The 72089-nt window shown below is 26.2% G+C and overlaps 1 protein-coding gene and 1 long non-coding RNA gene across 2 annotated transcripts; both read left to right on the top strand.

Annotated features, from left to right (window-relative positions):
• The first annotated feature begins 26556 nt into the window (after window positions 1-26556).
• LOC145847994 (uncharacterized) lies at window positions 26557-31314 on the top strand. Its single transcript, XR_014371651.1, has 4 exons — window positions 26557-26671; window positions 28994-29066; window positions 30294-30378; window positions 30779-31314. It is a non-coding gene; the product is annotated as an uncharacterized LOC145847994 (long non-coding RNA).
• A 13821-nt stretch (window positions 31315-45135) lies between these two features.
• LOC145842195 (kelch-like protein 7) lies at window positions 45136-46119 on the top strand. Its single transcript, XM_082949601.1, has one exon. The coding sequence runs from the start codon at window positions 45136-45138 to the stop codon at window positions 46117-46119; it is 984 nt and encodes a 327-aa protein (XP_082805727.1).
• The last annotated feature ends 25970 nt before the right edge of the window (window positions 46120-72089 follow it).

Genomic DNA, 72089 nt, shown 5'->3' with positions numbered 1-72089 from the left:
AGGTCACCTCGGAACTCACTGTGTTTCAGACCTAATAATTTTTACTTTTTTTTTTCGTATCGAAAACGCCAAAACGTTTCTATTGTAAGCAACTTTTACTTTTTTTCAAGCGACGAAAACGTCAAAAATTCGACTTTTCAAAGTCGGAAAACAAAAATTTTCCTACCCAAATTTGGAACCAAAAATGACCTGTACCGGACCAAAACCGGTGTTTTCGCGCTCCCACTGGACCCCGAAAACGGGTTTTCGCGCGCCCCTCCCCCCTAAAATTTTCCCGGCACCGTTTGTGGGTACGTCGAATCGCGCTGCACCCCATTATCTTTTTGCACTTTTTTACTTAAAGGACGATATTTGCGCTAAAAACAAGTAAATTTGCTACTTTCGCCCTACTTTCTATGAAACATTTTTACTTTTTTTAAAGCCTGAAACGGTTAATCGAGGTAAAGGGCGGAGGCCGAGTCGGTTTTACTTTTTTTTAAAGCCTGTCACACTGAATTCCGGTAAGTGTCCTACGACCGTTTCATTTTTACTTTTTTTTAGTCGCCAGTCAAACCTCATTCAGGCGTGTACACGACTTTAATTTTTACTTTTTTTGTGTCGCAGGTCACCTCGGAACTCACTGTGTTTCAGACCTAATAATTTTTACTTTTTTTTTCGTATCGAAAACGCCAAAACGTTTCTATTGTAAGCAACTTTTACTTTTTTTCAAGCGACGAAAACGTCAAAAATTCGACCAAAATTTGGAACCAAAAATGACCTGTACCGGACCAAAACCGGTGTTTTCGCGCTCCCACGGGACCCCGAAAACGGGTTTTCGCGCGCCCCTCCCCCCTAAAATTTTCCCGGCACCGTTTGTGGGGACGTCGAATCGCGCTGCACCCCATTATCTTTTTGCACTTTTTTAGTTAAAGGACGATTTTTGCGCTAAAAACAACTAAAATTGCTACTTTTTACCTAATTTCTATGAAACATTCGCAGGTCACCTCGGAACTCACTGTGTTTCAGACCTAATAATTTTTACTTTTTTTTTTCGTATCGAAAACGCCAAAACGTTTCTATTGTAAGCAACTTTTACTTTTTTTCAAGCGACGAAAACGTCAAAAATTCGACTTTTCAAAGTCGGAAAACAAAAATTTTCCTACCCAAATTTGGAACCAAAAATGACCTGTACCGGACCAAAACCGGTGTTTTCGCGCTCCCACGGGACCCCCAAAACGGGTTTTCGCGCGCCCCTCCCCCCTAAAATTTTCCCGGCACCGTTTGTGGGTACGTCGAATCGCGCTGCACCCCATTATCTTTTTGCACTTTTTTAGTTAAAGGACGATTTTTGCGCTAAAAACAACTAAAATTGCTACTTTTTACCTAATTTCTATGAAACATTTTTACTTTTTTTAAAGCCTGAAACGGTTAATCGAGGTAAAGGGCGGAGGCCGAGTCGGTTTTACTTTTTTTTAAAGCCTGTCACACTGAATTCCGGTAAGTGTCCTACGACCGTTTCATTTTTACTTTTTTTTTAGTCGCCAGTCACACCTCATTCAGGCGTGTACACGACTTTAATTTTTACTTTTTTTGTGTCGCAGGTCACCTCGGAACTCACTGTGTTTCAGACCTAATAATTTTTACTTTTTTTTTTCGTATCGAAAACGCCAAAACGTTTCTATTGTAAGCAACTTTTACTTTTTTTCAAGCGACGAAAACGTCAAAAATTCGACTTTTCAAAGTCGGAAAACAAAAATTTTCCTACCCAAATTTGGAACCAAAAATGACCTGTACCGGACCAAAACCGGTGTTTTCGCGCTCCCACTGGACCCCGAAAACGGGTTTTCGCGCGCCCCTCCCCCCTAAAATTTTCCCGGCACCGTTTGTGGGTACGTCGAATCGCGCTGCACCCCATTATCTTTTTGCACTTTTTTACTTAAAGGACGATATTTGCGCTAAAAACAAGTAAATTTGCTACTTTCGCCCTACTTTCTATGAAACATTTTTACTTTTTTTAAAGCCTGAAACGGTTAATCGAGGTAAAGGGCGGAGGCCGAGTCGGTTTTACTTTTTTTTAAAGCCTGTCACACTGAATTCCGGTAAGTGTCCTACGACCGTTTCATTTTTACTTTTTTTTAGTCGCCAGTCAAACCTCATTCAGGCGTGTACACGACTTTAATTTTTACTTTTTTTGTGTCGCAGGTCACCTCGGAACTCACTGTGTTTCAGACCTAATAATTTTTACTTTTTTTTTCGTATCGAAAACGCCAAAACGTTTCTATTGTAAGCAACTTTTACTTTTTTTCAAGCGACGAAAACGTCAAAAATTCGACCAAAATTTGGAACCAAAAATGACCTGTACCGGACCAAAACCGGTGTTTTCGCGCTCCCACGGGACCCCGAAAACGGGTTTTCGCGCGCCCCTCCCCCCTAAAATTTTCCCGGCACCGTTTGTGGGGACGTCGAATCGCGCTGCACCCCATTATCTTTTTGCACTTTTTTAGTTAAAGGACGATTTTTGCGCTAAAAACAACTAAAATTGCTACTTTTTACCTAATTTCTATGAAACATTCGCAGGTCACCTCGGAACTCACTGTGTTTCAGACCTAATAATTTTTACTTTTTTTTTTCGTATCGAAAACGCCAAAACGTTTCTATTGTAAGCAACTTTTACTTTTTTTCAAGCGACGAAAACGTCAAAAATTCGACTTTTCAAAGTCGGAAAACAAAAATTTTCCTACCCAAATTTGGAACCAAAAATGACCTGTACCGGACCAAAACCGGTGTTTTCGCGCTCCCACGGGACCCCCAAAACGGGTTTTCGCGCGCCCCTCCCCCCTAAAATTTTCCCGGCACCGTTTGTGGGTACGTCGAATCGCGCTGCACCCCATTATCTTTTTGCACTTTTTTAGTTAAAGGACGATTTTTGCGCTAAAAACAACTAAAATTGCTACTTTTTACCTAATTTCTATGAAACATTTTTACTTTTTTTAAAGCCTGAAACGGTTAATCGAGGTAAAGGGCGGAGGCCGAGTCGGTTTTACTTTTTTTTAAAGCCTGTCACACTGAATTCCGGTAAGTGTCCTACGACCGTTTCATTTTTACTTTTTTTTTAGTCGCCAGTCACACCTCATTCAGGCGTGTACACGACTTTAATTTTTACTTTTTTTGTGTCGCAGGTCACCTCGGAACTCACTGTGTTTCAGACCTAATAATTTTTACTTTTTTTTTTCGTATCGAAAACGCCAAAACGTTTCTATTGTAAGCAACTTTTACTTTTTTTCAAGCGACGAAAACGTCAAAAATTCGACTTTTCAAAGTCGGAAAACAAAAATTTTCCTACCCAAATTTGGAACCAAAAATGACCTGTACCGGACCAAAACCGGTGTTTTCGCGCTCCCACTGGACCCCGAAAACGGGTTTTCGCGCGCCCCTCCCCCCTAAAATTTTCCCGGCACCGTTTGTGGGTACGTCGAATCGCGCTGCACCCCATTATCTTTTTGCACTTTTTTACTTAAAGGACGATATTTGCGCTAAAAACAAGTAAATTTGCTACTTTCGCCCTACTTTCTATGAAACATTTTTACTTTTTTTAAAGCCTGAAACGGTTAATCGAGGTAAAGGGCGGAGGCCGAGTCGGTTTTACTTTTTTTTAAAGCCTGTCACACTGAATTCCGGTAAGTGTCCTACGACCGTTTCATTTTTACTTTTTTTTAGTCGCCAGTCAAACCTCATTCAGGCGTGTACACGACTTTAATTTTTACTTTTTTTGTGTCGCAGGTCACCTCGGAACTCACTGTGTTTCAGACCTAATAATTTTTACTTTTTTTTTCGTATCGAAAACGCCAAAACGTTTCTATTGTAAGCAACTTTTACTTTTTTTCAAGCGACGAAAACGTCAAAAATTCGACCAAAATTTGGAACCAAAAATGACCTGTACCGGACCAAAACCGGTGTTTTCGCGCTCCCACGGGACCCCGAAAACGGGTTTTCGCGCGCCCCTCCCCCCTAAAATTTTCCCGGCACCGTTTGTGGGGACGTCGAATCGCGCTGCACCCCATTATCTTTTTGCACTTTTTTAGTTAAAGGACGATTTTTGCGCTAAAAACAACTAAAATTGCTACTTTTTACCTAATTTCTATGAAACATTCGCAGGTCACCTCGGAACTCACTGTGTTTCAGACCTAATAATTTTTACTTTTTTTTTTCGTATCGAAAACGCCAAAACGTTTCTATTGTAAGCAACTTTTACTTTTTTTCAAGCGACGAAAACGTCAAAAATTCGACTTTTCAAAGTCGGAAAACAAAAATTTTCCTACCCAAATTTGGAACCAAAAATGACCTGTACCGGACCAAAACCGGTGTTTTCGCGCTCCCACGGGACCCCCAAAACGGGTTTTCGCGCGCCCCTCCCCCCTAAAATTTTCCCGGCACCGTTTGTGGGTACGTCGAATCGCGCTGCACCCCATTATCTTTTTGCACTTTTTTAGTTAAAGGACGATTTTTGCGCTAAAAACAACTAAAATTGCTACTTTTTACCTAATTTCTATGAAACATTTTTACTTTTTTTAAAGCCTGAAACGGTTAATCGAGGTAAAGGGCGGAGGCCGAGTCGGTTTTACTTTTTTTTAAAGCCTGTCACACTGAATTCCGGTAAGTGTCCTACGACCGTTTCATTTTTACTTTTTTTTTAGTCGCCAGTCACACCTCATTCAGGCGTGTACACGACTTTAATTTTTACTTTTTTTGTGTCGCAGGTCACCTCGGAACTCACTGTGTTTCAGACCTAATAATTTTTACTTTTTTTTTTCGTATCGAAAACGCCAAAACGTTTCTATTGTAAGCAACTTTTACTTTTTTTCAAGCGACGAAAACGTCAAAAATTCGACTTTTCAAAGTCGGAAAACAAAAATTTTCCTACCCAAATTTGGAACCAAAAATGACCTGTACCGGACCAAAACCGGTGTTTTCGCGCTCCCACTGGACCCCGAAAACGGGTTTTCGCGCGCCCCTCCCCCCTAAAATTTTCCCGGCACCGTTTGTGGGTACGTCGAATCGCGCTGCACCCCATTATCTTTTTGCACTTTTTTACTTAAAGGACGATATTTGCGCTAAAAACAAGTAAATTTGCTACTTTCGCCCTACTTTCTATGAAACATTTTTACTTTTTTTAAAGCCTGAAACGGTTAATCGAGGTAAAGGGCGGAGGCCGAGTCGGTTTTACTTTTTTTTAAAGCCTGTCACACTGAATTCCGGTAAGTGTCCTACGACCGTTTCATTTTTACTTTTTTTTAGTCGCCAGTCAAACCTCATTCAGGCGTGTACACGACTTTAATTTTTACTTTTTTTGTGTCGCAGGTCACCTCGGAACTCACTGTGTTTCAGACCTAATAATTTTTACTTTTTTTTTCGTATCGAAAACGCCAAAACGTTTCTATTGTAAGCAACTTTTACTTTTTTTCAAGCGACGAAAACGTCAAAAATTCGACCAAAATTTGGAACCAAAAATGACCTGTACCGGACCAAAACCGGTGTTTTCGCGCTCCCACGGGACCCCGAAAACGGGTTTTCGCGCGCCCCTCCCCCCTAAAATTTTCCCGGCACCGTTTGTGGGGACGTCGAATCGCGCTGCACCCCATTATCTTTTTGCACTTTTTTAGTTAAAGGACGATTTTTGCGCTAAAAACAACTAAAATTGCTACTTTTTACCTAATTTCTATGAAACATTCGCAGGTCACCTCGGAACTCACTGTGTTTCAGACCTAATAATTTTTACTTTTTTTTTTCGTATCGAAAACGCCAAAACGTTTCTATTGTAAGCAACTTTTACTTTTTTTCAAGCGACGAAAACGTCAAAAATTCGACTTTTCAAAGTCGGAAAACAAAAATTTTCCTACCCAAATTTGGAACCAAAAATGACCTGTACCGGACCAAAACCGGTGTTTTCGCGCTCCCACGGGACCCCCAAAACGGGTTTTCGCGCGCCCCTCCCCCCTAAAATTTTCCCGGCACCGTTTGTGGGTACGTCGAATCGCGCTGCACCCCATTATCTTTTTGCACTTTTTTAGTTAAAGGACGATTTTTGCGCTAAAAACAACTAAAATTGCTACTTTTTACCTAATTTCTATGAAACATTTTTACTTTTTTTAAAGCCTGAAACGGTTAATCGAGGTAAAGGGCGGAGGCCGAGTCGGTTTTACTTTTTTTTAAAGCCTGTCACACTGAATTCCGGTAAGTGTCCTACGACCGTTTCATTTTTACTTTTTTTTTAGTCGCCAGTCACACCTCATTCAGGCGTGTACACGACTTTAATTTTTACTTTTTTTGTGTCGCAGGTCACCTCGGAACTCACTGTGTTTCAGACCTAATAATTTTTACTTTTTTTTTTCGTATCGAAAACGCCAAAACGTTTCTATTGTAAGCAACTTTTACTTTTTTTCAAGCGACGAAAACGTCAAAAATTCGACTTTTCAAAGTCGGAAAACAAAAATTTTCCTACCCAAATTTGGAACCAAAAATGACCTGTACCGGACCAAAACCGGTGTTTTCGCGCTCCCACTGGACCCCGAAAACGGGTTTTCGCGCGCCCCTCCCCCCTAAAATTTTCCCGGCACCGTTTGTGGGTACGTCGAATCGCGCTGCACCCCATTATCTTTTTGCACTTTTTTACTTAAAGGACGATATTTGCGCTAAAAACAAGTAAATTTGCTACTTTCGCCCTACTTTCTATGAAACATTTTTACTTTTTTTAAAGCCTGAAACGGTTAATCGAGGTAAAGGGCGGAGGCCGAGTCGGTTTTACTTTTTTTTAAAGCCTGTCACACTGAATTCCGGTAAGTGTCCTACGACCGTTTCATTTTTACTTTTTTTTAGTCGCCAGTCAAACCTCATTCAGGCGTGTACACGACTTTAATTTTTACTTTTTTTGTGTCGCAGGTCACCTCGGAACTCACTGTGTTTCAGACCTAATAATTTTTACTTTTTTTTTCGTATCGAAAACGCCAAAACGTTTCTATTGTAAGCAACTTTTACTTTTTTTCAAGCGACGAAAACGTCAAAAATTCGACCAAAATTTGGAACCAAAAATGACCTGTACCGGACCAAAACCGGTGTTTTCGCGCTCCCACGGGACCCCGAAAACGGGTTTTCGCGCGCCCCTCCCCCCTAAAATTTTCCCGGCACCGTTTGTGGGGACGTCGAATCGCGCTGCACCCCATTATCTTTTTGCACTTTTTTAGTTAAAGGACGATTTTTGCGCTAAAAACAACTAAAATTGCTACTTTTTACCTAATTTCTATGAAACATTCGCAGGTCACCTCGGAACTCACTGTGTTTCAGACCTAATAATTTTTACTTTTTTTTTTCGTATCGAAAACGCCAAAACGTTTCTATTGTAAGCAACTTTTACTTTTTTTCAAGCGACGAAAACGTCAAAAATTCGACTTTTCAAAGTCGGAAAACAAAAATTTTCCTACCCAAATTTGGAACCAAAAATGACCTGTACCGGACCAAAACCGGTGTTTTCGCGCTCCCACGGGACCCCCAAAACGGGTTTTCGCGCGCCCCTCCCCCCTAAAATTTTCCCGGCACCGTTTGTGGGTACGTCGAATCGCGCTGCACCCCATTATCTTTTTGCACTTTTTTAGTTAAAGGACGATTTTTGCGCTAAAAACAACTAAAATTGCTACTTTTTACCTAATTTCTATGAAACATTTTTACTTTTTTTAAAGCCTGAAACGGTTAATCGAGGTAAAGGGCGGAGGCCGAGTCGGTTTTACTTTTTTTTAAAGCCTGTCACACTGAATTCCGGTAAGTGTCCTACGACCGTTTCATTTTTACTTTTTTTTTAGTCGCCAGTCACACCTCATTCAGGCGTGTACACGACTTTAATTTTTACTTTTTTTGTGTCGCAGGTCACCTCGGAACTCACTGTGTTTCAGACCTAATAATTTTTACTTTTTTTTTTCGTATCGAAAACGCCAAAACGTTTCTATTGTAAGCAACTTTTACTTTTTTTCAAGCGACGAAAACGTCAAAAATTCGACTTTTCAAAGTCGGAAAACAAAAATTTTCCTACCCAAATTTGGAACCAAAAATGACCTGTACCGGACCAAAACCGGTGTTTTCGCGCTCCCACTGGACCCCGAAAACGGGTTTTCGCGCGCCCCTCCCCCCTAAAATTTTCCCGGCACCGTTTGTGGGTACGTCGAATCGCGCTGCACCCCATTATCTTTTTGCACTTTTTTACTTAAAGGACGATATTTGCGCTAAAAACAAGTAAATTTGCTACTTTCGCCCTACTTTCTATGAAACATTTTTACTTTTTTTAAAGCCTGAAACGGTTAATCGAGGTAAAGGGCGGAGGCCGAGTCGGTTTTACTTTTTTTTAAAGCCTGTCACACTGAATTCCGGTAAGTGTCCTACGACCGTTTCATTTTTACTTTTTTTTAGTCGCCAGTCAAACCTCATTCAGGCGTGTACACGACTTTAATTTTTACTTTTTTTGTGTCGCAGGTCACCTCGGAACTCACTGTGTTTCAGACCTAATAATTTTTACTTTTTTTTTCGTATCGAAAACGCCAAAACGTTTCTATTGTAAGCAACTTTTACTTTTTTTCAAGCGACGAAAACGTCAAAAATTCGACCAAAATTTGGAACCAAAAATGACCTGTACCGGACCAAAACCGGTGTTTTCGCGCTCCCACGGGACCCCGAAAACGGGTTTTCGCGCGCCCCTCCCCCCTAAAATTTTCCCGGCACCGTTTGTGGGGACGTCGAATCGCGCTGCACCCCATTATCTTTTTGCACTTTTTTAGTTAAAGGACGATTTTTGCGCTAAAAACAACTAAAATTGCTACTTTTTACCTAATTTCTATGAAACATTCGCAGGTCACCTCGGAACTCACTGTGTTTCAGACCTAATAATTTTTACTTTTTTTTTTCGTATCGAAAACGCCAAAACGTTTCTATTGTAAGCAACTTTTACTTTTTTTCAAGCGACGAAAACGTCAAAAATTCGACTTTTCAAAGTCGGAAAACAAAAATTTTCCTACCCAAATTTGGAACCAAAAATGACCTGTACCGGACCAAAACCGGTGTTTTCGCGCTCCCACGGGACCCCCAAAACGGGTTTTCGCGCGCCCCTCCCCCCTAAAATTTTCCCGGCACCGTTTGTGGGTACGTCGAATCGCGCTGCACCCCATTATCTTTTTGCACTTTTTTAGTTAAAGGACGATTTTTGCGCTAAAAACAACTAAAATTGCTACTTTTTACCTAATTTCTATGAAACATTTTTACTTTTTTTAAAGCCTGAAACGGTTAATCGAGGTAAAGGGCGGAGGCCGAGTCGGTTTTACTTTTTTTTAAAGCCTGTCACACTGAATTCCGGTAAGTGTCCTACGACCGTTTCATTTTTACTTTTTTTTTAGTCGCCAGTCACACCTCATTCAGGCGTGTACACGACTTTAATTTTTACTTTTTTTGTGTCGCAGGTCACCTCGGAACTCACTGTGTTTCAGACCTAATAATTTTTACTTTTTTTTTTCGTATCGAAAACGCCAAAACGTTTCTATTGTAAGCAACTTTTACTTTTTTTCAAGCGACGAAAACGTCAAAAATTCGACTTTTCAAAGTCGGAAAACAAAAATTTTCCTACCCAAATTTGGAACCAAAAATGACCTGTACCGGACCAAAACCGGTGTTTTCGCGCTCCCACTGGACCCCGAAAACGGGTTTTCGCGCGCCCCTCCCCCCTAAAATTTTCCCGGCACCGTTTGTGGGTACGTCGAATCGCGCTGCACCCCATTATCTTTTTGCACTTTTTTACTTAAAGGACGATATTTGCGCTAAAAACAAGTAAATTTGCTACTTTCGCCCTACTTTCTATGAAACATTTTTACTTTTTTTAAAGCCTGAAACGGTTAATCGAGGTAAAGGGCGGAGGCCGAGTCGGTTTTACTTTTTTTTAAAGCCTGTCACACTGAATTCCGGTAAGTGTCCTACGACCGTTTCATTTTTACTTTTTTTTAGTCGCCAGTCAAACCTCATTCAGGCGTGTACACGACTTTAATTTTTACTTTTTTTGTGTCGCAGGTCACCTCGGAACTCACTGTGTTTCAGACCTAATAATTTTTACTTTTTTTTTTCGTATCGAAAACGCCAAAACGTTTCTATTGTAAGCAACTTTTACTTTTTTTCAAGCGACGAAAACGTCAAAATTCCGACTTTTCAAAGTCGGAAAACAAAAATTTTCCTACCCAAATTTTGTACCGAAAAAGACCTCTACCGGACTAAAACCGGTGTTTTCGCGCTCCCACGGGACCCCGAAAACGGGTTTTCGCGCGCCCCTCCCCCCTAAAATTTTCCCGGCACCGTTTGTGGGTACGTCGAATCGCGCTGCACCCCATTATCTTTTTGCACTTTTTTAATTAATTAATTTTAAATTTCACTTTTTTTGTGTCGCAGGTTACCTTGGAATCAACTGCGTTTTAGACCTTATAATTTTTACTTTTATAAATTGATTGATTCATTTGTAAAACTTTTCGAGTTTAAATTTAAATTTTCTATAATAACATCAAGATCTCGATTAACAGTAACTAAGTTTACTTGTAAAACACAAATCAGTATTTAATTTTTACTATATTTTTCTTTTTACAGCAGTATATAAAATGGTAATAAAAACAAAAACCTTCTTTTAATGTTAATACGAACATAAGCAATTTTTTTATTCTTTGCTGAGTTCAAAATTACGTAAATAAATACTAACAATATTATACAATACAAATTAATCTTGTATTTCAGTTAGGATGAAAAAAACTGTAACTTATTTACAACTAATGAATCTGATAAAAACTATAATAGGCTCTATAACAGTAAAGAAGCTTGTTTATAAAATACATAACAGTATTTATTTAGTTAATCTATATTTTTTTGTAAATAAATGCTATTAGTATACACAATAAAATTATACAAACTTTTTTTTTTGAAGTCAGCTCTTATTAATGCATTCAGTTTTGTTATAGTATAAAAGAAAACATTTTGTAATGGTAAAGAGTACTTTGGAGATGACTTCTGTATAAATTACTTGACCCACAAAAATCTCATACATAAATCTCATACACATATCAATTTATGTAACTTTTACATTTCACATAAAGTATTTTTAAATGGATTTTTATATTGATAAGTATATTTTTAAAACAATTTTAACAATTTTTGATGTTTTATGACACCATAACCACATAAATGAGCAATTTTTATGTAATATTGTACTTTACGCAAACTTAAAAGTCAATTCAATATAATTAAGTTTATAGTAAATTTCATTAAACTTGTTTTTTTTCAATTTATGCAGCTTAACATTTATGCCACATCTATAAAAACTTATTTAAAACTGCAATGTTTAAACTTTCCACTTAAATTTAATTATTAGCTTCTCGTTGTTTGCAACATTCTACATAAGCAGGGTGTTTTATATTTCAGTTTGTTCAAATAGTTTAATTCTCTAAAAGCTAAAATTTTCAAAATACTTTAAATTTAATTCTTAGCGGTTTAACTTAATATTTTACAATTGGAGTGTCAGTTCGTATATTCTTGTAGATCAACACTTCAAAATTATTTTCGTTTTAATAGTATCATATTGTTTTTATAAAGCTGTCTATTTCAAATTATATTTCATTAAATTTTTCAACAACATATATAAACTTCAAATTAATTAAGGCATGCATTTTATGTATTTAAAAAACATTTGTTGTACAACTTTTTGGTTACACTAAATAAAAGTTTTAAAACAAACCTTTACAGTATGCAAAACCCCTTGAGCAGCCAGTAATAGATATTGATGGTGTAAGTCTCCACGAACTGTTTCAGTTTAGCACTTACACTCGAAAAGCTCCAAGATTCCCACGGGTATGTCAATATCCAAAGGTGCTACTACTGGTCAACCTGATACAAGAAAAATAGAAGAATTGTACGTTTTGGACGAAATTATGTTCAAAAAAACCAGTACGTCACAAAACCTTATATGTGAAGTATACTGTAAAATAAACAGTCGATGAGCATTATAATTAAACAGAAACTGTTTCTAGATAATTCAGATGTTCCATGTGTGTATTTTAAAAACTTTAAAACAACTGCTTTAATTTTTTTAGTATGTAAAAACTTTAATTTATCTAATTATATTAATATCTAATTATTTGTAATGAGATTAAACATTTTCTCAACCCCTTTAAATAAAGGATTTTTGAAACTTTTATTAGCTAGGGAGAGTGTAGAGTTATTAAACTGTTTGAAAGCATTTTATCGTTAGTTATTAACTAAACAGATCGCTCATCATTAAACGGTAAAGTTATAGAAAAACAAAATAAATAAGTAGTTATTTCATTTAGAAATAAAAACATTCTTTTATTTTCATGTGTATAATAATAAAAATTTTACTTTTTGTGATTAAATCTTGTTGAGTCAAACAGTTTTATGTTAGTAAAAAACAAGCAAAAAGTAGCAGTATAAACTTTTTAGTTAAATGATTGTATTTAAATTTTATTAGCTTTACTACTTGATATACTATACAACATAATACAGTTATTTATACACAAAATACTTAAATATAACAAATAAAAAGTTCTATGAATCATAAAAAATAACTGTTTTTAAAAGTGCCTGGCTTGGTTTAGGTAAGTATTATAATTTAATGCTAAAAAGATAAATATTGTATTTTGAATAAAACCTACCATCTATAGACAAGGAAATTTTATGTATAAAATAGTTTACTGTCAGTTTTTTTGTCTATCTTCATTAAAACTTTAAAACAAACCATTTTATAAAGTCTCCTTGAGCACTAGTAATGACATGTTGGAAATGTATCTATTAAAGAGCTTATTCAGTGAGCTTTACCTGCTTGTACTAAATGGTTGTTTATTCATATCCTAATTAAAAGAGTTTTTATATTAGAAAGTTATTGGTGTTTATATCATAAAAATGTGTACTAATTATAAATTTTCAAAATAGTTTAAGCTTTTTCTACAAAATACATTTTATCTATAAACTGTCTATTGATCAGCTCAAAATTATTACTCTTAGATAATAACAATGCATAAACTTATTAAATTTATTGCAATCGTATAAAGAATGAAATATCTCAATTAAAGAAATAAGAGTTGATTTAGTTATCAATTATATGTTTGTACAACTAGTAATTAACAGTTGTAAAAGTTCATATCAATTAATCAACTGACAAGAATTTTAACACAAATGACATTTTAACTCTGTTAAAGTGCTAAAAAATAACTGGTTGCTTTTTATTAATGTAAAAAAAGTTAGATTTATTGTGTGGTTAATAAGTTAATTTTCTTAAAATAAAAACAGTTTGTTTCTACTAAACTGACAAGTATTATGTCAACATTTTGACTCCAAATATTGAGGTTAAAGATTTCAGTCTACAATAACTAAAAGATGATTGAAAAAAGTTATTTTGTTAGAAATATTTTTAAAAATAGAAGTTATTTAAAAAAGTTAGGATAATATAAGAACAGAATAACAATTTAAAACAAAGTCAGCAACTTCAATTCTTTGAGCTTTTTATACAATGACAATTTTGATACTTTCATAACTTTATGTTCTGCTATATGTTTATTAGTAAGCATTGTTTAACTAAACTTTCTTCTATGAAAAATAAAATAAAAATATTAATAATTTAAAGAAGAGCTTTGTTTGTTATACCAAGTTTTTCTTTGAAAACTTATAAACTTTTCAGTAAACTTTAAATGGTAGTTATTAAACAATATTAAAGAAAGGGTGTATCTAACATTTGTAAACACTATGGCTCTATAAACAAAAAAATAAATACACTTATTACCATTTTTATTAACTATTATAAAGGGTAAATAATTATGAAACAAACATAGTTTACACTTTGACTAAAAATAAGCGTTGCCACTCTTTGATTCAAAAAGTTGTCCTGAGTGAAAAAAAACTATCTTGAATGACCTTAAACTGTCTTAAGTCATGTTAATTTTTTTTTTTTAAATAGACTAACAAAATTGAAATATTTTTTTAGCTTCAAAAAATCAAACTCTTTAACAGAAATGCTTATTAAAAAAAAATACTGAAAATAAATAAATTTAATCACACCCAAAATCTACAAAACAATGGTCTTAGAATTTAAAAAACTAAAAAAAAATATTTTGATTTTTTTTAAATTCAATCTGTCCTGAGTTATCCAGAATTGTCCCTATTCATTCTAAGATTTTATTATTTTGAATATCATGAGTTTGTGGTAACCCCAGTAATAAGTAAAAAAATATTTATAAAATAGTGGTAATCAATTCAATCTTAAACTGGATCAAACTATTTTTTATTTATTTTATTAATGTGATATAGTTTTTTATGATAACGGAGTTCATAGTTGTGATGGGTTTGTGTTTTAAAAATTCTTAACACCATAAAGTAATAAATCAAACTTCTTTGAGATTAAATAAATTTAATTACTAATAAAGTTCCATTAAAATCTCAATATTGCTTACTGAACTTATTACAATTATTATTAAAATTTTGATTTATGTTTTTTGCATTTCTACTGCAATCTTTATACAAGGGTACTACCTAATTTACATTATCAATACTTTTAGAATTTATGCCAAAACTTGAAAACTTTAAAAAAAAAACCTATGTAACTTCAATTTAAGTTTTTTAACATTTGAGTAATTTTGAACAAAAGGTTAATTCTTAATTTGTATTTTCAGGTTGCTTTTATCATAGAAAAACTGCTGAGCTACTAAGTCATAAGTAATAAGTTTTTTTTCAACTTGGTTATTATATTCAATCTAAAAAATAACAGTTGGTTTACATCTTAGAATTTAAAACTACTTTTGATATGTATTTAATCAATTTAGGAAGATTTTAATTGGTACCATATGAAAGGAATAAACTGAATCAGTTAAATTTAATCATTTAAATATATTTTAATATATTTTAAAGATTTTGTTTCAAAGTATCTATAACTAATTTTAATTAAAAAGAATCATCATGATAAAATTTAAATTCGAATTATTGTAAAAAACACTTGTCTTATCTTTTAAACCTTGATCTAACCTACTATATCAAAAATTTAATAAAAGTAACTTATACTTGATCCACTTTAATCAAAAATTACCAGAAACACATTTATCCATAACTGATATTAACAATTTGATTGTTTGAAAAATTAAATTTAGATACTTACTTAACTTAAAGGAGAGGAAACAAAATATTATAAAACTTAATTTTGACTAACCAGTGTGCCTTGATAATTTTTTTCTTTAGCTATACATTTATACTTAATTAATAAAAATTAGTAATTAATATTTTTTTAAAAAGACTAAATTTTATTATTACATTTATTAAAAAAATAAAAGATGATTTTAAATATAAAATATATATAATGATAATAAAAAATATCTATATAATGGACTTTTAGTGTGGAGTCAATATTTCATTACTTTGCATGTAAAAGTTGTAAAAATCCAGGATTTTTTTTAAATATTCAAGCTTTAGGTTTTTAAAGTTTATTGGCAGCTCTGTAATTATCATAAAATAAAGAAAGTTAGATATGTTATATATTTTAAATGTTTTATATAACTTAATACAAAAATAGTCTGAGTTTTAACAAAAATTAAAGTATTCCTGGTTAGGCTGGGTTTCTTAAAGATCATATTTCAGTTAGTCTATATCAGCTTAAGTTTAAAAAAAACAATTAGTTACCTTGGGTATGCTGACTGTTTGGTATTCCTGTTAAAAACAGCCTTAGTGACTTGCCATTTTAATAACAACACAAGGTTAAGAAATCATGATTGAAAATAAAAAAGTGAGGACACATTTTAAAACTCAAAAGCAAGTGTTTACCAATTAGACAAAATGTTATATACTACTTTATCTACTACAAATAGTGAATAAAAACTTTGTTAGTCAGTTCTAAATGACATATTACCAAATTAACTCTTAGAGTGATAGAAAATTGTATAAGCTTTTTAAACAGAAAGAAAACAATTAAACAACTATTACATTTATTCACATGAATCTTTTCTTATTAATTTAAATAATATTTTCAATAACAGCAACATACTTATTGTCCAGAAGGTAATGCAAAGGATCAATCAAAGTCCATATAAACAACCAAATAGAAGAGCTTCATATTCTTTGTATAATAGTTATGTTGTTTTTACATACAAAGTCTATTGTTATAATGTAAACAAAATCCATTTTGTGTTTAACATTCGTGTAAACAAATGGAATTTGATCAAATACCAGGGACTGAATAATGAAGTCGCTAGAGTCATCTAAATCCTTTAAAGGCATGAATTCATTTAAGATTTTAAATTTACTCATTTTAGTAATCAGTTTAAATAAATAAAGATTTTGTTAATATTAAAAGAATTCAATAAAATAGTTTATTTTAAACGTAAATTTATATTATAAACTCAAAGAGTTAACGAAATTAATACTTTAATACGAAAATAAAGAATAAAAACATTATCGTACTATAAAATACTATTGTAAACTTAGTGAGTTGAACAAAATAAAACTTCAACTTATAATTAACAGAAAAATGAAAAATATTTGCAACTTATAACTTCATGAATCTTTTAGTTTTTTTTTATACTTGAATAAACTAAAAACATTTGCCATTTTTTACGTTAATTGAGACGCGTCTACTGGAAAGTAAATACAGAAATGTTGTATAAATTGTTAAATTATATTTTTTAAACTTTAAGTTTAAATCAAAAATTTTCAGCTTAATTTATTTTTTCAACCAGTTAATTAAAAGTAATAGAATAAGATTTTTTTAACACTTTTAAAACTTGTACAGTTTGAGTACATCTTTTTAACATTACTAAAGAAGTTTAAAAGCTATTTTACGGCAAAGTTCAAAAGAATAAGTTAGTATTCAATAAATGCTTAATATAAAATCGTTTTACAAACTAAAATGCTTTATTTTAGCAAAAGTTTAGTATATTACTAAAACCTAAGCTAAGATTTTATACTAAAACGGTAAATATTATGATACTTTTTTTTTTTTTGTTATCAGTCTGCAAAAATAAGAAAATCTTTAAAAAGTACACCTAAAAGATGTTAGTTCATATATATTTAAAAAATAAGCACAATATAGTTAGTAAAAAATATTATTTTATTTTCTACAGCTTCTTAAAAGGTGTAAAGAACTTAAACAAAACAAAAGTTATTATACTAAAACTACCATAACATTAGATTTTATTCAAAACACTTGTTTTTAAACAAAGAAAATGGAAATAAATAGTTGGTTTCCTTAGAAGTACAAGTTTTCTAGTTGCTTGAAAGCTTAGGTAGGTATCAACAAAACTCATGTCGACAAAACACTTTTAATCTTAATTATCGATATTTATTTATAGTTATATTGTAAGTCTATAAACTATAACGTTTTTATTTTGAACTCTGCAAATACCAACTAGTTATTCGAATCGGTTTAAAACAAATTATGAAAACGAGTCTTAAATAAGTTAAGTTTATCAAGTTTAAAACTAATGTTTAAAAGTAGTCAGATCTATCAACCACAAAAATAACGTCATCACTATAAATTAATACTATGCTTTTATAAAAATTATTTTGAAAAATGGCTTAACGAAAACTTGTAATTTGTATGTGAATAAACATTGTGTACAACTTAATAAAATCTAAAATATATTATGAATCTTCCTATATTATTATTTTACAATTATTAAGTGAATGTCTAACTCCTATGAACAATAAGTTAAGCCTGAAATATAGAACTCGTAGTAAAATTAAATTAGTTAAATTTTTCGAATAGTTATTGTCATTTGCTATACAGTAATCACTAATTACTAAATTTTGAACAAACTTTGTTGTAAACAGACTAAAGAAAACTTCGGTAACAAAAACAAACACTTTGTTTATTGTCAAATGTTGACTACGGAACTTCACATGTAGTATCAAAAAAAAAACTTCCATAACGAATATAATTAGGTTAAAAATGCTTATTTTTAAACACATGCTTTTAAATATTTAAACTACACAATTAGATTGTTAATAATAGTGCCTTTCTCTTTAATTAACAGAATTAAAAATTAATAAGTAATTCAACGTTGATACTTTTATCTAAATTTAGAAAAAAGTATTTCAGAGAATGTAATAAAAGTTTAAGTAACTTTTTAAATATCAATTTAGTTTTACAATTTAAACTTATTTACAAGTTTACAAAAGTTATAATTAGCTTATTAGTTCAAAATATATAAAATATAGTAAAAACAATAAATGCTATTAAAAATAAACGGTTATTGTTTGTTTAGCTCATGGTGAAATATCTTATTATTATAACTATAACAAAATAATGATATATTAGTAGCTTTTTTCAAAATATAAAACTTAAAAATTGAACAGTTTGTTTAAAACGGATTTTACATGTATGTTTATATCAATAACATCAACCTGGATAAAATTTATATTTAACTGTTAGCATGAACTTAATTGACTATGTGCTTTAAACATAAAAAAATAAGAAGCTTTAAAATCATTGAATTAATTGAGTTTAATCACTGCTCTGTTACATTGTATGACATTTCAATTCGAGTTTGAATGATTTTGTGCCATAATAAAATTTATTATTTAATAAAAAACAATATTAAAATATTAGTTAATTAATAAACTCCTAAAATAGTTTATAATCATATTAAACAGTTTGTTGTTTTTATAAATTACATTACATGACATTATAAGTTTTCACATTACCAGTTTGCAAGTTTTTTAAAACAAATAACTGTTATCACAAAAAATCCCGTTATTTCTTGTTTATATATAAATTGATGAAAAATAGTTTAATAAATTAAACCTCTGAATTGTCTACTTTTTAAAAGTATGGGAATAATTCGTTAGACTTTAAACCTAATAAAGTTTTTTTTTCAAATACTAAGTTTATTAAAAAATTAATACATCAATACCAGTAGCAAATTACAAATATGATTTAAATAGTACACTAATTTTACTTTAGCATTTTATTTTATAACTGAATATTTTCAAAAATTTTGCACTAGTAAAACATTTAAAAAGTCTTTAACCTAATCAAATCTACATAACTACAGTTTGTTCAGATAAAAACTGATTGTTAGTGACAAAACAAATCGCTAAGTACTATTTTGAAACAAACAAAGTATCTCTCTGTAAAGCTGCTGTTATTTTTCTTGGTATGAGAGCTGCATACTTTTCCGTAGAAACTTAATAAAAATAAATAAAAACTTTATTCATAAGTTACAAAAAGTTTACTACCGAATTTTATCAACACAAAAGTTTTCAATAACAGCTTCAAATAACAAACTAGTATTTAAAGAACTTTTAAAAATTTGAACACATATCTATTTAATTAATTACAGTTAAACTATAAACATAAGTTCCAATATACGTACAAATTCTTTATTTGGCTTGACCATATTTTCCATACTTTATACTTTATAGCTATTTATGTGACTTAACATTACATTCACATAAGCACAAACGAAATGCTATAAAATATGGCAAATATGGCAAGGGCTTGTTTGGTTAGTGTTTTATACTTGTAAACATTTTTGTAGTAAACTACATAGTTTTTATCTTAGTAAATCTAAAAAAAGACTCATTTTTATATTTAGACTATTTAAAATTTATACACTTAGTCACTGACCATTGTTAAAATGATATTATTGCAATGTTTTAAAGTTTAATCTTTTATTAAAACGAAGACATTAATTGTTAAACACATTAAAAACTCGCATTCCTTTGTATTATTTAGACATAGATAACTATAATTATTGTTTATATACAGAGTTTAGAAGATTAAGATTTTGTTATTATATATTTTACTTAGATAGTTTAGTCGTTAAGAAGGTCCAAGTTTTAAAACTTTTTACATTTTTAAAAAACAATAGAGTTTTACTTTCTAGTTTTTATTGAAAATGTGAAATCTAAATAATTTTTAATAATTACAGTCATTAAAGATTTATTTATTTTTCGTAGTACAATCTATATATTTTTTAAATTTTTACAGAAAATGTTAAATTTAATTTTTCAATACATTTAAAAGAAATAATGATACAATCATACACTTTTAACTTGTGATACACTGTTTTAAATAATAATTATATTTAGTTATTTCAATTTAATTCTTTTCAATTTAATACATGGAAAACATTGTTTTATCAAATAATAATTTCTAAACAAAAAAATCATGATAGCGATAAAGAAATGTACAAAGCAAGAAAAAAATTTTTATTTAAAGTGTCAGATGCTAAAATTAACTTTTGTTGGAATTTGAAGTTCAACTAACTTAAATTCGATTTTTAGAATAAATAAAGCTTGATAAGTATTAGATTTTTAATTTTTTAAAACAATGTTAAACACTATGTTAAGTTCAAAATAAATGTTGTAAGTTTCATAAAAATGTTGAAACTGTTTATAAACATTTAACTTTGGTTACGATTTTTTTCAAACCTGGTATTACTAATCCCTGGTTAACAAAAAACTTTGTGTAAAATTTTTGTGGTAACCTGTTTGTTTTATCACTGCGCATGCTCAGAAATACAGCATGACATTCTTTTAATGCTGCTGGACAGAAATACAGTGCAAGGCAAGCCAATGAAAGGTATTTGATAGTGTTATTTAAATTTGTGAACTATTTTAAAGAATAACTTGAAACTGCATTATATATCTCTAAGTGTTTGCAATAACTTTTTTACATTACATCTATATTTATGAATTTTATTTTTTTTATGTTGTTTAGTTTAAATTAATTTAGGACCAAACTGTTATTTTATTTATTAATTTTATTTATTTAAAACTGTTATTTATTACCTATATTTCTAATCAAAATAATCTAAAATTAGTCAACAAGTTAGGAAATTCATAGTTGGTAAAGGTTATTGTAAGTAAAAATAATATTGATTTTATTCTGAACTATGATAAAGCTTAATAAAATATTTATATTCTTCACTAATTTCAGCTTGTTGTTTTTTCACAAATTACTAAATTTTAAATTTGAGAAAAAATAAATTTGAAAATTTGTTGTTTTTACAACAACAAGACCTATATGTAAACATGACTAAATCAAAAATGAATTATAAGTTAAAATGAAGTTTTACTCAAAATTTACATTTGGATTTATTGTTTTTAAATATTCTTATTGACAAAATTTTGTTAATTTTAGTTTTAATTACAATTTATATAGAAAAGTCTTACTTAAAACCAATTTAAAATGTTTTTACTTAATTTTCTTATGTTTATAGTTGTATTAATAACTATGTTAGTTGCTACATGTTTGTCATAAAACCTGGAATCCTAGAAAATGCAGGAATTTTGATCAAAAATCACTAAACAACCTTTAAAAACCTGGGATTTTAAACAAATTTTTGTTATATATATTTAAATTTATTAGAAGATTTTTCTTAACTCTGAGCTGATATATTCTAGTTTAGAACTAGTTATATTGTGGTTTACAATATTTTATTGATTAGAAATAAAAGTTATTTGAACAGTTTTTTTTAATGTTTCAACATCTTATTTTTGCATCAAAATCCTAAAGACATTCAACATATTTAATATTCCTAGTTTGTTTTGAACATTGCAATTTTTTATTAAATAAATTCAAAATGCTTTGTTTTAAGCTAACTATAAAGTATTTAGAAAAAGTTTACTTCTGTTTTATACACTTATAGTTAGCTTCATAGTATTAATATAACGTTCATAGAGGTAGTTCATAATGGGCTGGTAATTTTATTTTTGTATCAGAGTATTGATTTTTAAGCCCATAGGGGTGAGGGGTGTAAACCATGTTTTTTACAAAGTGATCTTATTTTAAAGATTTTTTTTAAGCTTCAAGATGCTTTGTATCGTTTTAAAAAATTCAAATTATTTATTGAGATATGACCAGTCAAAGTTGGGCATAATCCTTTCCTTATGGGAAGGGAAAACTAAAACAGCAAAAAAAGATTATTTCATTTAAAATCTATCTCCTACATTTTTCAAGCAATCTTCTTCAAACTTTCACAGTCTAATCTTTATACAATAACAAAAAAAAAACTTAGGGATTTAAAAAATTTTTCTGTAAAAAATAATTTTTTGATAAAAAAAAACACATTTTTTTTTAAATTTTTGTGATAATTTTTTTTTTTAATTACTTAAATTCTAAAGTAAATTTTTTTTTCCTTTTGTTAAAGGAATACCTTTGAAAGTTTGAAGAAGATTGCTTGAAAAATGAAGGAGGAGATAGATTTTTAGTGAATTTTTAAAGGTCCAAGAAAATTGATCCAAATAAAAGTTGCAGTCCATATGTTTATATCTGAAATTTTTTACAAAATATTAAATATCTCAAAAGTTATACAATATTTTTGAATTCTATAAGATTGGCTTGTAGTTTGTACTTAAAGCTTTCATATAAAAGCTAAAAATAACTTTTGTAAAAAAAATGTTTGACCCTTCTCCCCCCATGGCCTTAACATATATTTATGTCTCTTATTAATTTTATTGTGTAATACGATGCAAAATTTTTATATTAACCTATTTACTTTTCTTTAATAAGCTACCTAAATACAGAGTTAATTATTTTTGGATTTTTTTTCAAGACTAAATTTTTTTATGTTACATTTAATATTAAGATAAAAAAAATTGACTTACTGAAAAGTTACAATAATAATACTTTAAAAGTGTTTAACAACTAATTATTATTTAATTATTTAAAAATATTTTCTGTGTAAAATCTATTCTAACACTTATTATTTTCTATGTAAAATTGTTAAAGAAACCAGATTTTCTAGGCTTGTTGCTAATTTAATTTTAATATTTAAGTCTTTTCAAACCCCTTGTGCCTAACTTTTAAAAAGTTATCTTATTCCAGTTATTTTTTTGAAAATATGTTTGTTAAAATGGACAAATTTATTTCAGTTAATATTTTTTTAAATTGGCAAAAACAAATTAATTTTGATTGTCACATATTTTGACCAACGAGGGTGGTTGTTTAAAATCTCAGGCTCACTGTTATAAATATTTTGAAAAATTTAATAAATTGGTGAGTATGATTAATTATCAAATCTATGTATACTTAAGTAATTTATCCATTTAGTATCCCTAATAAGTGGACATTTCACCTAGAATTCTAAAAAAGTTGGAATTTGATGTTTACAAAAAACTTTATACTATAGGAAAACAATTTAAAAATCTTGTTATTTTGAAAATAAAAAACAATAAAGATAAGAACTAACTTTTATATAAAGTAATAAAAATTGGAGTTCTATTTTTTGAAATACATTTAAAGTAGTATCATACCTATTAAGTAATTTTACATTATTAAAATAATTTCTATACCTCTACAATTTGTTTTCTACTACAAAGAGGTAAGAAACCTGAAACAAAGAAATTTCTAAAATTCCATTAGCCACTGTTGTTGACTTTATTAGTTTGTATTTGTTATTCAAACCCATATAAATTTTTAGCCATTAAGGGTAAATATTGTCAATATTAACAAATGCTATTATATATCAACAAATAACATTTTATATACCAGATTTGAATTTAAATTTTGAAAGTTTTTGTCAGATAATAAGACACCAAAAGTTTTATGGATAAATAGTTTTTTTCTCCATTTAAATAAAATTTACTTCTGATACTACTAGAGTTAGGTTAGAAAGGTCAAATAAATAACTTTGTATTTAACAAAATTACTGCACTTACAATTACTAAAACTTCATGTAATTACATAATGTAAACAACTTTTTTTTGCTTGTCTTTTCATTTAAAAAATGTTTATTATTAAAGAGGGTGAAAGTAAGTATTGATGTTGTTATTAAACTAAAGAAACTTATTAAATTGTTATAATATATCACATTATTTTAGTTTTTATTAGTTTGAATGGAACTGTATGCTATCAGTTTAGTTTACATGCATTAACTGTTGAGGCCATAAATGGTCACATCACAGTGAGTAAAAACTGGTTTAAGGTCATAGGGGGTTTAGATAGTTTATTTACATGTATATTTTATTTTAAAGATCTTAAACTCAGCTAACATATGTTTTTACCCTTTTCTTACAACTTTTATTAGATTTTGAAGTATGAGGGAACAAAGTTTGTTAGTTTAATAGGTATCCTATGTAAGGGCCAAGTTAGAAAAGGCAAAAAAAGACTATTTTATAGATAACATTTCTTCTGCTGTTTTTAAGCAATATTTCAAAAAAAATTTGAGTAAAATGTTAACTTAAAATAGCAAAGAATTCTTATGTATTTTTTTTTAGTTTTGAGTATTTTTTTCATATTGAGATTTAAGCAATACATTGCTTACACTTAAGAAGCCTTTATATAGATAAAACAAAAGTTCTTTATATTTAATTGCTATTCTTTCTTTTTTATTTATTTTTATTCTTAAAAACTCTTATAAAAAAGTTTTTTTTCATGTAGTCATATTAATTTTTCAATTTTTACAATAGAATTTTTCTTGCAAAAAATATTTCCAAAAGATTGAGGTCAATTGATTACAAAAGAAGGAAAAGATAGGTTTTAATAATTTTAGAGCTGTTGAGTAAATAGACCATGAAAAGGTTATTGCCTTTTAGTTGATATCCAAAATTTTTAGATAAATGACTATATTTTAAAAATTAATGAAGATTTAATATTTTATACAGACTTATAGTTTATACTTAAAAGCTTTCATATATAAGTCAATGATAATTTTTTTAAGAAAAATGTCTTACCCCCTTCCATATGCGCTCAAGCTGGTTAAAACACAAAATTGAAAACTTTTTTCAAAAAAAAAAAATATAACACAGGGTTGCCACTTAACCATTGTATATCAGGATATGTATTTTTTTTAACTCAGGCTGACCCAGGATAATTTTAAGATTTTTAAGTGTCAGGACAGATTTTTTCTTCAACTTGCATGTTTTTTAGATGATTAAGGGCATAGGGGGGTCCACCTTGATTTTTACAAGTTTGTATTATTTTATAGAGTTTTATCTGAGCTTTCAGACATTTTAAACCCCTTGAAAAAATTCACAGTATTTTTTGAGATATGAGCAATCAAAGTCGGTGACCTCAATAGGTTCCTAATGGAAGGCGCAAACTAAAAACGCAAAAAAAGGCCATTTCACTAAAAATCTATCTCCTCCTTCATTTTTTAAGTAATCTTCTTCAAGTTTTTACAGATAGTGTATTATTAAATTTTAAAAAGATTGAATGAAGCAAATTTTTTAATTTTGAAAAATAAAATTTTTATTAAAAATAACCACCTATTTTTTGTTTTTTTATCTAAAATTTTTATTTTTTAATATTTGTAAAATTCTAACATTTAAAGTCTTTTAAATTATAAAAGAAACGTTTCCTAAAAATTTGAGGTCTCTAGCTCAAAAAATGAAGGAGAAGATAGGTTTTTAGTGATCTTAAATTTTCTGAGAATATTGGCCCCTAAGAATTTGCGGTCCATATGTTTGTATCAGAACTTTTTTATAAAAATTACAATATCTCAAAAGTTAAATTATATTTTTTAATTCTATAAAAACTGGCTTGTACTTTGTACTTTAAGCTTTCATATAAGATCCAATGTTATTTTTACTAATAAAAATATGTCAAACCCCCTATGCTCTAAAGTTCCACTATTATTGAAATAGTTGGTTGTTATTGATTTTAAAATCCTAATATAAATTTCTTGCTTTATTCTAGGAATATAATCAGGTTAGGTTTCATTTGGGCTCTTTGAGTCATATGAGTGTGTGCTTAAATTGCTAAACAAATACCCATAAGTTTTTGAAAAAAATAACAAATTTGGAAAAAAAGTTTAAAATTTTCAGTTTACAAATAATGTTTAACATTTTCAATGGAAACTTTAATACATCAAATGAAAATGTAAAACTGATATTCATATACAGAGCTTATTTACTTATCCAGGCACGTTGGGTAAGATTTATCTATAAACATGCCTGAATAACCATTTTTCCAGAGAAGTAAAAAAGAACATTTTATTCATAAAATTATATAACCGCTGTATATTATGCAATGCATAATAATTAATAAAAAATTTCTACTTTAAAACTTTCTTCACTTTACAAAATGTCAAACTAAGTTAACCTGCTTGTGCTAAACTGCATTAAAGATTTAGGCACATTTTTCGTTACTATTTTACAAACTTCTATTTTCTTTAAAATAATTAATGCAACTTGTTTTTTTGATGTCATGTCCATTTATAAAACTTGTTTTGTTGAGACTGTCAAACTTATTCAATTTATAAAAGTAATTGTCATGCATCTCATCTTAAACAAAAAGTGTTTTAATTAGAAACTTTTATGATACAGTTGAAATAAAAATCAAGTATAAAAGATCTGTTATACATTCATTTTATAAAAAACTTAAGAGTTAAGTCAAGTATCAAAGAAACTTTATAAGTTTAGATAAACATCTTTAAGTCAAATTTTAAATAACATTATTTTGAAATAATTTTAAACTAACTTAATTTACATAAAGACATTTTTGAAAACTAAACCAGTTCTGGAAAAGTTTGAATGTTAGCTCTAGTAGTATTATCACGTCATAATAGTAAACTAAATTGCAGCACTTATAAAACACTTAAATTTGGAGGCAAGGAGGCCCCTTGATTAGCAGCCAAATAAATACAATTTGGGAGCTTAATCTGATGATCAACAAGTTAAACTGACTACATTCCGAGTAAATTTTTTTTAGTTTAAGTGAAAATTTAATTAATTTTCTCTTAATTTGTTTACATTTTTTACAATGCTTTAAACTGGTTTCTTAAATAACTGTACTAATTGTTAAGATAAATTGTAATTGCACTGTTAAACGTAATTACGAGAGCTTTTAATAAGTTTTATATTTTAGCATTTTTATTTATTATTTTGGTTAAAATTTTAGACCTTAATTTGCAATTTTTTTTTAAACTACCAAGAATTTTTTTTACATTACTTGTATTTTACTAATTAACTAATTTTGAATAAATATTGTTAAGCCTATTTACTGAGATAACATAAGTTGTCATTGCAAGATGCTACTGTTGAAATTAGTCCATTTTTAAGTTATAGAAGGGTAAAGTATTTTTATAAAGCTTGATTTTTTGTTGGTTTTTTAAGTAAAATTTAATTTCCTTTTAAGCTGTTTTACAATTAACTTAAGTGCAACTAATCAAAGTTTGAGATTTCAATATGTTACACTTGAAAGGGATAACCAAAATTGCAAATAATAATTGTTATTTAGATTTCGAGGGTGTGATTTTGTAAGTACTTTTAACTTATACAATCTAATTTTTTAAATTAATAGAAATTATTTGTAAGAGTAGTTTTAATATTGGAAAAATTGTAATGTAAGCGAAAGGTCCAATAGTTTTTTACAAAAACTAACATTGATTGGCTTTTATTTAGAACCTGTTAAGTTTTAAAATTAACATTGTCACAAGCCAGTTATATAGAATTTAAAAATAATTGTCTTAAATAGAAAAATCAAAAACAGTTTAAATTATGTTAAAAAATGTTTTAATTTTTTCAAATTTAAACAGTTTTTGCTTTAATAAGATTCAAATGTTAGTAATGAACTATCTGTAAAAATGTGAAGAAGATAAGTAAAAATAAAGAAGAATATTTTTTTAACTTTTTTTTGATAACTTGTTTTATAAGCAACGTATTGAGCTCACAAACTTTGATTGCTTATACCTAAAAAGTGTTTTTTTTTTATCTAAAATGTTTGATAGCTAAGATAAAAGTCTTCATTATAAGATTCACCTGTAATAAGCAATGTTTACCCCCTTATGGCTGGTATGACCTTAAATAGTTTTCTAGATTTTTGGAAATATCAGTCATAAAATGCTTACATTATTATGTTTTCTTAATACAACAGTATGGCATTTTATGATCATACAATTTTTATTTTGAAAGTTGATTTCATTAGCACAAAAAACAAGGAAAATATGTATTTTAGCTGTTTTAGTTTTCTAAAAATTGCTAATAAAAAATAATCTCTATATGTTTTCATAAGGTGTGGTATGAGTCAAATATGCACAATGAAAATTTTGAATAAAGGTCAAATATACACAAAAAGTCACTTTTGCACTAAGGGAATTTTTAGCAAAAAACATATGTGCCTGATGATGGGTCACTTTTGCACGAAATTTACAATTGCACAATTTTTCACCAAGGGTCAATTTTGCATAAGTGACAATTTTCCACAAGAATAAAAAATATTATTTATAAAGTAACCACCATATAAGGGTAAGGGGTAACAGTGATACTAAAAAACATAAAGGAAATAAAGAAACAACTTTAATAATATAAAGAAAAATAGTTACCAACTAACGGTAAGGATTAACAGTGATAGTAAGAAGAACAAAAATAGTAATAAGTTAAATTAGTTAAAAATAGTATATAATTTACCAGTAATTGGTAATTAAATTTTTAAATAAAACAGTTAGACCTCAAATAGCCTTAAGAAGTTATAGAAATTTTTGACTGGTTAAAAAGTATTCGAAATAAGTTTGATTGGTGAAACAATACCTGAAATTCTCAAACATAGCTGTTTGTTAGAAAACTTAGTAGTCAATTGTGCAATGAAGTAACATTGGCCTGAATATAGATAGTTAAACAGAGGGTTGATGATAAAAAACCCACAGTCTAACTTTTTAAAGCTTTTGTTGCACTTTGATTGTTAACTATTTGCATTGTACAATTTATAACAACCATTAGTAAATTAATATTCATTTTTATTGCAGACTTATTTAAGTTAAAAGTGATAAAAGATTTTTAAGTAATTTTTGGTAGAATAAATATTTAACTTTTTCTGTTTACCACACTAAAAGTTTAACTTTTTAGGTGTTTATGCTTAAGCAAAAGCATTACCATAAATTTTGCAGTTTTCTTTTACATTTAACAAACAATTTTATTCTTAAGAACAAAAATTATTTTCAATGATGTTTTATTTACATTTGAGTAATTTAAAGTACTTTTAAGTACAGTTAAAGTAAACTTTAACATTAAAACTTTATAGATATGGCAGAGACTACAAAAGGAGGAATACATCAGAAAACACCCAGAAATGCTGTTTCTTATTTCTTTATGAAGCTAGTTTATTTGTTTTAAACATGTTTAAGTGTAACTTGTTGTAAATTTTATACATTTGATTTAAAGTTGGCTAGACTAACAAGTAATTTGTTTGCTTGTTTTTGTAAGTTTTCAATGTAATTACAATCAAAAAAAAGTATTTTAGAATTTTGGCTAAATGATTTTTTTAAATCTAGGAGCTATAATTTCTTTACCTCTTACACTTCGATTGTCTTAAATTATAATTTACAAATTAAGTCAAACAGCTAAAATTATTAAATTTGCAAAGTAGTTGTCTTTATAGCAGCTTTGAAAACAAGGTCAGTTGTGGCAATACACTTTACCCACAATCTTAAATAAATTTTGTGTGTGGCAGATTTAAAACAAATGAAAGCCACACGTATTTAAAATACATATATTCCATATGCTTGTTAAAAAGTAATCAGGTTTGTTGAGTTTTCAGCTCTACATTTTTGTATACATTGAATATCGTAAGACCATCTGTGGCAAAGTTTGAATTGATTTGAATAGACTTATAGCTTGGCTTATTTTTTGAAAACAACCTTAGCATAAAAGTATAGAACTTAAAAATATAGTTTTGAAGTTTCAAGTCTAAATTAGTTTCACATGTGGTAGTTATAACAAAAATTCATTGTGCAGAATTTAAAAATACTTAAAGAAAGTTTCACAGAAGCTTTTATTTTAACTTACTGTAATTTCTTATTTTTTGTTAGCTTTAAGTTTTTTAAAAAAAAACATAAGTGCATCTGTGAAACTTTCTTCAAATCAAATTAAATTCCCTAAAATGTTTCTTTGTGATAATTGCCACATCTTAAGCAACTTCAACTTTAAATTCGAATTTTTATAGTCCCATACAGTTTACATCGGGGTGTTTTCAGAAAAAACCAAGCCAAGTCTCTCTAAGAGTTTATTCGAATCACTTTGCCCAAGGTGCTCTTATGATAATTCATGAATATAAAAAAATACAGCTAAAAACTAAAAAAATAACACCTTTTTATAGCTCCCCAATGTATATGCAATACGTGTGTAAGTATGTGTATTTATGCTTATCTGCTGTGTGAACATAATTAATACTTTTAACATACATGCTAGCAATGATGTACAAAAATTTTTATTTTTTAAGCTAAAAAGTACAAGCTCATATTTGAATAAAAGTTTTAATAAGAATTACGTGGTAGAGTATTGTTAACTTGTTTTTATAATAAGTTTATATTTTTACTAAACAGGGAATTATTTCTAAGAAGCCGGAAGATGTCAATTTGCATCAGATCATCTCTTACATTCTGGAAATCCCATGAGATCAAAGAGTAGGTTTTATAAATATTTAAACTTAATGTTGCAATATATATAACTATAGATGCTGGTTGTAAATTCATGTAGTACTACTGTATTCAGAAATTGTTTTTATTTTGATAAAACCACCTAAGCTGGTCCTCATTTACCCCTTAACAGGCCGCACTTTTTCTGGATTCAATCACGTTTAATGATTATGTTTTAAAAATTGCCAAAAATGTTTCAGTTCAAAGCTTTTGAGTTTGAGTTTCGTTAGATTTTGATTTATAGTTCACATATCATAATTAGTGGTCAACGTAATCTAAATATTTAACTGTTTCGTTAAAGTCACCAAGTTTTATCGTTCATTTCTTACAGTTATACTGTACATAAATTATTGTATTCAAACGCCCATTTTACATTAACTCTTCACAGGTAGCCAAGCAACAAGACAATACTGCCACCAAGTGTCAATTCCTATCAACATCTGTATTTCAACCAATCACATTGACTGGTTTGTGTTGAATGAGATTGATGGAGTTTCGACCAATGAAGTTGGTGGATAATTGGATGAAATTTCAGCCAATAACGATTAAGAATCAGATGATACTACCTCCAGTGGCGACAGTTTTTAAAATAGGAAAATTTCAATGAATTTATTTGTTTATTTTATGATTAATATGATAGATTTTGTTAGCTCTAGTATGTTTAAGTAAAAAATAATTACCTTTGCGAAAATATATTGAACAATTTCACAAATGAAATATTTTTTTTGTTTGAATTAATACTTTTTTATTTACTGTGAGTTTTTAGTATTTTATAAACACTGTCTCTTTAAATTACAATACAAAGTTTTTACTTGTATAATGCTTTAAAATAGTTTTTATGAATTTTTGTTTAAATTTTAAAAGCAATTAATGATAAAAACCTATGATCAATCTAGAGATGTATCAATCACTTTTCACCGTGCTTTAAACTCTGTTTTTATTATGAAAATTAAAATTTACTTTAAAAAATTTTAAAATGAAATTGTTAGTATACATTTTAATAATAATATTGTCATAGTATTAAATCTCAACAAGTTTTATAATATTCAAAATTTCAAAGCAAATAAATATAACTAACTATAGTTTTTGTAGCTATGTTTATTTTTTGAATTTTTTTGTGTATGTAGTGTATTTAACTAATAAAAAAACTACTTATGTTTTTCTTTGCATTTTTATAACTTTATTATCATTGACCATTTATAAGTTAAGATCAGTTTTCAGTGGAATAATTCGAATACACTTTTACTTAATTAAAAATCAACTTGTATAAATATCTATTTTCTAAAATTGTTAAAATGTTCATTGTGCCAAGTTTTGCATAGTTGAAATAAAGTTATTGAAGTCATCATTTATTTACTGCTTCAAATCTATAGTTGAGAATTATAAATGTTTTTACCTTGTCATATTTCAATCAGATTTTGTAAAACTTCTCTTTTCGTCGGACTAGTTTTACCAAAAAAACTTATGCAGCACGGATTAAAAACTTAAATTAATAATAAAAATTTAAAATTGTACTTGTAAATTCTAAGTAATTTATTCAAACACAAATTTTTAGTTAACTACTAAAATTCAGTGAAGCTATTTCATCTTGAAAGTGGTATGAACTGTTTTGTAATACAATTAATATAGATGTGTATATAAAGGTTTTTTTTTTGGAAAACATCTAAAATTTTTTTGCAACCTTTTCTTAGGTTTTTTACTCTAAATATTTCAAATTTTACAAAAGCTCCTTTAACTATTAGATATAGAAAAAAAAATTAATGGCTGAAAATTTTATATAAACAAGAAACTAAAACTCACTAAAAGACCAATTAAGTCTAAACTTTTGTTTGTTATGTAAAAATAAATTCAATTTTTTAAAGTGGTAAAAAGCAATTTTTGCTTGTTACAGGGTTGCTTTGTTGTCATAAAGCATAGCTCAGGCTAGGTGACCTTTTTTGAAAATCAAACACTAATTTAAAAACTATATCTTTAAGTACTACTGTTATTCTTTTGTTACTTTTAGTGTTTCATTCAAGTTTTAGCACATCAATATTTTAAGTAATCATTAAAACTGGCTGACTCAGGCTAGTTTGCTGTAAGGCTAGGTTCTGTTTTCTCGCGTTCAAAGAATGACAACTTGTGAAGTTTTAAAAAAATCTAAATTACAGTCAGTAGGGCCACAAATATTTTTTATTCAATCTTCAATTTAATTATAGTAAATTATATAGTCTATATTCAAAAGAGTTTGTTTTATTGTTGTTTTATTTTTAGTTTTAAACAAAAATGTAACAATGCTTTTTTCTTATTAAATCTAGTCATGTTGCTTTGTTGAAATGATACAAATTAAATAATATCATCTTTAGATAATTCTAAGTAGCCAGAAGAATTGCAATTTTAGTTCATTAAAATTTTGGCTAAAATATTAAACATAGATTAGTTGTCGTAGTAGTGCCAAAAGTTCAAGATGTTTCCAAAGTAAATACACATTTATAAGCATTTTTAAATAATGATATTAATATATTATAAATCGACAACACCATTGATAGAATTTTTTTTAACTAACTGGACAGTTATATATTTAGTTTTTATAGTACAACGATTTTTTAAGATATATGATTTTAAGACACCTATTTGTCACAAGATTGATGTAATTCTTAAAAAGGAATGTTTATAGATGAACAAAATTATTGTTTACATACCTAAAATCCTGATCAAAAAATTATCAAGATACAAAAGCTTACTATTAATTTAATTTAACATATATTGTGCCTTTTATAGGATTAAGTTTAGCATAAAACTGAGGAAAAATTAATAAGTTAAATAAAATTTTATATCTGCTTTTTTTTAATTGCTTATAAATAATTGATCAGAGTTTTTTGAAAACAAACTATAAATTTAGTTTTTCAGTTATTTTTTTTAATAGTTAAGTTGCCAGCCATGTATAATTTGGTTGATATATTTAAGAAAAATGCACTAAAATATTTTGAAGAAAATATATCGAAATCTTCTAATGAAGTTTCTAACCAAGGTAGGATGAAAAAATCATATTTCATAAATTTTACATTTTTTAATCAATTTTTATTTTTTAATGTCAATTTTTTATGTCGTAATTACTAATTTAAAGCATTTGACCAACTTAATTTTATGTTTTAATTTCAATAAAAAGAGTATATTTACATTGTAAAATCTACGTTTAATAATTTTAAAATGGTTTACTTTATTAAAAAATTCAAAGAAACAGTTATTACTCTTTTAAAAAAACTATATAAGCAACAATATAAAAATTTATTTTCAAAATAACCCAAATAGCTATAAAGTAGTATATGAAATAGTTATAGTTAACTTAGATAGTTATAAAGTAAATAGATATTCAAACAATTTTAAACGTACTGAAACAAAAAAAATTGTTCAGTCTTTTAACTATTGTGTCTTAAAAGATACTTTTTTACAAAAGGTTTATTTATTTATTAAAAAAATGTTTTATACCATTATTAAAGCCTTTTATTCTCCTAATAAGTAATTTCTTAATAAAAACATTTTTTAAGCTTCATAATAATGAAAAGAATAGTTAAAAATTCAACATATTTAGATATCAATAAAATATTACTAGAGAACTAATGATTTCCATAAATATTCAAAAAGGATATTATTTTGCATACAGATTTGTACAAACTTTACAATATTTTTTCATTAGGTGAAATACAGTTTGAAAAAAATGAATTGGTAGCAGCTTTAGAAATCAACAAGGTAATGTTAAATAAAGATAAAAGCCTAAAGATGTCCACTTTTATAATGAACAAAATGACTAAAGAAAATGTTTTCACTTATTGCAGTATAGCTAAAATTTACAAACTAGGTACTATTTATGAGTCATCTTTGATTTATATAGAACGTTTTTTTCCAACGGTTGCTCGAAACAATTACTTTTCACATTTAAACTTCAGTCTTGTATTAAAAATACTTGGAAGTTCCGGACTGAAAATTGACACAGAAGTTGAAGTGTTCAATGCAACAGTTTCGTGGTTAAACCACAACATTGAAGAACGTTGCAAATATGCGAACCAGCTGTTACAAAAAGTTCGTTTTGAATTGTTATCAGAGCACGCATTCAAACATGTTTTAGATAAAACTTCATCACTAACGGAAAATAAAGATTGTTATAAAATGATTAAAGAAGTTTTGTTAGATAAGGAAAACCTATTTCAAAACAAAACGAGTTATAGACATACAAATAGGTACTGTGGGCAAATTGATTCACCTACAGCAAATAGCTGTAAAACACTACCTGATATGTTCGGTAATCGTGAGTTCTATTGTTCTTGTACTTTCATGGATAAAACGTTCATCTTTGGTGGTTACTACCACGAACGATATCCTTACAACCAAGTCACTAGTTCTTGTCTACAAATTAGACAAGATGGTTGTAAGAACAAAAGTTGTAAAGAAATTGCCAGCATGCATGATGCAAGACATTTTGCCGCTTGTGTTGTTTTCAAAGGACGTATAGTAGTTTCTGGTGGGTTCAACAATGCTGACATTGAATTAAGCGCGGTAGAGGCATATGACGTGTTCGGTGATGAATGGACATCAATGCCTGACATGGTTAAAAGTAAAATTCGTCACGAGTTAGTTGCTGTGAAAGACAAATTATTTGCTGTTGGTTTTGGAGCGAACAACCTTGAAGTTTATGATGACGTCTGCAAAAAGTTTGTTGCTTTAAAAGCACCAAAAGAATTCATTTATCTTGATACAGCAATATCTGTAGGTGAAAGTATTAATCTATCTAAATAATTGCTCCGACATTATTTGTTATCATGTTGATGAAAATGAGTTTTATGAAATTCCAGAGAATCTTATGCAATTACACAAGATCGAGAAAATTTTTAAACAATGAAATTAACTTTATCACAAGTTTTGTTTTTATAAAATATGTGTTAATTTAGTTTGAATTTTTTATCAAGTAAAGTTGTTTTAATAACGTTTTTAAAATATAATTGATTTTGCTAAACCACCTTGGTGTTAAAATAATTTATATAAAAAAATATTCTTTTTGGAATTAAATTATTTGCTATCTAAAATAAAAGTTTAAAAAATTTTTGATAGTAGTTAAATATCGGATTTTTTTCAGTTTTAGTAAAAAGTCAATGTAAAATTTTCATTTTTAACTAAAACTGCTACCGATGGTATTTTTAGGATAGCTTAAAAACAAATTAATGAACTATTAGTTGAGACCTTTCTAGAACTTGATCTTTTTTTGTAATAAACTAAAGTTGAAACCAAACTTTTTGTTTTTTTTTCAATTTTTGAAGAAACGAACTGCTTGTAGAAATATTAAAGAACAAAATTGTTTTATTTATGTTTAAACAAAGACGTATGATTAAAACTTGAACAATTTTACTAAAATAAACTTAAGTTTTTTTTAAGCTAACTATATTAAAATATTTACTACTTTTGTGCTACATAATAGGCTAGTTTTTAAAACATTCTTACTAGTGCTACATAATAGGCTAGTTTTTAAAACATTCTTACTAGTTTGTTTTTAATTTGCTTAAACTATGACTAAGTAATAAAGATATTAATTATAGTAGTATGAATACTTGTTTTTTATAAAGATAGTATATATACATAGTAAGCTGTTTACAGGTTTTGTTTTTGCTTGGATAAGGATAAGGCTAGATCTTAGTTTAAAAACTAATGTAATGCAGGATACAAAATTATAAAAATACATCTTGATACGATTTTAATTGGATTTTAGCTAAAATTCGGCTGGACTTTGAAAATAAAGTTATAACTTATATTAAAAAAATATATATTATTTAAATTAAATACTTTTTTTTCAATAAAAATCTCCTTAATTAAAAAAAAATGAACTTATTCTTTAAATCATTCCAACTAAATTTTTAACAAAATGTTCCTTGAACAAAACAGGCGAAAAATAAACATAAATATATCAGTAGTAAAAAACTATAGGAATGAAAAATTTATAACCGTTTTAAATACTTGCATAAAAGTTGTTAGGTAATATGAGCCGAACATCAATAGTTTATCAACACTATTGTGTCATTTGAATTAAAGATAATAATAGAATTTTATAATAAAATAAATAAAACTTTTTATATTGTTTAAAATGTTTGATATAACAAACATGTAACATAGTATTTTTTATTATATTTTCGTGCACAAATAAGTTTGTTTTTTAATAAGATTATACATAAGCAACATTGTTATGTGCAATTTACTATTTTATTACACTTTAAAAAGCCACCGAAACGTAGTAGTAAGTAAAAAATTAATTTGCAATTTTTTAATTTTATAGAAAACTTGTAACAAAATTAAAATTTGAATATACAAATATTTCAAAAAAAACTACAAAGTTTTATTAAAAAAAGTCAAAAAGTAAAGGTTTGATAACGTTAAGCTGAAAAACTGCTGATAAATGATTACATAAAAAGTTCTACAGTAACGTTCGTAACAATACAAGGAAAAATAAATACAAGAAAAATCTCGATTGTAATTTTTCTCAACACATTGAACCACACGCCTTAGAAAATTAAACATTTTAATTTATATTTTTATGCCGTTATATTGGTTTAGAGTCTCATAGTGAGTTTAGGTGTAAAATATTCAGAAACTTATTTTAATATCTAATAAAAAATTTAGTTACACATTAAAAGATATAATGGTATAAATAAGTACGTAAGTGACTCTAAATGATCGTTTTAATATTTAGTCTAGAAAAGGAAACTTAATTTGTACGAACAATTCAAAGTATTAAATATATAAGTTTAGATACGAAAAGTCAAAAATAAAAACTTAACTTTATATAAAATTCTTAAAAGTTTTTAAATAATTAAAAAGATTGTTTAGAATTTATCTACAATCTATAATCAATGTTTTTTATTCTATTTGACACAAAAATGTTAAATAATTGTCTTATTTTTCTTCTTCAAAAAATATTATAATAGAATTGAATGAATATCCAAATATTTCTTCTTAATTAATGTTGATAACTAACTCAACTTTTTAAAAATATTGAAGTATAATAAAAAGTAATATAATTTAATTAAAACAATTAAATAAAAATAGTTTTGTTACATACAAATTTTTGATAAGTACAGTCTGTATTACACTTACAATAAAATAAAGTAAAATAAAGACTACATTATCAATATACAATACCATTAAAAATTACAAAAGTTATTAAAAACTAAACACAAAGATTGAATTTCTTGTATGTTAAAAGATTATTGAAAACTTTTTACTATTTGACTTTTTAAGTAAGGCTGGCATTTTTTAGCTTGCATTTTTAAAATAAAATATCTCTAAACATATGTCTAAAACTAAAATCGGATTATGCTTCAAATTAAACGGCCAATAAAGATAAACTTGAAAATAAATATTTGTATGTTGATTTTCTTTCTATTCACTGCTTTGATAAAATGAAACCAAAACAAAATCAAGCCATTTTAGTTCAATTACACAGCTCACATCATAATAGTAGTGGTAAAGAAATAGTGCTAAACAAAGTATATTTTAAAGAGTTGTATTTATGCAAGTGCAACATAAAACATAACATGTTAACTAAAAGGTTTAAAATTACTTTTTTATTTAGAATTTTCTACTTGTGTGTTTACAATAAGTTGACAGACACATAATTTTGCAAAATATAAGTAAAAAAAGTTAATTTAACATTATTATATTTATAATTTTGCTCTCATTATTTCTTTAATTTAATAAAAAAATATATGAGTTATTTTAGCAAGATTGCCACTTTACCTGGAAGCCTGGGAAAACCTTGATAAACCTGGAATTCGACAATTTAGGCAAAAATAACCTGGAACTTGAGAAATTTTGAAAAAAACCTGGAAAAACCTGGAATTTTGATCAAAAAAAAACTGGAAAATCATGGAATTTTTAATAGTTTTAACATTTTCAGTATTTAAATTTTAATTTGACACAAAACATTCTATCATATAAATAAGATTTTTTTGTCATCATCATAAAATTTTTTTATTACAAAACACATTTAAAGTAACTTTAGGCATCTTTTAAATGTTTTTGTACTATTTAACACAGTTTCTTTCATAGAAATTTACTTGAAACTAAAAATAGACCCAAAAATGTTTACTTTTAAAAACCTGGAAAAATTTATGAAAAAACTAGTGGCAACCCTGTTTTAGACTAAATGAAAAATATAAAATTTTACTACAACTTTCCACTCCCTTATACTAATTTAAAAAGTTTTGAGGTTTTAAAATAACTCCCTAAAAATTAAAGTTTGGTTAAATTCATAATTATGACCATTTTTTGTTTATATTAGTATTTGAAAATTTAAGTCTTAAAATAGATTGAAATTATTTACAACAAATGTGAAACAGTTTGCCACAACTTAGTAAAGCATGTCATTTTAATTTATTCATAAAAAGTTTGATGTTAAAAATTATTTTCAGTATTAAGCAATAAAAATACATTTGTTTCTGAAGTGATTATTTTCTGGAATTTAGCAGACACCTTTATAACAGGATACAATTTAGTTTTATATTGTATGTATGTCAACCACTGGGTCTAAATCCAGGATTGCTGTTCAACTTAAAAAGTTAAAAATAGCCCTTGTAAAAACCCTTTAACTATTAGACCAAACAAATTTTATCAGAACAAAATTAGTCTGTAAATTGCTAGTGGAACAAAATAACCATCAAGATTCATGTCAAAAAAGTTTATTTACAGGGTTATAACAAATTTAAGATATTCAGGAAACTCAGGATTACTCACAATATTTTAAACTCTTTAAATACATTAAACTTAGAAAAGTTTGTATTTTTCAGGCTGACTCAAGATAGTTTTGTTTTGTTATAAAATCGTAAGACTAGCTTTAAGGTTTCTATAAAATCCAAGCTATTTTTTTCTAGGTTTTGAATGAGTTTTAGTTAAACTAAATGCAATACTTAGTTACTTTGTATTTATTTTGTTCAATAACTTACTTTTTTTTCTAAAGAGATTTCAAAAACTTGGAATAGATCAAGACAATTAAAAGTTAATCAGGACAGATTTTAGTGAATCAGATTATTTCTTTATTCATAGAGTGGCAACTATTTTTATAATAATAAATATTGTATAAAATAATAACTTTGCATTTAAACTAGTAATGTATTAAATCAACAATAAATCCCTTTTTTATCTAGAGTAGTTTTTTTCTCTGGAACTCTAGCACAAACCACTGTAACAGGATTTTATTTTGTAACAGGGTTGCCACTCTTTGAGCCAAAAAATCTTCCCTGAGTGACCAAAAATTTCCCTGAGTAACCTTAAATTTCCCTGAGTTACCCTGAGTATTTTTCAAATCTTAAAAAAAAAATTTTCTCTTCTAACACAAATTATTAATACCTCATTCTCACTTTTCTTCTTTAATAATAAAAGGAAGGTTGTATGTGTGTGCTTCTGCATTAAATTTATGAAAAAAACTGTTTTCAAAAACTAAATCTTAAAAGGTTTAAACCAATTAAAAATTAAAAACTAAATTTTTGCACATCTTTGTGTAAACTTGTTAGTTAACTTTCTGCATAAAAGAATAAAGTTTAATTTGTTTGACATTTTAATTGACAAAATCTAATTTTACTATAATAATAATTTCACATGAAGAACTCACTTAAATGCATACATAATAACTTCATTATGACTTGTATGTCTTTCCTAGAAACTGCTCTGAATGCAGTAAATAAAACTTAAAAGCTTAACATTATTGTAAAAAAACCTGCAAAAAGAAAGTTTAAAGAAATAGCTAAAGAAATATCTCATATCAAAGTACAACTTAATACCTAACAACTGATACAAAATAATCTAAAATTGAATTTTTTTTATGTCTTTTAGATGTTCATACACAATCTATTTTAAATAACTGAAAACAAAATTTTGATTTTAAAAAAATTTCACATTACCTATTAAAAAAAATCTTAATACTGTTAGTTTAAGTATGCAATTTCTAAATCAATAGTTTTAATTTTATTTTCAAGTTTATTTGCGTTGACCTTAGCAGCTATTCCTCTTGCTAATAATTCTTTCATTGCTTCTAAATCAGACTGTTTGTTGGCATCTGCAGTATATTTGTCATAGTCTTCATTCAAACATTTGAGTTGCTTTGTAAGTTTACTTTTTTGTTCTCCTAACTTGCTCAAAGAATCACCTTTATTTGGAACATTTTTAGCAAAGCGCTGTTGCTCAAGATATGCCAAATATTGGGCCCTAGAAAATTTTACAAATTTTAACAATTCAGAACTTATTTCAACTGTGCTTGGTTCTAGACTGTTTGCATACAGATGATCTTTGATCATTCTTCGGGACCTTATTGTCATCTCTCCCATATTAGTTGATATTACTTCCTTATTTAAGCTAAAGCCCCGTTCAACACTTGCCTGGCCATTGTGAAGCACAAAAACAGCCTCAAGGACTCTTGTTAAATCTATACTTGCTTGGGATATCGAGATGTAAGTAAATAAAAATAAAAAGTTTATTAGAACTTTTTAATGAATAGTAAACAACAACTTTCATTTCTCTAAACTGTTTAATTTTACTTAAGTAAATATAAATTTAAAACTTAAAAAAAACTACAATGTTAATACTAAGAATATTGAAGAACTAGCCGCAAGGCTAAATAAATTCTAAATAACTATTAAATAATAAAAATTACTACTTTTGAACAAAATATTGAAACTGGATTAACTAAACCTCATTCTAGATCTAGAAAAAAATTTCCCTGAGATTTTCAAAAACTTCCCTGAAATTTAGAGAAAAAATCAAAACTTCCCTGAGTTTCCCTGAGTTAAAAAAAAAATGCCAAAATTCCCTGAGTTTCCCTGAGATTTTCTACAGTTTGAAAATTCCCTGAGATTCCCTGAGTTCCCTGAGTGTGTGGCAACCCTGTTGTAAGTATGTCAAACATCTGAATTGCTGTTTAACTAAAAGAGTTTTAATAGCCTTTGTGAGAACTATTTGAATATTAAGCAATACTAACATTGTTTTTGAACAATTTAGTGTTGCTTAATATTCAAATTGTTCAAAAACAATGTTAGTATGTAAATTGCTATTGGAACTAAATTACCATATTTTTAACTTAAACGTATCCCTTAGTGACAAGTTGTTGGTCATTTATTCACAGGGTAAAATATAAATACTTAAAGCACAAAAAATTAAAAATGATTTTTTTGGAGGTAGCCTGGCTTTTTTAAAGATGAGATTAAACAGTTCTGATTACATAATCTACAGGTAATGAAACTGGTTTAAAACACCATATGAAAAACTGTGTATTTGTTGTCTTTTGTTTTTGCAAAACAGTTGAACAGTTTTGTTTATGGTTATTTTAAGCAGCTACATTAAATGTATTTATATCAGAACTGTCCAATCTCAACTATAAAAAAGCCAGACTACCTCCGAAAAAAAATAACTTTATATCCTTGTGTTTTAAAAGTTTATATTTTACATTGCAAATAATTGCCAAATAACTTATCACTAAGGAAGATTTTTTCTAGTGAAAAACACAAGATAAAATCATTGAGCTCAAAATCCAAAGCTAGCAGCAAAAATATATTCAACAACCTAATATGTGATCCTGACCTTCGAAATAAATTCTAACAGTAATGCTTTTAAATATCCATCCAAAATCAATCCACAATGTTTCAGTTATTTGTAAGAAACAGAATGTTTTCAAAGCAAAAATCATTAGTTTTATAAGGTGGCAATTACACCTAAAAACTTAAAAACTACATATTTGAAAATTCAAGCTATGAAAATAAAACTAGATTTTGGTTGATTTTGAAAAAAGTAAAAAGAGAAATCTTGAAATGTTATATTTAAGTAAAAACCAAAACTTTACATTTTTTTTTTTATAAATTTTTAAAATTTACTAAGGAGAGAATAGGCCTAATATTGAAACACTAAGTTATATCAATAAAAAAAAAACTTTGTTCAGTTATAATTATTTTAAAACACATTTTAAGTTCTTTTTGATTTATTAGATACATTTGAAAATGTTTTTCTTTTATATTTAATTAAAAAAAAAGTATAATATTATACATAATAGAAAAAAAAATTCAAAAGACCTATAAAATATGAAATAAATTATTTGTCATTCTGGTATAAAACGGAAAAGTAAAATACTAGTTGTTACAGTTTTTGTAAAAGTACACAACTTTATATAACCATGATCTGTTTATTTAAATTAAATCATGAATTTATTTTAAAGTTTAAGTTGTCCACAGCTATTGAGGAGAATAATCCACTAAAACTTTTTATCTAGTTAAACCGATAAGGATTATTGAGATTTATTTCACAAATGTAACTTAAATTAATAACAAAAATCTTAGTAATGGACATGTAAATTTTAAGTAATTTATACAAAACCAAAATTTTTATTTAACATTTAAAATTCAGTTAAGCTATTTCATTTTGAAAGTGGTATGGTCAGTTTTGTAAAAGAATTAATATAGATGTGTATATAAAGGGATTTTTTTTTGAAAACGTCTAAAGTTTTTTTGTAACATTTTCTTAGGTTTTTTATTCTAAAGGTTTCAAATTTTTATTAATAGCTCCTTTAACTTTTAGATACAAAAATAAAACTTAAATGGCTAAAAGTTTTATATAAACAAGAAACTAAAACTTAATAAAAGACTAAACAAGTCTAAACTTTTATTTGTTATGTAAAAATTAAAATTATTTTTATAAGTGGTAAAAAGCAATTTTCGCTTGTTACAGGGTTGCTTTGTTGTCATAAAGCATAGCTCAGGCTAGGTGACCTTTTTTGAAAATCAATCACTAATATAAAAATTATATCTTTAAGTACTACTGTTATTCTTTTGTTACTTTTAGTTTTTCATTCAAGTCAAAGTAGTAAGCGTCAAGTTGTTGTCAAGTTTTAGCACATCAATATTTATGTTTTCATTAAAACTAACTGACTCAGGCTAGTTTGCTGTAAGGTTAGGTTCTATTTTCTCACATTCAAAGAATGACACCTTGTGAAACTGAAAAAAAATCTAAATTACAGTCAGTAGGGCCACAAATATTTTTTATTCAATCTTTAATTTAATTATAATAAATTGTGTAGTCTATATTCAAAAGAGTTCATCTTATTGTTGTTTTATTTTTAGTTTTAAACAAAAATGTAACAATGCTTTTTTCTTATTAAATCTAGTCATTTTGCTTTGTTGAAACGATACAAATTAAATAATATCATCTTTAGATAATTCTAAGTAGCCAGAAGAATTGCAATTTGAGTTCATTAAAATTTTGGCTAAAATATTAAACATAGATTAGTTGTCGTAGTAGTGCCAAAAGTTCAAGATGTTTCCAAAGTAAATACACATTTATAAGCATTTTTAAATAATGATTTTAATATATTATAAATCGACAACACCATTGATAGAATTTTTTTTAACTAACTGGACAGTTATATATTTAGTTTTTATAGTACAATGATTTTTTAAGATATATGATTTTATGACACCTATTTGTCACAAGATTGATGTAATTCTTAAAAAGGAAAGTTTATAGATGAACAAAATTATTGTTAACATACATAAAATCCTGATCAAAAAATTATCAAGATACAAAAGCTTACTATTAATTTAATTTAACATATATTGTGCCTTTTATAGGATTAAGTTTAGCATAAAACTGAGGAAAAATTAATAAGTTAAATAAAATTTTAAATCAGCTTATTTTTAATTGCTTATTAATAACTGATCAGAGTTTTTTGAAAACAAACTATAAATTTAGTTTTTCAGTTATTTTTTTAATAGTTAAATTGCCAGCCATGTATAATTTGGTTGATAGATTTAAGAAAAATGCACTAAAATATTTTGAAGAAAATATATCGAAATCTTCTAATGAAGTTTCTAACCAAGGTAGGATGAAAAAATCATATTTCATTAATTTTACATTTTTTAATCAGTTTTTATTTTTAATGTCAATTTTTTATGTCGTAATTACTAATTTAAAGCATTTGACCAACTTAATTTACGTTTTAAATTTAATAAAAAGAGTATATTTACATTGCAAAATCTACGTTTAATAATTTTAAAATGGTTTACTTTATTAACAAATTTAATGAAAAAGTTATTACTCTTTTAAAAAAACTATATAAGCAACAATATAAAAATTAATTTTTAAAATAACCCAAATAGTTATAAAGTAGTAAATGAAATAGTTATAGTTAACTTAGATAGTTATAAAGTTAATAGATATTCAAACAATTTTAGACGTACTGAAACAAAAAAAAATTGTTCAGTCTTTTAACTATTGTGTCTTAAAAGCTACTTTTTTACAAAAGGTTTATTTATTTATTAAAAAAAAGTTTTATACCATTATTAAAGCCTTTTATACTCCTAATAAAATAATTTCTTAATTAAAACATTTTTCAAGCTTCATAATAATGAAAAGAATAGTTAAAAATTCAACATATTTAGATATCAATAAAATATTACTAGAGAACTAATGATTTCCATAAATTTTCAAAAAGGATATTATTTTGCATTCAGATTTGTACAAACTTTACAATATTTTTTCATTAGGTGAAATACAGTTTGAAAAAAATGAATTGGTAGCAGCTTTAGAAATCAACAAGGTAATGTTAAGTAAAGATAAAAGCCTAAAGTTGTCCACTTTTATAAGAAATAAAATATGTAAAGAAAATTTTCTCACCTATTTCAGTTTAGCTAAAATTCACAAACTAAGTACTATTTATGAGTCATCTCATGTTTATATAGAACGTTTTTTTCCAATGGTTGCTCAAAACAAATACTTTTCACATTTAAACTTGAGTCTTGTAGCAAAAATACTTGCAAGTTCTGGACTGAAAATTGACACAGAAGTTGAAGTGTTCAATGCAACAGTTTCGTGGTTAAACCACAACATTGAAGAACGTTGCAAATATGCGAACCAGCTGTTACAAAAAGTTCGTTTTAAGTTGCTATCAGAACACGCATTGAAACATGTTATTGATAAAACTTCATCACTAACGGAAAATAATGATTGTTATAAAATGATTAAAGAAGTTTTGTTGGATAAGAAAAACCTATTTCATAACAAAACGAGTTATAGACATACAAACAGGTACTGTGGGCAAATTGATTCACCTACAGCGAATAGCTGTAAAACACTACCTGATATGTTCGGTAATCGTGAGTTCTATTGTTCTTGTACTTTCATGGATAAAACGTTCATCTTTGGTGGTTACTACCACGAACAATATCCTTACAACCAAGTCACTAGTTCTTGCCTACAAATTAACGCAACACATGATAGTTGTAAAGAAATTGCCAGCATGCATGATGCAAGACATTTTGCCGCTTGTGTCGTTTTCAAAGGACGTATAGTGGTTTCCGGTGGGTTCAACAATGCTGGCATTGAATTGAGCGCGGTAGAGGCATATGACGTTTTCGGTGATGAATGGACATCAATGCCTGACATGATTAAAAGTAAAAGTCGTCACGAGTTAGTTGTTGTGAAAGAGAAATTATTTGCTGTTGGTTTTGGAGCGAATAACCTTGAAGTTTATGATGACGTCTGCGAAAAGTTTGTTGCTTTAAAAGCACCAAAAAAATTCATTTATCTTGATACAGCAATATCTGTAGGTGGCAAAGTACTAATCTATCAAGATAATTGCTCCGACATTATTTGTTACCATGTTGATAAAGATGAGTTTTCTGAAATTCCGGAGAATCTCATGCAATTACACGAGATTGAGAAGGTTTTTGAACAATGAAATTAACTTTGCAACAAGTTTTGTTTCTATGAAATATGTAATTATTTAATTGGCATTATTTTATTAAATGAAGTTGTTTTGATAAAATTTTTAAATATAATGATTTGTTCTAAACCACCTTGGTGTTGAAATAATTTTTATAATAGAATATTTTTTGGAATTGAATTATTTGCTTTCTAAAATGAAAGTTTAAATAGATTTTTGATAATAGTTAAATATTGGATTTTTTTTCAGTTTTAGTTAAAAGCTAATGTAAAGTTTTCAATTTTACTTACTTCTGCTACCAACGGTTTTTTTAGGATAGCTTTAAAACAAATTAATGAACTATAAATTGAGAATTTTCTACGACTTGACCTTTTTTTTGTAATAAATTGAAGTTCAAACTAAACTTACTGTATTCTTTTTAAATTTTATAGAAACGAACAGATTTTAGAAATATTAAAGAACAAAATGATTTTATTATGTTTAGACAGAAAACGTATAATTAAAACTTGAATAATTTTACTAAAATAAACTTTAATTTTACTTTGATCTAATTTAAATTAAAAGATTTATAACTTTTGTGCTACATAATAGGTTAGTTTTTAAAACATTCTTACTAGTTTTTTTTTTATTTGTCATAAACCATGACTAAGTAATAAAGATATAAAATATAATAGTATGAATACTTGTTTTTTTTAAAGGTAGTATATATACATAGTACTGGTTACAGGTTTTGTTTTTGCTTGGATAAGGATAAGGCTAGATCTTAATTTAAAAACTAGTGTAATGCAGAATACAAAATTATAAAATACATCTTGGTACGGTTTTAATTGGTTTTTAGCTAAAATTCGGCTTGACTTAGAAAATAAAATTTTAATTTATATTTTAATAAAAACAACTATTATCAAAATTATTTTTTTTTTCCAATAAAAATCTCTTTAAAATTTTTAATAAATACAAAATGAACTTATTTTTTAAATCATTCAAACTAAATTTTTAACAAAATGTTCCTTGAACAAAACAGGCGAAAAATAATCATAAATATATCAGAAGTTAAAAAACTATAAAATTAAAAAAATTATGACCGTTTTTTTATACTTGCATAAAAGTTGTTAGGTTAAATGAGCTAAACATTAATTGTTTATCAGCACTTTTTTGTCATTTTAAATAAAGATAAAATAAAAAGTTCTAATAAACTATATAAAACTTTTCACGTTGTTTAAAATTTTTGAAATGACAAACATATATCATAATATTTCTTATTATATTTTTATGCACGAATAAGTTTGTTTTTTAATAACATTTAACATAAGCAACATTGTTAATCTGGAATTTACTATTTTATTACACTTTAAAAAACCACTGAAACCTAGTAAAAAGTAAAAAATTATTTTTCATATTTTTATTTTTATAGAAAACTTGTAACAAAATTAAAATTTAAATATACAAATACTTCAAAAAATACATACAACATTTTTTAAAAAATGTCAAAAACTAAAATTTTAATAATATTTAGCTGAAAAGCTGCTAAAAATAAATGATTAAATGGTTCTACAGTAACGTTCGTAACAGTAGAAGGAAAAATAAATACAAGATGATACTTTAAAATTTTTCTTTACACATTAAACCACACGCATTGGAATATTAAACTTTTTGATTTATATTTTTATGCCGTTATATTGGTAGGCTGGAGCAGGGGTCGGCAAACTGCAGCCCGCGGGCTAAATGCGGCCCTTTAAGTCAAAATCTGCTGCCCGCGAGCTCCTTTTTAGCCGAAAGTGTGCATTTTAGAAACATTAAAAATTAAAGATTTCCAGATAAAAACTTACAGTTAGGCTGTTATTTCAATAAACTTTCTTTATTATTTCCTAATGTTGGTTAACTTATCATATTTTTTTAATTTAAATAGTATTTGTATACTGATTAATAAAATTTTTCTAAAAAAATGCGGCTCTTAAAGGTTTTTTTTCTGAACAGTGCGGTCCGCGAGCAATTTTTCTTAGAAAAATTGGCCCACGAGTCACATAAGGCTGCCGATCCCTGGTATAAAGTCTTATAGTGAGTTTATGTGAAAATATTCAGAAACTTATATTAATATCTAACAAAAAATTTAGTTGAACTTTTAGAGATATAATGGTTTAAATAAGTACGTAAGTGTCTCTAAATGAAAGTGTTTGTTTGGTTTAATATTTAGTTTAGAAGAGGAAACTTAACTAGTACGAACAAATAAAAGTAAAACATATAGATGTTTAGATATGAAAAATCGAAAATTAAAAGTTACCATAGTTTAAGTTAAATCCGATTATAATTATAAAAAAAACTTCTTTTTGCACTAGATTTTTGTAGGCCAATATAAGTTTTAAACTTATCAGCTTAAATTTATTGTGTTGGATATGATAAAAAAACATAGTTTTTTTTTATTAGTTAATACATATTAAGATGCATTAATTATTTTAATCTTAAAACTAACTTTAAACATGCTAGATAAGTAATTTATTAATTTAAAATATATACTATTTATTGTTTTAAATTACGAAATAAATAAAAATATTTCAAATAATTTGACTTAACAAAGCATTTGCAACTTTAAGCCATAATAACATATTTACATGCGAAAAATATATCAAGAAAACTTCCTAGACATAAGTTACTACAATATGAATAATAGTTTGTAAGACAATATGGTTGTTAATATTTTTAACACAAAACTGTTAATAACGATGAAAATGAACATTTTATAATAGTTATTAGGGTTCATATGTTGCCCCGACCCCGACCTTAGAGTTAAGCTTAGTTTAACTTTTTGTGCGTAGCAAACCATTTATAAAAACAAAAAAAAAACTGGTTTCCAGCTTTTTCCACCACCACGATAATTACATGTTTGTTGAAAACAACCTCTATGTAAATTGTATAGGACCTTTTAGTTTCGACCTTCAATTTTTTAGCTGAATGTTTTTTGCATGTAACAATAATCACAAAAACACATTCTACGCGTTTGAGACTATTTGAAGAAAGTTTGCTGTAGGAATTTCTTACTTTCTTCAAAAAAACTCAAAATAAACCAAAAACGATAAAAAAATACAAAAAAAAACTAAAAATCATCCCACTTAAACTTTCTTTAAATGGTATAAAAACGCTAATAATGTGTTTTTGTGGTGATTGCTACATGAATAGAATTTTTCAGTTAAAAACTCAGAAGTCGATATTTTAAGGTCTTATACAATTTACAGAAAAATATGGTAAATTGTTGTTTTCAGAAAAGTGTAAATAGCGTGACGGTAGCAAATGCTAGAATTTTTTTTCTTGTGCTGTCAATATATGTGATTTCCAACATACAATACAAAATGCGATATATAAGATTTTACCTATAAGGGGCAACAGATGCACTCTAATAATCATGCAACTCGATGCCATAGTTTATTATTTACATATGACAACCATATGTACATATAGAATGAACATATGGATATATGAAAAAAGTTTGTGAGTCACTGCGATAAAGATTATGTTTTTCTTTAGGATCATGTGTTATGTAGCCTAAGATATGAAAAACATTTTGTAAGTCACGGTGATTAAGATTTTGATTTTCTTTAGGAATGTTAAATATTATGTTTAAGATAAATCAGAATTACCAAGAATTTTAATTTAATGACGACTTCCGTTTATATTTAAAATAAAATAATATCCTACAATACTATTTTAAGTTTTACAATCTAAAACATCGATATTGAACTATCCATAAAAGCTTAAAAACAAGGTGACTTATGATTTTTAGATTTTTTTTTCGCAAATAACAATAAATAGTTTGTGCAACGAACACAAAACTGGTTTCATTAAGTAAAATCAGACAGACTTCCAAAAAATAAACCAGAACTTAAGTTCAAATACGTTAACAAAAAGGTCGGTAAGTTTGTAAGCTTTAAGAATATAATTTTTTTTAGTTAATTTTTTAATTAGTGATCATAAATTCAAAAATAAATCATTTTATGTACTTTTGAAGACTTGTTTTTGCTTTACAAGATTAAGTTTTTAATGGTACAGTATCAGTTAAAGAATAATTTAAGTCTCATAAAAAATTAAGATCATTAAGTGTGTTTTGTTAAAAATTTTAAAATCTTGAAAATTATAATTTTGTTAGCAATAAATAAATTTAGTTATCAGCTGTTGAACAGGTACTTTTACTCTTATTGTATAAAAAATATGAACTAATTATTACAAAGTTTTCAGCTTAATGCACGGTAAAAAATACTTGGAAGCATCTTAAAATCACAAATACCAACAAAAATAATTCAAAACAAATTACTTAGCCTATTTAAATATAAAGAGTTTCTTTTTCTTTTTAGTTTGTAAGTCACTGCAATTGTGATTAACATTTTTTTAGTCTTAAGTTTGTTTAAATATGAAGTTTAGTGCTAGGAAGTGCTTTTAAAATTCATAAATCACACAATAAACATACTTAAATAAACTTAACAAAAAAAGATTATTAATATTGCCTTAAAAATTTTAAATACTTATAATTATTTTTAGTGTCTTAGCTCATTTTTAATAACCGCCTTTACTGAATTTTAAAAATTATTTAAAATTTTAGCCACAACTACACTAACTTACAAACTGTCAACTTATAAATTAGTTTAAGTTCTTTATTGATAAAATGATTAATACTATAATACAGTGTCTATTTAATACTATGTCTAATTGTGGTGTGGTTTAAAGACTAAATTAGCATTTGTTGAGAAAATAAAAGTTAGGATATCAGTATGTTAAATGTTACGTATTTCAACTAAGTATATATATTTAACTTATATATTAGCCTATATACAAGGTGCAAAAAAGTTCACTTTTGCTTGAAGGGACATCTTTGGACAAAGAAAATTTTTCACAAAGACACTTTTAACGAAGGAGTTTTTAATTTTTTTTATCATGTTAAATCTATATGAACAATACATCAAATAAAACAACAAAATATTTTTTTAAATAAAAAGTTTTAAGAAGGATTAGTTATATAATTATATTTCAAGAAATTTTATATCTGCAGAAACAAAATAAAAACAACAGTACCTTGCTTATAGTTTTAATACTTTCCTCACTCTCTGTTTACTGTGTTTATTTGCGGTGAAACATAACTAGATGATCAGAAACGGATCTATTACGATGATAAGTGTACGCTTATATTAATTATAATAATACAAGAGTTTGTCAAATGCGAAACCAACGTCACTTATGCTTTCATAAACTATTGGTTTAATAGTATGTAGTACTAAACTATTTTACAAACTAGTGCTAATAAATATTTAAAGAAAGAGAATCTGTTTATTTGTCTTTGATAGTTTTAATATCAAATGTTTAATAAATTATCAAAATGGTTAATATTTGTGCAGACATTATTTGATTGGTTCGTTTATGTGTCATGCGGTAGTTTGGTTCTTGAGAACTGCGCTGCTCTTGTTTCTCTTTTATTTTCCTCTAACGCTTCGGTTTCAAACTTCTCTTTAGTTAAACAAATATAAAATTTTGTAAGTTTGTAACTTAATTTTAGTCATTGTTTCAATGACTTACAAACTAAAATTAAAAAACTCCAGCTTATTAAAACATTGAAAAGTACACATAAACTAGATAAAACCGTTGCAGTTTGTTAGTTCAATAATTATGACGTATTTGCGAGGTTTTCTTCAAATTTTTTTTTTATCAGATAATTAACTTATAAATTATATATAAATATATACATTTTTTTTTGGTATTTTCAATTATAATTTTTTTGTTCTGGTAATTATCTTAAAATAGTTGTTATTTTTGTTTTATTCAGAGTATTCTACATTTAAAAAAAACATCATACAACATTTATTGATTTTATTTTTTTTATAAGCATGTAAAAAGAAGATCTAAAATTCTTTTAAAAATATTTTGTCTTGTTTTTTCTTGTCAATACTGTATAAAGAAAGCTTTAATACTTGAAGTTTAAAATAATAGTAAAATAATCTAAATAAAAAATTTTCAAAATTCTAAATAATGTTTACGTTAGTTTGGTTCTACATAAGAATCGTATCAAATATGTTTTGTTTTACTTTTTTTAAGTAAGTTGTTTTAAAACAAAAACAATCCTCTGAATAAGTATCACTAAATATTAGTATAAACTTTAAAGTTTTAGATTTGTGAAAGTTAGATGACTATTAAGTGGTCACATTAACTTCCTTAACCCTTAGCTATGCTTCTCAATTTAATTTAAAAGATTTTTCAACAGCACTTCATATATGATTGATTCTATAAAGTTACTAAAAACACTAAAATTAATAAAAAATACATTAAAATATTTAAATTAATATAAATAAAATAAATTAAATATTATACTTTATTAGAGGAGGTAGGTTATTCTTACTACATTGTTATAATTATCAGTGAGTAAGGAAAGTTTTAATAAAAAAATAGAAAAAAATATAATGACCAGGGTTAAGGGTAACAGTGATAATAAAAACAAAAATAAAAAAATAGCTAATAAAAATTACTAAAGGAAATAAAATAGTTAAAATAAGTAAGCTACCGATCAAGGTTAAGGATTAGGGGTAGCAGTGATATAAAAGAAAAAAAATAAACTAAAAAATAACTTACTGACCGAGGGTAACGGTTAGGGGTAACAGTGATAGTAAAAAAAAAAAAAAAAAACGTGCAAGAATGTCTCCGTGCAAAATTGTCTGCTCGTGCAAAAGTGACCCTTCGTAAAAAGTAACTTCGTGCAATTTTATCTTTGTGCAATTTTGTTCCCTCGAGGAATTTTGTAAGCTCGTGCAAGAAAGCTAACCAAGTGCTATATTTAATATATTTAATCTATTATTTTAAAATTAATATAAATTTATACCAGTTTTTACTTAATTAAAGTTTTCTAAAAGTGAAAAGTTTTTAAAAGTTTTAGTTTCATGATTAGGTAAAGAGTATAACTTTGAAACTCATTTAAGGTAAAATAGTATCACAAACAGATAATTTCCAATAAAATAGACATGGTTATTATAGTTATACGATAGGTTTGTATTTCCACAATCTTAACACAAAACAAAAGTTTCTAATAGTTTTTGTCGACATTAAAAGTTTGTTCAGTCTTCATTTTCAAAGCTGTAACCTTTTTCGTATTAATAAATAGTTTCTTACCATATTCGTTATAAATTAAGTTTTGTTTAAGACTTTAGATATATTTAGTATACAAAACAAAACTAAAATTTTTTAAAAAAATTTTGTTGTTATAAAAGTTTGTTCAGTCTTCAAAATCAAAAATTTTCTCATTCTCTAAAAGTAAAAAGTTTTTACTATGTTTTGAATAAAAAATAAAGTTTTTATTTAATTTTATCCTAAAATGTATCATCTGTTCCGTACAACACTTAAACTTTTCCAAAAAAGTTTAATTGAAAAAAAAGTTGTCTCTTTTTTCATACAAACTAAATGTTTCTTGCTATATTTTGGAATTCAAACAAGTTTACTCAAATCTTGTTCTTCATTTGTGTCTTCTGTTTATTACAAAAAAATTTTAAAATATTTTGTAAACTAAAAGAGTTTATTCAGTCTCAAAATTAAAAAAATTTCGCTTTTTTTTATACAAATAAAATTTTTTTACTACGTTTTGGTTTAAAAACTAGTTATTTAGACCTTGGTCTTCAGATGTATTCACTGTTTAAGACAAAAGAAAAGTTTATAAAAAAATTTTGTCGACAGAAAAAGTTTGTTTAGTCTTCATATTCAAAAGCTTTCTCTTTTTGTATACAAATAACAAGTTACTTATTATATTTCGTATAAATTTAAGCTTTTTTTAACCTTGGTCTTCAGATATATTCACTATTCAAAAAAAATAGTTTTAAAAAACTTTTGCTGACAGAAAAAGTATGTTCATTCTTCACATTCAAATTTTTATTTTTTATACTCAATAATTAGGTTTCTTACTATGTTTTGATATCTAAAACAATTTTCAAACCTTGGTCTTCAGATGTATTCACTGTTTAATACAAAACACAAGTTTTTAAAAACTTTTGTTGACAAAAAAAAAAACGTGTTGAGTTTATATATTCAAAAAAATTTTCTGTTTTTTTGCTCGATGAAAAAGTTTCTTATTATATTTTGGTTTTGAAATAAACTTTCTTAAACCTTGGGCTTCAGATTTATTCACTATTTAATACAAAACACAAGTTTTAAATATTTTCTGTAAAAAAAAAAATGTTCAAGCTTTATTTCAAAAGTTTCACTTTTTTTTAATAAATCGAAAAAATATTTACTATGTTTTGGTATCAAAATAAGTTTTTAGAAACTTCAGTCGTGAAGTGTATTCACTCTTTAACACAAAATTTAACTTCTCAAAATATTTATGATATTAAAACTGTAGTTAGAGCTTTGTTAAAAAAAAAAAAATTTAGTGCTTGAAAAATGTCTATAGACTTTTTTAAAGCTAAAAATATAGTCACAAATTTAGTGATATACCAACTAATAAATATAGTAAAATAGTTTGTTTTTTAAACGTTCTTTAATTAGTAAATTTAATTTGACTATCAGTTTGTGAGTTTTTTTCCTCGTCATTGAAAGAACTGCTTTGAATTGAGTATAAATATTACCAATATATTTCATATTGAAACTGTTTTGCTTCAAATATTATTATACTAAATATTCTCAAATTTTTTTAAAGTTTTAACTTCCCTATTTTTATTACTATTGGTATTATAAAATTCAGCATTATCCAGCATCTAGGATGTTAGGATATTATTATTGATAACCGTATTTATAAATACAAATATAAAATAAAAAGATACAAAATATTTTTCAGCTTTAAAGAGTATAAATCGCATAAAAACCTGGTTAAGGTATAAAACGTATGACGAATATTATGTATACTTTATTAATTTCACAAACAAAAGGTGCATAATGGGCCGTGACACTTAAGTCTTATAAAGAAATTTTTCACAAATTTTTACATATATAAAAACAAAACAGACGATATTTAAGTACCTAAAAAATTTGTGCAAACTGTTTTATACCGTTCTATAGTTTATAGTCTCACAAATCTTTATTGTATTCTAACGCAGTTAGCACATAGTATGAAAGTGATAAAACTTTATACTTCTTCAAATTTACTACCAAAAAACATGTAATCTATACAGACTATTTTGAAAACCGTTTACTTTTAAGCAAACTAGTGCAAAATTTTCTAAATTGAACACTTTCAGCGACATGATTAATAAAAAATTTTAAACTGCAACAACATGCTTTAGTATTAATAATTGCTGGTTTTTCGTTTAAACATATATGATAATATAATTTAATAATTACTACTATTAGCTATTTTGGGTAAGTTCAAAAATGATAAAAACAAATAAATAATACTTTGAAGCCAAAATTAAAATATTACATATAAAATACAAATAAAAAAACTTTTAGCGCACTTCTACCAATTTTTGAAACAACTTTAAGTGTGACTATCAATTAACTTTATTATTTTTTTTTTACTTATTTTCTTTAAGCTCAGTCAAAGGCCCTGTTAATTTTGATACATTCTTAATAGAAGTAACTCAAACATATTACATAAGTAGTTCAAAGTTATTTTTGCTTTTAGAATTTTACCGTTTGTTAAATTATTAGATGAAGTAAAAATTTTTTGATTAAATAAAAATTTTAATCATTAAAAATCAAAATAAAGGTCTCTACAACCTACAAATAAATATGAAAATACTTACAAGTTTATTTATTTTCAAACAAGTAAATACTTTGTCTCGAGCAAAGTTTTCAAAAAAAAATTTTACAAAGACTTATCGATGAAATAAATTAATTTTAGACATATTCCGACAAGATATTTAAAATAATTACAATTTTAGTTTAAATAAATAAAAATTAAAAACAATTTTTTTGATCTTGATCATCAATCTAAGAATATCCTTCATGGCTCCCCTTTGCAGCTGATGGCACATTTTAAGTGCAAGTATTTCGGCTCCTCTAGTTATGCATCTTTTTTTAAGTTATGTTTTTTATCTTAAAATATGTTATAAAAATTTTCTCGAAGATTTGGTATTTATATTATTACAAAATTTAAAACAAATAGACTCGTTAAAAAAATTAACTAAATTTCATAGACTAAAAAGTTTTGACATATTCCGACAAGATTTCTAAAAATAACTACCCTTAAATAAAAAATAAAAACTATTTTTTGATCATGAATTCCAGAATATCCTTTAATGCACTCCGTCAGCTCCCTTTGCAGCTTATGGCAAATTTTGGTCTAAGAATTCGGGTCTAAGTATTTAGGGTCTAAATATTGCCGCTCCTAAAGTTCTGCATCTTTCTGTGATTTTGAGTTGCTTTGAATAATATTAAAAACATTATCTCGACGCCTTGGTTATTATTTTTTCATACTTTAATTACATTACTACTAAATTTTAAACACGTAGACTTGTTCAAAAAAATTAACTTATAATCATAAATTAAAAAATCATAAGTTTCAATCAAAGAAAAAGGTCTAAAGTCTAAATACAACTTAGTATAAAATTCAATAATCAATAGTAGTATTAAAAATCACAAACTAATACTGTCATCTTAGAATTTAGGTTACTTAATAATTTTAAGAAACGAATTATAGCTACGTGTCGTTAGTTTTTAAGCCACTCCAATGTGACTACATTTGTAACTATGTTTCTTTAATAATAGTTAGCAAGTCACTAAATTAATGACAAAACTGAAATCATATTTTAGTAAAACTAGGTATTCGTATCAAAAAAGTCTTTATAAAAAAATCTCTTAGTGTAACTAAGAAAAAATCTTTTTCTCTATGTACTTTCTATACTAAAATTTATCATAAAATAAGTAGACGTAATCTAAGCTAAAGTCGTTTAGTAGGATAATAGAAAGATTTTTATGCTAAAACTTTATCGTGAAATATGTTCTAGAAAAGTATTGTAAAAATATAAGTTCGAATATCATTATGATTAAATATCGATGTACTACGAGTGCTTTTTAATGTAACACACAGTGGACATGAAAGCTTTGTTTTAATATTTTGATTACAACTGTTAAGTTTCCATTAGTTTAGTTTTGTCGCTTCACTTTTTTTTTAAATTACATAAATAATTAGGAATTACTTAAAATTTTGGATATTAAGTGAATCATTAAGTAGTAATCTTAAACTACAATCTTAAAAATAACTAGATAGAAAATACTTAACTCTAGACTAAACCAATGTTACTTTGACCAAAAAATTAACTTTCGAACAATGACACTATATTATAAAATAATTAGTTAAAATTTTGATATTAAATGACAAATAGTATTAACTCCTTAAAAAAAGTAAATAGGCGAGTAGGAACGATCATTAATGACCTTGAGATTCAATTTTTAAAAAATTACTTTTAAATTCATCCTGAAACTTTCCAAAGAAACTTATATTTTTTAAACATAAAGGTAGCTTAGTCCATAATTTACAACCTTGAAAGTAGTTATATATAATAGAGGAACTTATTATATGTTTTGGTTTTAAGAAAACAAATAGAGAGATCTCAACTGCTGGAGGAGAAGTAATGAAGAGCACTGAAGAGGTCTTTCGACCGAAACTTAGTTTGTAAAATAAATTTTTGAAAGAATAAATATAGAAGAACTTATAATAAAAAAAAATTCTTTTTTATTAACTTATTATAATGTATTAATAACCTTTATCTATCAATTCTAAAGACTATTATAGACTACCTTATATAAATCAGACAATATAGTATGGGTAAAGTATCAATTATACAAAAGAAACACGAAATAATTTTATTAAACTTCTTATTCAAAAATACAAGCTGTTTTCAAAACTTTTATAAACCACTAGGCAAATGTTTTTTAATGAAATGTTGCATTATTGGTTTCAAACTTTATTTCTCATAACTGCAGCAAGCTCTAGAAAATCTCTTAGTATTCAGATTTCATCAATGAATAATAAAAATAGTTACAGCAGTTCATAGCAAATTAATTAAGATTTATTGATAACAATTATTTTTTACTTTTAGAACATTATTTTTAAAATAAACATTAACATGTTTAAAGTTATAACATATGTATCATAACTTAAAATTGATGAATAATGAAATACTAACAAAATATATATAGATAAAAGTATTCAAGCATCTGCTTTAATTTTACATATTTAACTCGCATTTATTTAACTTAAAATGTTTTTTGTTTAAATAATGCAGCAGTTTATAACAACGACCAAACATATTAAAAACTAAACATATGCTGAATAAGTAGAGCGGTTATCCAAAAAGTTGTAACCAAATGCTTTAGCTATTGACTTGATTTTATTCTAGAGTTTAAAAAAAATTATATATCATAGTTATTATACGGTCTGCAAAACTCTAAATCAAAATTGATAACACTTTTATAAGTGAGGAAGCATTTTTTTATCAACTCAAGCGTAAAATCATTAACTAGTTTTACATTTCATTTAACTTTTGACAAACAATTAGGAAAAATACAAGAAGTTTAAAGTGGTCTACCGAGTCTGAATCCGAGTTTTATTTTGAAATTAGGATTCGGCCGAATCCGAGTCTTATTTTTAAATTTAAAATTTGGCCGAATCTGAGTTTAAAAACGCCGAATTCGTCTAAATCCGAGTCCAAATCTTGGATTAGGTAAATTAATAATTTTTTGTTAATATATAAAAATCACTCTAAATTTTTGTTTAATAGTCTCTTCTTTTGCTATTGTATTGTGTTAAGTTTTATATTCAACCTTTGAATTTTTCTATAGAATTTTATTTAATGAGAACAAAAAAATATTATCTGAAAATTTAAGTACAAATAACTTAACTGATCATGCTTAACAAACTGCGATGAATTAAATTTACAAAAAAAAAATTAACTACAAATTTAAAATTTTTCTTTATATAGAGTAAAAAAAAAATCAAATCTATAAAGTTTTTGAAATAGTGCTAGCCTAAAAAATACTCAAAAATTAGAAAAAAAAAATTTTCATATAAACTACACATTTTATAGAGTAAATTTAAACTAAATTGTTAAAATAAAGTCATACAAGTTAAATGAAAATAGTCTTACAAAAAATTAAAAAATTTATTTTTTATAGTTTATTCAAATAAATTTTGAGCTAATTACTAAACTAAATTGTAGTAGTAATAATATTACATTTATTTTTAACCATACACTCAATAAATAGTATAGAGATTTATTAGATTCATATTTTCTTTAAAACCTTTTTATGTAATAATACACCTTATATTTAATTTAAATAGTTAAATATATTTCAGTTCGATAAAATTAGCGTCGCATTTAAGTAAATTACACCAGTATACTACTGCCATAGAAATTTACCTAGTAATATTGTTTAATATCATAATTGTAAACGCAAAAATACCTTATTTTAACTGTTTTATTCAAAAATATTCAAGCATTGTTATTTTAAAATTTAAATTATAGTTACTTTCAAAATGAAGACTGTCTTTTTAATTTAGGTTTTTATATCGAAGTTTTAGACTTAAGTGTCAATTTTTAATTCTCTTTGTCAAGTTCAGTGATTGTTTAAAGCTTATAAACATAAAAGAAAAAACAGTAGTCCCAATTGAGTAACTTACAAACTTTGAAACAAGAAGTTTAACTTTATATATATTTTTTTAAATTGTTTGAAATGAGTATGAATTTGTGGCTTTAAATTTTCCTATTTCAAAATGACAAATTTTTATCAATTTTAAGGTGTGTAACATACGTAAACATCTTTTAAGCATTATCAATTAAGTTTATTAAGCAAAACATAATAAAAGGTTTGAACAGTTCTAATTTGAAAGGTTTGTTATGTTATCTAAAAAAATTTTTAAAATAAAAAAGTTTATACAACTAGTATAAAATGCGCATTAAAATAGTTCAGAGTAGCATGTTTTATGGTAATTCTAGTTTTTTTAATCTAGATCAGTTGTTTTACTATTGTTAAAAAGTTATTACTGTTTCTTGTTGGATCACAGTTTTTTTAAGATAATATTTTTGTTTTAGATACCTTTTTTAATCAACCGGGAAACTAGTTCCTAGTTTTATTTTTTTTCTAGCTGTTGTCAGAATAGCAATAACTTATAAACTTGAGTTGATCTTAGTGTTATTGATTGGAAACGGTCAAAAAATTATTTTGATAGATGTCAGTAACAGTTTGTGGTTTCTAAACGTCTAAACTTATTCTACAAAATTACTTAGATTTTTATATAACTTACGTTCTTTTTATTTATACTATTATCGTTGAAGATTTTAAATCAAATAATACGTACTTTAAACACTTTAAAAGGGCTAGTTTTTTATTAAAAGTCATGTGTGTATATTTTTTAATTTTTTTTATTATTAACTACTAATTAACACATTAGAAAATTATTTAATTACTTGACAATGAAAACTATTGTTACAAAGTATTAGTTAAGATAATAATTAAGATATAATTATTTTATTCACTTTGACGAGGATGATAACTAAACTACATATTGTTTCAAATAAATAATATTATAAAAAAATAAAACGCTAACAACTTTGGCACGTTTCATTCGTTTATAACTTCATTGAGGCAACTATTTAAATTTTCTTTTAAATCTTTTAAAACATAATTTAAAATATAAATATATTACTGAATTAGTAGTGTTTTTTTATTACGTTTTTTTAGCTAGGTTCAAAAGTATTAGAAAATTTAAAGTTTATTTTAACTGTTGTTTGATTTGAGAACATTCAAGCTTTGTATCACATATTTTTCTAAAAGTTAAACATTGTTCATATTTATAAATTTGCACACAAAAAGTCATTTTTCAAAAAGTTTAAAAGGTAAAAGTTATTTTATATCAAACAAATTTTAAATTAAAATTTTAACCAAACGAATGTATAGTACATTCATTAGGATTTTTTATAGTAAAAACATCAGGTTTGAAGCAAACTGACATTTTAGTTTAAAACTATAATATTTTAAAGTTCAAACACGTTGATTGTTTAACTGTATTTTATATGATATATGCAATTGAGACTTACGTGCTCTTTTACTAGGTTGAAATGATGATACAATAAAATAACAAGTTATTGAAATAACTTTAAAAAGAATTATATTAAGTAGAACACACAAACTAACATTGAAACTAAAAAATACTAATAACTGAAAATTTTTGTTAAAATGTCTAATGTTTCACCACTAGTTTGTAAGTCACTGCAACTGTGACTAATGATATATTCACAACTTTATAATTTGAAAAAAAACAATCTTAAACAGTATAAAGGTGACAAATAAAAAGTTTTATTTAATGATGAAGTTAAAGAGTTTTAATTAAAGATGTAAATATTTTTAAATACTTAATTTTAAATTCATTAAAAATTTAATAATATACTTACACACAAGTTTAATTAGCTATCGAAAAAAGAGTTTGTTTGATTATTAAGTTAGTTGAAATAAAATCGTTGAAATCTTAAAAGAGTTTTTCTTATTATTATAGATATCTTATAGTTTTATTTTTTTAACCTTTATTTGAGTAAGTGTGAGCAATTTACCTATAAATAAATTATGTTAAACCTTACCTGATTTGTTTCAAAGCTAATTTATTATAAATGTTTTGTGTTGTTAACTTCAAAACTACTATAATTATTTTGTACAGAATAAATTATAATAATCAATAAATATATCAAAAGCCACAAATGAACAATGAGGTTTAACAAATTAAAATATTAAATTAGTTTGAATGCCAGATATAGATTCCAAGCTTTAATTTGTAAGTCACTGCTATGTGACTATTATTAAATGAAATACCTTTATAATACAAAGAACTTCAAAACTTTTGTTATTTAAGTTTTTTGTGTATCTTTTCACGTTTTTCTTAAATTTTAGCTTAATTAATATAAAAGTGTAAAGCAATTGTTCTAAAAGATTTTTTTTACAAATAAACAGCTTAAGTTTTTATTTGAAATCTAGAAATTAAAATTTACAGATTTTAATTGACATTTAATAGTATATATTAACACAGTATTATACTAATATCACACGAATAAAATAATAGTTTTTTTTTAAACTTTACAATACCATTATCTACTGAATCATCATACAAATAACTAATAATGTTTTTTTAATCTTATATTTTTTATATTAAATCAATAACTAATAAAGTTGTTAAAGACGTTCATATTTTAATTCTAAACAATTTTAAATATTAAGAAGTATTTAAATATTTAAAGTGTTTAATGTTTACAATTTGTCTAATGAAGAAAACTTGTAGAGGTAGATAAAGTAAGTTAATAAATTAATATTTATTAAAAAACCTGTTTATTTAGTTAATTTATTAAATGATACTTGTAAGCCTAGTTATTAATATAAAACAATTTTAACATCTTTTTATGAACTCTTCATATTATTAGTATTAGGTTTAGAAAAGTTATATACAACTTTTATTGTATGCTATAAAATGTTTTAAATAACTCTTGATTAAAATTTTACGTTAAAAAATAGAATAAAGTTAAAATTAGTTAAAGGTATTTCTAGCTTTGTATCAATTTTTTAAAAGTTCTTTGTGATTTAGTTTTACAGACAGTATGAGTATATTAATGAAACAAATAATTAATTTACCTCATACATTTACTTGAATAGAACAAAAATAATTTATTATGGATTAGACTTAGTAAAAGTAACACCTTGATAACTTTTAACAACTTTATTTTTTTTTACATGCTTATTGTGTTCAATTACAAATACTATTGTAAACAAATATGATTTATCTTTTGTATCAGAGACGATTTCTTATGGTACTATTAGCTATAGACGTTTTTTCAAATTTTGTTTAAATAATCTTTACCCAATTCTATAAGATTTTCTTAGATTTAAATTCTGTGATGTATTTTTATTTATTTAGTAAAGATATTTAAAGATTATTTATAGTAATGAAAGATCCTAGTTCAAGTGTTTGAAAGTTCAATCTTTTTAATGCTCTTTTATTCTCACGCAGGTTAGAAAAAATTGATAAAACTAAAAAATAAACATAAAGTAAAATCTGAAATACCTTAACAATTCATAAATTAACTTAATCAATTTTTTTACCTATTAGTGGTTAAAAAAAAAATTAAATAATTTTTTTTAAACAACTTTATAATGCTTATTTTGACATCAAAAGAGTAAAAGTAAAAAATTAGTTTCAAGATTCCTTTTTAAACCCTTCTAGATTAATTTCATATGTTTGTTAAAAGATTACCAAATTTAGCTTGTTTTATTTAGAGTATTCAAAATTGTTCTAACTTAAACTAATCAAAACAATGTAGTTATCTTTAATTAAGAATATAAACATGATTAAAGTAAATTGTAGTATATTATCATATTGTTCAAGGTGAAATTTTTAATAAAAACTTTACACTAAAAATTCATTCAAAACAATAAAGTTTTTTTTCTAAAATAGTTTGCATTTAAAAAGCGAGTTTTATTTAAGTTGATAAAAATAAAACTTTACTTTTAACTTTTTTAAATTTTTGTTTAAAAAATAAAAATCAGAAGCTTACAAAAGTGACCCATCGTCCAAAAGAGTCATCGTGTAAAAATTTCCTTTTGTGCAAAAGAGACCCTTTGTAAAAACGTGACAAAACGAAAAATTGTCAAATCGTGCAAGTGTGATCCATCGTGCAAAAGTTACACCGTAAAAAAGTATCCCTTCGTGCTAAAGTGACCATTGTGCAATAGAGTCGCTGTACAAAAGTATCTTAAGGCAAAAGTGTTCCCTCGTTCAAAAGTGTCCACTCATGCAAAAGCGACACTCACCCATTTTTCTGTGACAATAATATTATAGGTATTTAAGGTTTTTAGTTTTTTTTTATCTAACTTTTGATAAACTTAAGCTGATTCGATATAACTGAGGCATTTTTGCTTTGAAAAGTAGCAACTATGTATGAAACTCTATTTGATTATTAAAAAATTGTTTTTTTTTAAGAAATAATTCAAATCTTTGTTGTGTTTAAAAATAATTTTTTAATATCACTAATTTTTTAAAAAAACTACAAATTGTTTTATAAGTAAAGAGTGTATATAACAATTTATATTAAAATAAAATTTTGAAAAAGTCCTTAATTATGTTTAAAAAATAGACAAAAGTAACCAATAAGTGTTTTTAAACTTAATTTTTTCAGAGAGCTGGGTGGTAGCTAAAAAAATAAAACTATTTTACTACATTTAAAAAATTTATAAGATATTGGATAGTTTTTTAGGGTATATGTATACTAGTCAATGTAAACTTAAGTCTATTAAATATTAAAATTTGAGTGGGTACTCTATGTGTAGATTATAGTCTTTTTTACTATATAAATAAAATTCAAAATGTATTGTTCGTAAATGCCTAAAACTTATACTAGTAAGTTATTAAAATCTCACTAAAACTAAATCTATGACCAGCTTAAAACTTAGTAATTAATCGCGAGTGCTAATTGCCTACTAACCCCTGATAAAGATAAAAAAAAAACTATTTCTTTAGTAAACTGATCATTGTAAAAAAAAAAAAACAAGCTTTATCGCTAGCCATTTTGCAGTGGCTTAAAAATATTAATAATAGTAATAACAAAACAATGATTTATTAATAAAAACTTGATTGTTTATTAATTCGAAAAAGAAGCTAAGCTTTGAATTATTAATAAAAATGACGTCTCCAAAATTTATAACCATAATTGTCATCTTAAGATTAATTAAAACAATATACATTATTACTACTAGAAAAATTAAAATACTAAAAACATTTAATTTATATTTTTAATTTATATTACTTATAACAATTTATTATGCTAACTTCACCTGTTATACATCAAATACTAAAGCTACTAGTAAAGTGTTTATTGAAGTTTGTTCATTATAAGTTTTTAAATAGATTTAGTTGCCGGTTATTTTAAAAGTTTTTTAGTTTTAGTTCGTCTACGTTAGCTTAAGAATCATTTTTAAACAATCTGAAAATATCAAAAATTTTAATAAATAAAAAAAAGAGTTCTTTAACAGTTGTATTAATTTAAAAAACAGTTTATTTAAAAAAAAATAGACATTGTTACGTCGAATGTTTAAAATCTTAAATTGTATGTAAATACAATAGTTTGAACCACATTTTTAGTGATTTACGTCTAAATTTATCACAATATTTTTTTTTAATATTAATAACTTGTTTTTATCATTCGAATAAATATCAATAAGTGTTTTTTTAAGTTAACTATTTTCCTTACTATAACATTACTTCTACTTTAATTATAGTATTGATTAAACAAAAATTATCTTATATAAGCTATGCTCATAACACGTTGTTTTTTTTGCAGATTCGTAACTATTTTGAGCTAGCTACGTCCTTGCTACAAAATATTTACCAAACAAACACAATATAGAAGTAAATAATGTAAAAATATAACAGAACTCAAACAGTATCAAAATTGAACTTTTTTTATTTCAAAAAGTCATTTCTAAACGCAAAAGTAGTAATCTTAATTAAATATAAAAGTGCTATAAAATTTATTTATATATATTTCTATAAATTACAAAAAAAAAATGTTTATTATACATATCTCGAAACATTGATCTAAGTTAGTTACTGTTCTTTATTTATCTTAATTTGTACATGCAAATTAATGCCACAATTTAGTATTTACATACGAAAATACATATATAAGGTATTTTTAAACAAATTTCTACCATTTGAGAAATATAGAAGTGAGATAAATTTTGTAAGTCACTTCAAATTTGACTATTATTCAACTCTAGTATTTTTAATCGAGTAATTAGTTTTAATTAAGTCAGTGGCCTATGATCTTTCTATATCAAGGAAAAATTATAAAAAATCATTCAAAAAACAAAGCAAAACATTTTACAATATCGTAATTAATCTACAAGACCAAAGAATACTCATCAAAACAAGTTTACCAATATAAAAAAAGTACTAAATTGCGACAACTAATGGTTTCGGCGGAAGAGTTAAAATAAATTAAGGTTTTTGACTAACTTATTCTGACATATTGTGTTTCTAAACTTAATAAATCCTCGATTTTTGCTTTAAAGTTAGTATCGTTTAAAAAAAAAAAAATTAATTTTTTGTTATTAAGTAGAGCGCAATGTTTTATGTGAAAGCTTTTTGTATTAGCTAGATAAAATCTTTAATATATTTAATTATTTAAATGATTTATTAAAACATACTATTCATATTACATTGTACAATAAAACTATAAAATTATTTGTATATGCTGACAAATTTAAAAAAAAAATCATTTAAACTTAACATAAAACTCAATTTATTTACTTTTTTTTTGAAAGTTTAGATATTTAACCTCGTGTATATCTAAAAAAAGTGTTAAAACTTTTTATGGAATTAAATATAGTAGATATAAAAAACAATTTTAAAACATTCAAATTATTACATTAAAAGTAGTGTACCTTACAATAATTCATATTTATATAACACAAGTCGACACTGCTAATTAAAGATACAAAAGCGTAAAAACTTTTGATTCACAAGATATTTTTGTCTTTAGTTTTAAGTCATTTGAATTGTGACTATTGTTATGTATATTATAATGTAAACATACAACTAGTAATTACATTTTTAGTAACTTATAAACTGTAAAAATATAAACCTGCTATCAAAAAAACAAATTTATTATAGCTTTGAATGTTAGATATTACTTAAGAATTTTAACCTATACATACCTGAACTGAGTTGAAAAAGTTGTACTACATTTACTATATAAAAACTTATTCTAATTTTTTTACTTTAAAACAACATTTTCATTTAAGCTTAATAAATAAAGAAATTAAACAACTGTGAACTTTTTGAAAAAAAAAACTAATGTATTGCACTATTTGACCTGTGTCTGGTAGTTTTTTGTATTCATTTGTATTCTGTTTGTTTGATAATTGCATTTACCAATCTTTCCTGTTAAGGGTATAATGTTTCACAATAAATTTAAGTATTTATAAGACAAAATTTGACATTGAGTTCAATTATGTATAACTAGTCAGATATACATTAAAAAAAAATAATATTTTATTACAAATTACAAATAAAAGAAACTTTGTTTAATATATAAAAACTCAATAAACATTTTTTTTCAGTTATATAGGTGTGAGTTATGTTAAAAAAATAGTCTACCAAATTTTTTATAGAAATTTTATAAGTTTGAGTAAAAGTCTAAAACTAATAATAATTTAGTTGTTAGTGTAAACTAGGATTTTCTAAAGTTGGCGGTACCGCCGCCTGGGGGCGATTTTATTTATTAGGATGAAATAACTAATTAAGGGGCATATTTTGATATCATTTTAATAATATTTTAAATAATTAATTAGGGGGAAGAGAGAATATTTTTTATCATTCGGCAGTCTTGAAATTTTTATTTTTGGCTTGCTTTTTTACTAAGTGTAGCTTGTTAATGAATAATTGACCCTAAGGTAAAAATTAAACAAAAAAAGTCCATTTCGTTTACGTATTATAAAGAGAAAAAAATTATGTTCTAAAGATTATTATTTACAAGTAAAATACATACCTTTATTCATATCTTTCTCAATTAACAACTACATAGGTCATACATGAATGGAATCCATCTCACCATTTATTAACCTGACGGCTGACATGTATGCTATTTGGGATCATAAATTATTTGTAAAGATCTCTGTTAGTTATTTTAAACCAGGGGTCGGCAAACTGCGGCCCGCGGGCCAATTGCGGCCCGCGAGCACGTTATTTTTTTGAATGAAATGCGGCCCGCGAAAGAAAATTTTGTGGCCAGCAAGCATGTAAAAGTGGCCCGCTGAGCAAAAATATTTTTCAAATAAAATTTTTTTCGGTAATTCGATTTAATTTGTTTAGTTGGTTTTAAGTCTCTGTATAACATTAAAAAATATTTAGAAGAAGTTACTACTTTAATTTAAAAATGTGAAAAAGACAGATTAGCATTCTAACAGGATATTTTTCTGAGCTTTATAATAACTTCTATTTTACAACAGCAAGTAATTATCTGAAAAAAGAGTGCTTGAATTTATTAAGTTAGTTATATTATACCTATTTATCAAATAAACTAAATGCAAATGTTTTCCATTTTGTACAAAAGTAATGCACAGTAATTAACTAAAGTGTCATTTCTTTATAGCTTAGATATTATTTCCAAAATTTTTTATACCTAAGTTTCTTTTATATATTTTTTATTTAATATTATGTTTTAGTGTAAAAACATTTAAAATAACATAGTAATAAGAAAAAAAGGTTTATTAAAGTTTTGTTTTGACACATTTTAATTTTTTAGAAGTTTTGTTTGCACTTGAACTAATTTATATGCACACCAACTTAAAACAATGCTCATATTTTAAACCACCTTTTATAAAATACTTTAGTTAGTTTAAGTTTAGTTTATGCATAATTTTCTAAGTTTGTTTTTTCTACATGTAATATCTTAATTTGTACAGACACAATTAAAACAATATATATGACATAAACTAATATAGTTTTTGTTAGGTATCAATTTCATTTTTCAAATATTGATTTTGTCAAACTAAGTTAACTTTTATGCTTTGCATATCAATACACACATTTGCTGTTTTTTGGCGCTACATATTTAATATAAACTAGACTTAGGGATAGTTTATAAACATTGACACACACTCAGACTATCACTATTTGAAGACTTCAAATCTCAGGATAACTAAGTCATTTTATAGGTTTTTGGCCAGAATTGTTTTTTGTATACAAAAATATCAGGAACGTTTTTGTTAATTCAGGCTGGCTTTTTTGCTTAAAAGAGTGGCAAATTAAACTTATGATGTAAGTTTTGTTAAACCCAAAGTGTTAGTTTCAGTTATAATATATGTTATGAAATATCAAGTTCAAGCTTTGAACTTGAAAATTTATGCTTAAAAATTTTGGAAAAAAACTTGAATTTGAGAATTTTTGAAAAAGCCTGGAGTTTCAAACAATTTTTAAATGTAAAGTAGTGAAATTTCAATTTGACACAAAAATTTTAGAAAATAAACAATTCTTTATTAGAAAATAAACTAAAGTAGCTTAACAGTGTTTTTTAATATTGATATACTTTATAAGACACTTTTTAAATATTAATTAAACTTTATACTAGAAATAAAAGAAGGATTTGTACTTCTAAAAACTTTTGGTGCATTGCACCTTTACTTGTAAAACTTCACCGATTGTTGTGCTTCGTGTTTGAACTAAACCCAGAAATTATACTAATTTGTCGAAGTTAAAAAAACATCTCTAATAAAATTCTCAGATGAGCAATAGTTTTTCTATCAGTGTTCTCATCTTAACATATTGATTAAAGTCATAATTTGATTGATGCGACTTTATAACCTTAATGCATTTTATAAACAGGACTTTTTGTTGTCATTGAAGAAATAAACAAAAGTTTTTCATTACTGCCAACAAAAATTCATTAAAAAAGTTTTCAATTATAAACGGTATCTCATCATTGATAATAAATTTTGCTACTTTATAACCTGCCTTAACAACTTTTTTCTGATAATTCTGTAGTTATTGAAGATAATCATGTGCTTTGTTGGAACTGACTTTGGTGATTTGTTTTTTTATCGTTTCTCGCAATAACTCCTAACTAGCGTTTTTTTTTTGTTGCTCGTCTTTTATTTTACAACTAATATTTTTAAATTGTTATTGCAGATAAAGAATTGCTGTAATGTTTAATAAAAAAGAGGTTTTTCTCTTCGCTATGACTCAATTAAGTTTTATACTTTTGTTAAAAATGTTGAAGAAAGTGTTAATTGTTCATTCCAGCTGACTTATATTTTTTTGGCATGTAATTTGTTTACTGTTAATAAGTTTCGTTTTTTCTTTATATTGTGAATTTTGTTTTAACTGGGTTGCTACACAAACAGGCTATCTTAAAAGCTTGAAAACTCAGCTGTGTGTGAAACTTTTATTTCAAAAACTTTAAATAAATCTTAGAATTCCCAGAATAGTTTTTATGACTGTAGTGTAGTTTACTAATTGTAGTTTTTTCTTGTTTTTTTACACTTTGTGTACTTTTTAATGATGATGATATTTTTACTAGGGCTTAAGCTTGATTTACAACGATTTACTAGCTTTTTAAACTTTTAATGAACTTAGGCTGGTTTGATATAACTCAGACATTTTTGCTTTTTAAGTGACAACCATGTAAAAGACTAGTTACTAATAAGATATTTTATTTAAGTATTCGAGAATTAATTATGTTAAAGAATTTGTTCTAGCTTTCTATAATACAAACAGGTATTAATTTTTTTAAATTAAATAATTACTAAATTTTTTAATGAATGTAAATTATTTAACACGCAAAAACTTTTTTTTGAAGTTAATTTTCTTAGAAATATGAAAAAAGGGGTTGATAATATAACAAATATATAAAAGTAACTAATAAATTGTCATTAAAGTTTGGTTTTTATAGAGAGTTAATTTGTATGTAAAATTACAAAAGTATTAAATTTAACTAAGTAAGTGCTTATGAAAGTACAAAGTTTATTAACACTTAAGTATATTAGTCAGTGTAAATTTTATTCTAATTTTATTTAAATTAATTTAAATACTCGTTCTATGTATAGCTAAAAGTTATTTAAAATCATAAGGTAAATAAAAGTAAATTTTTTCTCTAGCGTGACTAAAACTAGAACCGAAAGATTATTCAATTGTCACTAAAACTAAAACTGCGGCCCGCGAAGACTTTGTAAACTTGAAATTTGGCCCGCGACCACCAACTGCCTGCCGACCCCTGTTTTAAACTATCACCTCATGATATTTCCGTATGTTTTTTGAAAAGTCACTTAGTTAGACTAAATAATAAAACCATATTGAAGTAGTTTTTTAATAGAATAAAAGAAGTTGTTGTAATTAATTTAGATATACTATGTAAGTTATATTTTTAAACTAATATAAAGTTTTTTAGCTTGTAATACAAATTAAAAAAAAAATTTTTTTCATATACTAACATAGTAATCAAATATTTAAGTATAGGTAGTGTTGCTAGCTGTTAAATTTGCATGAGCTTACAAAATTACACGAGTGCATAAAATGCACGAAGAGACTTTTAAACGAGCAGAGTATTTTGCCCGAGAACATTTTTATGCGGGTTAAAACCTTTTTTTTACTATCATTTTACCCCTAACCCTCGGTCGGGAGCTTTTTTTTATTAATTCATCTTTTTTTTTTGTTTTTTTTTCTCTTCCGTGTAAAAAATTAAATCGTGCAAACTGACCATTAGTGCAATATTGTCTTTGTGTATTTTTGTTCTCTCGCACATATTTGTCTTCGTGTAAAAGTATCTTCGTGCAATTTAGTAACCTTGTGCAATTTTGTCTTCGTGCAGTTATGACCCGTTCCCAGGTAATTTATATGCAAGTTAGTTATTTTTATAAGTATTTGATATTACAAGTATTTGATTTAAGCCGCAAAATAACTTAAGTATATTGTGCGGCTTAAATAAGTTTTTTAGCATTAACTACTATAGCCCGAAAATCGTAACATCAGAGATTTTTATAATGTCCGTTTCAGTTAAGACTTAAGATAGGTAATGTACGGTCCATATCCGGTTTAATTTCGGCCCGTTTTAAAACTACTTTGAAAAATGCTTGTCCAAAATGCTTGCCTGAGAAGTATCAGTCTAAATTATATTTCAAACACCACTTTTTTAGCTCAAAAGTGCGAACTCAATAGGAAAATTACTGTTTAAAATCATTAGGCGATTATTTTCAAACTTCTGATAAGGGGGCAATTTAGTAAATAAGTTTGGGAAAGCCATGTGTGAACCCATCACTTTATTTCGAAAATTAAAATAAATTCTTAATTAGTAATCAAAACTGTAGGGTTATAAGATTTATATAGAGGTTGTAACTCTATTTTTTTCTACATTAAAACTGATGTTTCTTCAATATACGTCTAATATTAGCTGTTTTCTGCAGATAGTCAGTTTGCAGACAGAACTTGATTTATTCTTTTCTGAATCATGTGAGTCATGTGACATGATAGAAGGTAAAGTAATTAGAACTGCGCAGCTCTT

The sequence above is a fragment of the Thalia democratica genome, chromosome 1 (genome assembly GCF_965202585.1).
Source record: "Thalia democratica chromosome 1, ktThaDemo2.hap1.1, whole genome shotgun sequence".
NCBI lineage: Eukaryota > Metazoa > Chordata > Thaliacea > Salpida > Salpidae > Thalia > Thalia democratica.
Note: the sequence above shows the minus strand (reverse complement) of the source record. Positions and strands in the feature narration are given on the sequence as shown.

Excerpts from the sequence above, each read along its gene's own strand:
- LOC145842195 (XM_082949601.1), top strand. The coding sequence starts at position 45,136 with ATGGTTGCTCAAAACAAATACTTTTCACATTTAAACTTGAGTCTTGTA.